A 60,974-nucleotide genomic window follows, 5' to 3' on the forward strand; every position below is an offset into this window, starting at 1 on the left:
ACTCCAACAAACGTTCTCTTACATCTAGCGGGCGAACCTCCTCTGAACGCAATGAGCTACTTAATTAAACGTTTACTCGCAAAAAACTTTTCAGACTCTAATAATATTATTACACCTCGTTTGAAACTAGTTGGAAACTTATCTCGCAACATAAGTCATAAAAAATAAACTAGGGAGACTCCCGGCTATCTTTAACTTATGGGATAAAAATAAAGAACTATATTACAGAACATTAATAGACGAAACGTTCCGCCGGAATTTCTTTTTCCAACGGAATCTCTAGCGTCCTGGATCCAAACAAATATCTCCTTAGGTATGGAGATTCAATCTAATAAAACTGGCACTCCCCCCAATGAAGTTTTTAAGCAACTGATCCTCCCAGCTTATCCCAGCTCTACTCTAGTTTACGCTGATGGCTCAAAGACACTAAACCCGGATAGTATAGGTGCTGCTTTTTACTGCCCTTCCCTGCAGTTGGTCAGCCATCATCGGATAAATGATTTTTCCTCTATTTTCGCAGCGGAGTTAACTGCAATTCTCCAGAGCTACTCAATCCTCGAAAGAGAGGAAATATCCGAAATTACTATTTTATCCGATTCCTTATCTGCTATTCTATCTTTAGGTGGCCAATCACCCTCCCTTAAAGGCGATCCCTTGGTTCAAAAAATCAAACACTTGGCCCTTCAGTGGAAATTGAAAGGGAAAAAATCCTCTATAATTTGGATCCCGGCCCACCTAGACATTAGAGGCAACGAATTTGTAGACAGGGCTGCAAATCACGCCAGGTCATTGCTGATTTCACCTTCTTTCAATAAATGCGAATGGTCTGATCTTAATTCGATCTTCAAACAGGATCTAATTTCTTCAGCCATACTGCATATATCTTCTTCCAGTAATTTCAAGGGTTCCAACTATTGTAGATTGGCAGGTCAGTTTTCCGGTAAACCCTGGTTTCACTCCTCTCTCATGAGCAGAAGATACATCACGATGATAAACAGAATCAAATCGGGCCATACTCTGATTCCCTATCACCTCCATAAGAAAGGGATTATTGACGATGCCTCTTGCGAGTGTGGATACTATTCTTGTTCGATCAACCACTTGTTTTGATACTGCCACCTCTTCCAACAATCAAGACAGAAATTATCTCCGGTTTTGAGGAAGCTGGAAATAAATCCGGGAACGGACCTTATAAATTTTTTCTTGTCTAATTCTGGAGCCTCCTTAAGGATTATATGCGATTTTTTTATTTACAATGGTATCTCTATCTAATACTTACTCAGTATGCTAGGTGTTCCCACTATACTAAAATTTACTCCCAAAGAGAGGAAGGAGGGAAGAGGGGTATAAGGAAGGAAATTGTTCAATGTAAGGGAACAGGAATTAAGAGAAAGAGAGGAAGATCAAGGGGAGCTAAATAATGAAGGGAAAGAATAAGGAAGGGGGAAAAGGAAGGACTAGGCAGATGTGAGAGATGTTAGCATCTAGAGGTTATCGGACTTCTACGGTTCTTTCAATAATCTATTATATATTATGCTGATGAAAGCAATATAAATTCAGCAATTTCTGTTATTACATGGGGAACAGGTACGATCTCTTTTTTTTCTTTTCTTTTTTTAAAAAACTCCCGCTCCGCCCTGTAGTCTACCCCGTTAGCCACTCCACTCATCCCAACCAACTAACCAATCAGACGTGGCACATGCCCTCAGTGGGAGATAGCCATTCAGGAAGAGAAGAAGAAGAAGTGGGTTCGTTGGTAAGTACCATGTAGTAGTTACCAATTTATGATCTATTAATATTCTTTTCATCGATCAATCTTTTTTTGTGGTAAATACTGAATGCATACTTCATCCAGTTATTGTCCTATAAAATTTTATAAAACAAACATGTTCAAATAAAAAGAATCCCCATAAAAAATTTTTTAAAAGTAAAAAAATTACGCCAAGTATTAAAAAGTGCAACCTTGTTTATAATAATATTTATTAGATTTTTCCCTCGAATTATTTATTCTGTTTCTTTGGAAAAATATAATCATATCAATTTAATCAAGCTAAGTGATGTTTGTTTTTTATTATTTGGATTACAAATTTAGAAAAAAAACTCAAGCTTTTGAACAAAAACTTGGCGTGCATGGTTTTTCAAACTAATAGGTGTTCAAAATAATTTCTATAAATAAACTCTTCATAAGCCTGTGCTAGCAGCGATTTTATTAAGCTTTCTATTCCATTTAAATGAACGTTTAATTCAGAAAAATGAAAGTTAAATTCAAAATATAGTATAGTAAAAACGAAAGTAACCAAATATTATATGATAAAAAAAAAACTCCCTTCAAATATAAGCAGAGGTTTGAATATCCAAAAAAACTAATAAACTTTTTTTAATCGGCGTACTATTTAGTCCTTAGATTTAAAAAATCACAGACACGAGGTTAAATGCATGTATATACGTGTACCTATATATGTAATTGAATTAAAGTTTCTTTCAATTTGCCTCCGATACAGGGTAATGGAAAGCATCCTTACCGAACTTATTTGGATTGGAAGGAGCAAGAGCAACAAGAAGAATGTAAAATAGCCAAATTCGAGAAACCAGTGTACATGGTTTACTTGGGTGTATACTTAGGTCTATTTTGAACAACGAGAGGATTGGGAGAAGCTAGAAAAACAAGAAGAACGTAAAATAGCAAAAATTTGAATATTGGTGTGCATTGTTCATTTAAGTACATTTTGAAAAACCATGCATGCCAAGTTTTTGTTCAAAAACTTGAGTTTTTTCTCTAAATTTGTAATCCAAATAATAAAAAACAAACATCACTTGGCTTGATGAAATTGATATGATTATATTTTTCCAAAGAAACAGAATAAATAATAATTAGAGGGAAAAATCTAATAAATATTATTATAAACAAGGTTGCACTTTTTAATACTTGGCGTAATTTTTTACTTATAAAAAGTTTTTTATGGGGATTTTCTTCTACCTCTCGTATTTCAATCCCCATCATCTTTAGTTCCTCGATCACTTCCATCAGACTTTGTTGGAAACTGTGAATTGTTGTTCTCGAAGATCCGGGCGTTGAAACAATTTCCGAACTGCTGAACGTTTATGAGTTCACGTGTGATTTGGTCATTTCATGCAAGTTGTCAAAAAATATATGTTGTCTTTGAAAAGAAAAAAACAAACTCGTGTAGCAATTGTCGAACAAAATTTGCAAAACTTTAATCCAATAACAATACACTTAACAGTAGTTTTGATTTTGTACTCTCTCATTCTCAAGGGCTTTCTCTCGATCAACACGATGTGTATTAAATAAGGTCTTGAACGACTCTGTCGCCATCGTTTGCGAGTTCAACGTTTTATTGAGAAACTTACGACTAAAAAAGAAAAATAAAAAAATATATTTTTTTATGTTTTTAATACTTCGATTTTTTTTAAATTTCAATCAGAGCTCAACGTATCACTGAGAAACTTATAACGAAAAAAGAAAAAAAGAAAAAATATTTTTTGTTGTTTTTAAAGTTTAGATTTTTTTAAATTTCAATCAAGAGCTCGAGGAGGAAAAGGAGGAGAATCGCGAAGTAATTTTCTTCGTGTACTCGTGAAGTCACAGCCTAAACTTATTTATTTGCCATACGTAATTGCTCGTCACGAGTTCGTGGCAAAATCTCAACTAGAGAGCTTTTAATGAAAATAGCGATGAAGACGCGGCGTTATGTACTTGACCGACGGATAAAACAAAAATAATGAGTTGAAAAAATAATACTTTTTATGTGAAAAAGTATATAAGTTGAGTTCTTTTTTTTTAACTTTCTCAACTTTTATCTGCATTGTCTTTTGTTTTCTCTCAACTGCAAAAATAGCTGTCGCTCGACGACAGTTAGTAATTCGAAATTTTCGATCTTTGGAAGAATAGATTTTTTAAATTTATTGTGTAGCGACTGCGGGGTCCTATGCGGCAAGAACTGAAAAAAAATGAAAAGTGCCATTTTTAAATTGGAATTAGAAGGAGAGATGAATAAATCTGTTCGCTATTTGCGCTAATTTCGCAACTTACCCAGTCATCGATCATCTTGCGCCACACAACTAATCCCTTCGCTTTGTCGACTTTGCGTTTCTTGAGCAAATATTTTAGCATTACTTCTTGGTCGCGGAGGGTGAACGGGCCGCCTCTCTCACTGTAATTGAAATTTTACAGATTAAGCATCACAAAATTCACCCAAGCCATAAAATTATTCCGATTCACCAAAACTTTGCTAGTAACAAAATTTTAGTGAGTTTACTCACTACTCACTCAGGTTTTCGTTCTCCCTTATCAACTATCAAAGTGGCACGCCATTTCCTAACTCTTGATCTCCTGAAATATAATCAACAGCATTGTTACATTATTTATGCATAATTTATCGAAGAATCATCTCATATTGGTTTGAATATATATTTCTTTAAATTCGATTATTTTTTAAATTCACATATATTCATTTTCATGGAAAAATATATCACGAAAATCTTAGTTACATCAGTTTTTTTCTGGATCGTGTTTCATTCCACGCATCGTCGTCGTCGGCGTTGTCACAACCGACGTTAAATTTTTATTATTTTATTTTTCTGTTACAACTTAACTAACACAAACTCGAACTAAGTACGCATATCACCTAATCAAAACACCGAATATAACGCATAGACATATCATTACCAAGAACACGTGCCTGACGCAAGTATTCTGGGCTTTACGAAACTCCCATCCGAGCACTACTGCCCTAAATTTCGGGGATTCATCGATTGATTACACAGATGTTTTTTTCCTTATAAGGACCGAAAAATAGAACTCTGAACACTTGTGCCCAAGGTAACGATAACAAACCCCACCTATTTGACCCAAATCTAGCCCTATAAAAAGGCCAAGATTTGCGGTACAACTTGCATTCCGTTCCGTACCTAGAGTCGCGTTTATACTGTTCGCAGTAGTTCGGTTGTCATTCGGTTAGCCGTCTTATACTTAACCTCTGGACGAACTCCAGGTCTTCCGTAGAAGAGAGCGAGTCGACTCCAGCAACGAAGGTGTTAAGGTATTTTTGCTCCGATTCGAGACTTTAAACATTCCTCCAATCGCCTCGACTAGTGACTTCAAATATTTACGACCGATCGCGAAATCTAATAACGACCGCGCATCGACGAGTTGAAGACACCTCTCCGGTAACGTACCACGTATCGTACCGAATCGTATCACTTATTGTAACTTACGCAATATCCAGAATACATAGAGAATCCTAGATCCCTCTATCATATTCTACGATTGTACTTTACTAACACCTTACGTTGTATCACGAACATATAGAGAATCCTAGATCTCTCTATCATGTTCTACTACTGTATTTTACTAAAAATCTATTTTCATTAAAGAGTGTATAAGGAATCCTAGATCTCTTTGTCCACGACTTTTAATACCTTTCCTCAATCGCAACTAGACAAAAGCAAGACTTCTCGAGGTCTCTCAGCGTGCGCCCACGATACTCGAACGAGTATATCTATATAATAACGCTCTGCGTATACATGCTGAATGGAAAAGTCTATGGGACATAGCGTTTGCCGCTCGACGCTCAAACACCCGAACCTTTCCTTCACGCCCCTCCGGACGTGACAGCGTCAAGCTCATGACGGTGATGATTTCGAATGCTGCTCGGGCCAGCTTCGCTCTCAGTTTACTTAAACTGTCTCCTCGTCCGATTCTTTTCAGAGGTTTTCTTTTTGCTCTGTGAGTAGTTCATATGTTGTCCATGTTTATTGTTATGTCTTTGGTTCCTTGTTTCCTCCTTTTCCTCGTCATCTTCGTCATCCGATGTTCTAGCTAGGCGTTCTTTTTTTCTTGTGCGCTCGTTCGGGGTGGTTTCATTGTTACTTGAAATACCGCACACAAGTTTTCGTTTCGATGGTTTTCTTAGATTTTCAGGCCGCTTAGTTGCACTTTTAAAGCCGCTGTAGTAGACGTTCACAACTTTTGATTGGTTAGGAAGCGAAACACTGCTGCTGACTGATAACTGCGGAGACACCGTGACTGTATCATCACGACTTCCTCCCAATTTTATTGATATTTTGGAATGTGGACTATCAAAACTGCCTGTAAAGTCAACAATTGGTTCTTCCTTTATGTGAACGAGCTCTGGATCCACGTTTTCCACGTCATTCAGGTTAGCATCTTCGGTGCGAGTTGAGTTGGTTTTCCTTGAACAAGTTTGTAATGATCTTTGTTGTTCTTGTCGACTCTCTACATTGCTTTTTAAAGCCAGTTTTTTCGTCTCTCTCTCAAGTGCCGCTATCTTTGGTTTGACTTCCAATTCACATTTCACATTGCACAGCCGTTTTTCGTGACTCGACGTATCTTTGGCCGCATCACTGCCTGCCAAAGTTGGTTGGTAGATTTCAAAGTCTGACTCGTCCGCATAATTCTCCATCATAGGTATCGACTCTTCTTTTGACAGGGCTGTATACGTGGTCTCGTTAGTTGCATGTGATGTTAAATTGTCCTTGATATCGGTTATTAGTCGAGTAGTGGTTTCTGAATTGTTTGAAATGTCTTCACAGTGCTGATCGCTATTCCTGGAAGTAACGTTGTACCTGTCCATGGATCATCAGCCATACAAAAAATGTTCTATGGTGTAATCGTCGTCAGGATCGTGTGCGCTTAACCGTTAAAGCAATGAATATTACTGCAAATTTCAAAAAGTATATGGAATTTTTATGAAACTAATGAAAAGAAGCAAAGGGAAATTTTCTATGCATACCTAAATTTGTGTGGTTCAACAATCATTTCTGCCATCAGACATGCGATAATGAACTCTGCATCGTAGATGTCGGCTTTTGGGTGGCAATTATACATATATGGTTCCCGCGATGTGAATTTTACTAAATGTTCGTTCTCATCTGTAATATCTCCGCTGAAATGCTGGAAAACAAGAATAAACAAAATAAAGAAAATATTTTATGAAAATTCAGTATTCTGAAAACAAAAAGAAATTACCTTTATTACGTCTTATATAAAACCTAGTTTCTCGGTGCAAATCTATTTCTCGATTTCTCTATCGTTACAAAATGAATTTTTTTTGCGTTTTAACAACCGGCCAATGAGATTCTAGTTGATCCGAAGGATGAAAAGCGTGCGTTTCTATAAGACGTAATAAAGGTAATTTCATTTTGTTTTCCCTCGTCATTTGGCAGAATACTGAGTTTTTCATAAAATATTTTCTTTATTTTGTTTATTCTTGTTTTCCAGCATTTCAGCGGAGATATTACAGATGAGAACGAACATTTAGTAAAATTCACATCGCGGGAACCATATATGTATAATTGCCACCCAAAAGCCGACATCTACGATGCAGAGTTCATTATCGCATGTCTGATGGCAGAAATGATTGTTGAACCACACAAATTTAGGTATGCATAGAAAATTTCCCTTTGCTTCTTTTCATTAGTTTCATAAAAATTCCATATACTTTTTGAAATTTGCAGTAATATTCATTGCTTTAACGGTTAAGCGCACACGATCCTGACGACGATTACACCATAGAACATTTTTTGTATGGCTGATGGTCCATGGACAGGTACAACGTTACTTCCAGGAATAGCGATCAGCACTGAGAAGACATTTCAAACAATTCAGAAACCACTACTCGACTAATAACCGATATCAAGGACAATTTAACATCACATGCAACTAACGAGACCACGTATACAGCCCTGTCAAAAGAAGAGTCGATACCTATGATGGAGAATTATGCGGACGAGTCAGACTTTGAAATCTACCAACCAACTTTGGCAGGCAGTGATGCGGCCAAAGATACGTCGAGTCACGAAAAACGGCTGTGCAATGTGAAATGTGAATTGGAAGTCAAACCAAAGATAGCGGCACTTGAGAGAGAGACGAAAAAACTGGCTTTAAAAAGCAATGTAGAGAGTCGACAAGAACAACAAAGATCATTACAAACTTGTTCAAGGAAAACCAACTCAACTCGCACCGAAGATGCTAACCTGAATGACGTGGAAAACGTGGATCCAGAGCTCGTTCACATAAAGGAAGAACCAATTGTTGACTTTACAGGTAGTTTTGATAGTCCACATTCCAAAATATCAATAAAATTGGGAGGAAGTCGTGATGATACAGTCACGGTGTCTCCGCAGTTATCAGTCAGCAGCAGTGTTTCGCTTCCTAACCAATCAAAAGTTGTGAACGTCTACTACAGCGGCTTTAAAAGTGCAACTAAGCGGCCTGAAAATCTAAGAAAACCATCGAAACGAAAACTTGTGTGCGGTATTTCAAGTAACAATGAAACCACCCCGAACGAGCGCACAAGAAAAAAAGAACGCCTAGCTAGAACATCGGATGACGAAGATGACGAGGAAAAGGAGGAAACAAGGAACCAAAGACATAACAATAAACATGGACAACATATGAACTACTCACAGAGCAAAAAGAAAACCTCTGAAAAGAATCGGACGAGGAGACAGTTTAAGTAAACTGAGAGCGAAGCTGGCCCGAGCAGCATTCGAAATCATCACCGTCATGAGCTTGACGCCGACGACGACGATGCGTGGAATGAAACACGATCCAGAAAAAAACTGATGTAACTAAGATTTTCGTGATATATTTTTCCATGAAAATGAATATATGTGAATTTAAAAAATAATCGAATTTAAAGAAATATATATTCAAACCAATATGAGATGATTCTTCGATAAATTATGCATAAATAATGTAACAATGCTGTTGATTATATTTCAGGAGATCAAGAGTTAGGAAATGGCGTGCCACTTTGATAGTTGATAAGGGAGAACGAAAACCTGAGTGAGTAGTGAGTAAACTCACTAAAATTTTGTTACTAGCAAAGTTTTGGTGAATCGGAATAATTTTATGGCTTGGGTGAATTTTGTGATGCTTAATCTGTAAAATTTCAATTACAGTGAGAGAGGCGGCCCGTTCACCCTCCGCGACCAAGAAGTAATGCTAAAATATTTGCTCAAGAAACGCAAAGTCGACAAAGCGAAGGGATTAGTTGTGTGGCGCAAGATGATCGATGACTGGGTAAGTTGCGAAATTAGCGCAAATAGCGAACAGATTTATTCATCTCTCCTTCTAATTCCAATTTAAAAATGGCACTTTTCATTTTTTTTCAGTTCTTGCCGCATAGGACCCCGCAGTCGCTACACAATAAATTTAAAAAATCTATTCTTCCAAAGATCGAAAATTTCGAATTACTAACTGTCGTCGAGCGACAGCTATTTTTGCAGTTGAGAGAAAACAAAAGACAATGCAGATAAAAGTTGAGAAAGTTAAAAAAAAAGAACTCAACTTATATACTTTTTCACATAAAAAGTATTATTTTTTCAACTCATTATTTTTGTTTTATCCGTCGGTCAAGTACATAACGCCGCGTCTTCATCGCTATTTTCATTAAAAGCTCTCTAGTTGAGATTTTGCCACGAACTCGTGACGAGCAATTACGTATGGCAAATAAATAAGTTTAGGCTGTGACTTCACGAGTACACGAAGAAAATTACTTCGCGATTCTCCTCCTTTTCCTCCTCGAGCTCTTGATTGAAATTTAAAAAAATCTAAACTTTAAAAACAACAAAAAATATTTTTTCTTTTTTTCTTTTTTCGTTATAAGTTTCTCAGTGATACGTTGAGCTCTGATTGAAATTTAAAAAAAATCGAAGTATTAAAAACATAAAAAAATATATTTTTTTATTTTTCTTTTTTAGTCGTAAGTTTCTCAATAAAACGTTGAACTCGCAAACGATGGCGACAGAGTCGTTCAAGACCTTATTTAATACACATCGTGTTGATCGAGAGAAAGCCCTTGAGAATGAGAGAGTACAAAATCAAAACTACTGTTAAGTGTATTGTTATTGGATTAAAGTTTTGCAAATTTTGTTCGACAATTGCTACACGAGTTTGTTTTTTTCTTTTCAAAGACAACATATATTTTTTGACAACTTGCATGAAATGACCAAATCACACGTGAACTCATAAACGTTCAGCAGTTCGGAAATTGTTTCAACGCCCGGATCTTCGAGAACAACAATTCACAGTTTCCAACAAAGTCTGATGGAAGTGATCGAGGAACTAAAGATGATGGGGATTGAAATACGAGAGGTAGAAGAAAATCCCCATAAAAAACTTTTTATAAGTAAAAAATTACGCCAAGTATTAAAAAGTGCAACCTTGTTTATAATAATATTTATTAGATTTTTCCCTCTAATTATTATTTATTCTGTTTCTTTGAAAAAATATAATCATATCAATTTAATCAAGCCAAGTGATGTTTGTTTTTCATTATTTGGATTACAAATTTAGAAAAAAAACTCAAGCTTTTGAACAAAAACTTGGCATGCATGGTTTTTCAAACTAATAAGTGTTTAAAATAATTTCTATAAATAAACTCTTCATAGGCCTGTGCTAGCAGCGATTTTATTAAGCTTTCTATTCCATTTAAATGAACGTTTAATTCAGAAAAATGAAAATTCAATTCAAAATAGGGTATAGTAAAAACGACGACTGAAGGGGCTCTTATCTAGAGATTATTTCATGGGCACAATTGATTTAAAAGACGTATTTTTCGCGATCCCGATCGATCAAGAATACAGAAAATATGTTAGATTTCGATTCGAGGATACGCTTTATCAATTTACTTGTTTGCCGTTTGGCCTTTGTACGAGCCCCTTTGTATTTACAAAGATAATGAAACCTGTTCTGAGCTTGTTGAGATCACAGGGCACTAGTTTGATTATCTATATTGACGACATTCTCATAATGAGTAGAACTCGGAAATTATGCGCCAGGAATATCACAAAAACATGTGACCTCCTTGTAAATCGGGGATTTACCATAAACTGGGAGAAAAGCTGTCTTATTCCTAGTCAAAGATGCAAATATCTCGGTTTTATAATCGATTCAAAGAAATTTAGACTGGAGCTGACCGAGCAAAAGAGAACTCGTATCAAGGGCATGATCGAGAATTTTCAAAACAAAAATAAAAATAGTATACGCGATTTCGCTAAGCTGCTCGGTACTCTGGCAGCAGCTACGCCAGCAATAGCTTATAGATTGATATACTGTAAAAGACTGGAAAGACAAAAGTTTCTCGCGCTTGAACTCAACGACGGAAACTGCGATACAACATTATTTTTCAAGGACAGACTCATGGAAGATCTGAGTTGGTGGAAGAAAAATCTCACCTCAGGTTATTGCCCTATTCGCACTTTTAATTTTGCTCTAGAAATCGAAACAGATGCATCTTTGACGGGGTGGGGAGCACACTGTGAGGGCAAGAGTACATTTGGTTTTTGGAGTCCGATAGAAAGAAAATATTGTATTAATTATCTTGAACTCCTAGCAGCATTTCTAGCTTTAAAAAGCTTCGCAGAAAATCGATCGAATCATGAAATATTATTGCGAATAGATAATACGTCGGCAATTTCGGATATAAATCGATCGGGGTGTACAATTTCCTCACTTGAGTGAACTAACGAGAGAAATTTGGCAATGGGCTGAAAAACGATCACTGTGGTTTTTCGCATCATATATTTCAACAAAACAAAACGTTTTTGCGGACGCGGCATCGCGAGTTAAAAACATTGACACAGAATGGGAGCTGTCAAAAAAGAATTTTAAGATAATTAATAGAAAGTTCGGCCCTTTTTCGATTGACTTATTTGCATCGCGATTGAACACAAAAAATAAAAGGTTTTGCGCTAGATTCCCACAGCCAGATGTTACAGCTGTGGATGCGTTTACAATTCCGTGGACTAATGAGAATTTTTACGCATTTCCGCCATTCGCGCTGATTCTGCGATGCTTACAAAAAATTTCGAATGATCAGACAACCGGAACAACGCAACCGTGGTTCCCGTTATTTTTGTCCTTACTTACTTCTGCTCCGGTCACTTTCAAGCCGAATAAAAATCTTTTATTATCTCCGTGCAGGAACATAACACACCCTCTAGCACACAAACTTTCGTTGGTGGCAGGGAGTGTGTCAGGCAAGCGTTCCAAAGGAGAGGCATCGGAGAAAAAGCGGCCGGAGTAATGTTAAACTCGATATCATCAAATACAATCAAGCAGTATCAATCGTCCTTGAAACGCTTGTGGGAGTTCAGGGCGAGTCAACAAAATGATGTATACAAAGCTGAGACCAGGGATATAATCGCCTTCTTATCAAAAAGATTCGAAGAAGGTGCCAACTATGCTAGTTTGTGCGCAGACAGATCTGCGATCGCATTAATTCTTGGAAAAGATTTCGGGAAAGATTATATGATTTCACGGTTTTTGAAGGGCGTATATAAGCAAAAACTACCGCGACCAAAATATGATAGTACTTGGGATACCGAACAAGCTTTGCAATTTCTTAGAAAAGTCTCAATGGAAAAAGCCTCCTTGAGAGAAATGGGGGAGAAAGTTGCAACTCTATTAATTTTGTCGACAGCACAGAGACTCAAACCCTTGCGGTGATTCGAATAAAAAATATAGAAGTCGAAGGCGAAAAAATAAAGATAAAAATCTCAGACTTTACGAAAACATCAGGGCCGGGAAAAATGCAACCCGAATTAGTTCTTCCGTTTTTCAAAGAAGTCGGAGAATTGTGTGTAGCATCAGCTATACTAACGTATATAAAAAGAACCGAAACTATAAGACCGGAGGATAATGAGATGTTGTTCATTAGCTCAATTAAACCTCATAGGTGTCAGCGCAAACGTTAGGCCATTGAGTGAAAGCTCTGTTAAAAAAAGCGGGAGTTGATACCAAAAAATTCTCCGCCTACAGCACAAAACACGCAGCTGTGAGTGCAGCGTTCAGAAAGGGTGTAGATATTGATACTATACGTAGAACAGCTGGTTGGTCTGAACGCTCAGAAGTGTTCGCTAGATTTTATAACAGGCCTATTTCTAAGGAAAAATTGTCATTTGCGCAGGCTATTCTTATATAATAATGTATATGATAAAACAGGAATAAACAAAACCAATAGAGAGTTATTATCTCTCTGAAAGTCTACATATTATCATCGAGAACGAGACGCGTAGTATAATTGAACAACCAAACGAGCCCGCCGAAGGCGGGCGAAGTTCGATCGTGATTATACGAAGCGTCTCGTTCGAAGATGATCCATTCCCGCCCGTGTTTACCCATAACACCCGAAGAAAAAAAAAAAAAGAAGAAAAGAAAAAAAAATGATAACTCTCTTCACAAAAAAAAAAGCTCTAAACTAAATGAGGTTAAAAGAGACTGCAGTGATGCTGTGGCCACACCGAAAGGTGCATGGTAGGCAGCGTTTTCAAAAAAGGTTACTAGACGCTAAAATGTTGTGAGTTTGACGTATGACAAGCATTACTACATATTATCATCTTCGAACGAGACGCTTCGTATAATCACGCCCGCCGAAGGCGGGCGAAGTTTGATCGTTCAATTATCATGCCCCACTGTTATTTTTTTCATCCGACTAATTTCCAAAAAATGGCGGCCACTTCAACTTCACGAGTCAGGGGAAATCGACCAATCTCAAGTAAAGATACACGGCCGTCTTGACTCGCTCTGCCTACAAAACTTCTTTTTAATACTTGGCGTCAAGACGCTGCCGCGTCTCTAGATCAAGACCTGAACCGGCAATGTAACGATGTGTGTGGACGTGTAGTAGAAAAATTCAAGTTTTGCGGAATGGTTAGCTACCGTGAATATACAGTAGTCTATCCACCCCACTAAAACTCGAATATTTTAAACTACACACCCGTGCATTGGAGGACTTACTTTTTACGTGGAATCCGAACCACGCATTCATACATACACCACTCTGCACTTTCATACCGAATCATACATCTTAATGTCTAAAAATACACTAAAATTCGATCTGTAAGAAATAATGATAATCTTGCTTGTTATTTAAATGAATTTGCTGATTAAATTTATATATAATTAATGTACAAAATTTTAAAAAAACCGTTTACCCCCCTCTCTGAAAAAAGAAAAAAAAATGTTAATCTGTTTTCCTGAAATATTATTTAAGGAGGGTGGCTACACTCGTCAAAATGATAAGAAATTGATCAAATTTAGTGATAATGTTCTTCAACATCAAGTGCGAAGACACAATTTTTTTCAAAATTTTCTTCTGCTTAGTTATCGAGTAATTATGCATTAAAGCAGATTTCTTATACCCGGAATGTATACCTATATATATATGGAAACGCTATGCTTATACACGTGAACTTTAGTGATCAATTAGATTTAGTGATAACTGTACAGAAGAAAAATCTTAAAAAATTTGTATTGTCAAATTTGGCCCTAAAGAATATGTTCACCAAATTTTATTAAATTCTTATCATTTTGAAATTTTTCATGTATTTAACATGGTTTAGCATGGCAACATTGTATCGTCGGTAGCCACCCTCCTTAATGAGTCTGAGAAATGGTTCGCTGACGACTTCCATTGCACAGACACAGAGGTTGATCACTAGGTAGAGCGTTTTCTCCAATTACCTCCAGTTTTTCCCACTGTCGAGCCTATTTCGATGACGCTGTTTCAAACTCCTGAGCGCTTTGACCTCACAATCGCAAGGTTGGCCTTAGTTTCGTTGAGTGTTGAACAACCGCAGTTTTCTGTAAAACGGATTCTCGATAAGGTCTATCCAATATTTCTCTGAAAACGAAGTCTCAAAGGTAGGTATGTAATTTTGCAATTGAGAAAGGTTACGCGTGTTACTCTTCGACCGTGGTGAACTTGGGCCATCGAATTAAAAATTAAAACGAGAGAATAATAAGCGAATAAATGCGATGAAAAAAAATCGTTACCACCCTTAATCGCCCTTAATAATTTGAAGCGGATTGGATCGCGCAACAATGAATGTACGTTCTACTATTACTTCTCTATCACTACTGTTCGGACGACGGAGTGAGTCCTGCTGAGGCACCGCATAGCACTTTGCAAAGACATCGGAAAACGCGACCACGGAAACGACTCGACTGAGCGTGTGGCATTTGAAGAACCCAACCTCACTCGATGGAATACCAACATTGAAAAATGATTCCACGGATTCAAATATTTTGACAACCAGATAAATCTTATTGAGATGGACAACAATGTTTTCGACTAAGCATATTCTAGAATCTTTCAGCAAGCAACAACGGTTACGATTTTTTAAACTGATGACGAAATTTCGAGTTTTCAAGCGGCGGAATTGAACAACATTGTCTACGAGAGTATCGCATAGTATAGCGAACCAGCACGATGTCGATCGAGGGTGATCGGAGGTTGTTCGCTACTCGTGGATCGACGGGAAGAAACAACTATCCTATTACGTTCTGCTATTCTATTCGAGATTTGCTGCAAAGACAAGTGGGGCTTTCTGACGCACCGGCGAAAGTTCTGCATGGCGTTTTCGTATGGAAAAGCGCAATATTCCTCTGCAGGGCCGAGATATTCAACATCATCAACAATATGCAATAACCCGTGGACGTTGTAGCTAATAAAATCGCGGCCGTAAAGGCGCGCGTTTTGGACTACAAAAAGTTTAAAAGCAATTCTTAAGTACGATAATTGTCGAGGAGAAGGATTGGTAGAAACAAAAACACGCGCAGCACTGCTCAACAATAGAAAGTGATTATACAACTCAGGGGGGTAATATATTGTAAAGAACAACTGGTCCGGTATACAACAAAAATTGATGGAACTCTGTGACTTTCCACCGAAGATAACTAAGAATTGAACGTGGCCGACGCGCAAATTCTTCAGGGCTCCAGTCGAATAAGGATACGAGTCTTGCTGAAATGGAATCAATGTCTCGGGCACTTAGTTTACTTTTTTTCGAAAACTTTCCAGAAACCCAAACCGAAATCAATCGCTTCACTAAACCAAGATAGAACAGATGCATAATTTCGAATGGAACTTGCGACACGGCACCTACAGAAGAATGTTTTACGTTTGAGATTCTGCATTGGACCGGCCATATATGATTGTTGCCTGAATTATCTATACAACCTCCGTCTGTGCTCCAATCTACTCTTCCAAGCAAGCTGGAATTTCATCTATCATAATCGAATCGAGAATACTAATGAGCGTGTATTCGAATCCCAAATGAAGATATTCTCCAGGAGGTACGTCGTGCAGCTCAACCGATTTGCGCGGAGTAGCCAGAAGCGTCTTAGTGGATTTCGGAAGATTTGAAAAACACGAGTGCTTTCTGAGTATTGCAAGAAGATACTCCTCTGCACGTTGACTAATTCTATTTTCGACTAACCACGAGGATAAATTGTCACGGAAGCTATCCTGCCTGCTTGTATCCGATTCGACTGAAAATTAAGACTCTCACTAGACTGCACATCAAGATCTGACAATTCTTCGGAACTATGACGTACGTTATCAACATCTGACGAGACGGCGCTAATGGACCCAGTTTGCGATGAACCATTTGAACAAGATGTGTCCAACAAATTAGAATTAGAAAATTTACCATCGGAAGAAGTTACGCTTTCGGGATAGGTTTGAGATAATACATTTTCAGGGGCTTCAAAATGAAGTGATTGATTTTTTAGTATTTCCCTCTTAACTGAACGTCGCTATCGCAATGACAAATCTTTTGACGACTTTCGTCCGCGAGATTTTTTAATGACCGGGGGCATTTTAAGAATTATGCAATCAAAATTCAAAATAAAAATTGCAAAGAAATGAACAATCATGCAAAATGGAAATATCACACTCCCTTTCATTCAGTAGATTGGTACTTCAGTAGATTGGTAAACCGCGTGCTTATCACCCTCGCCTTCGGCTCGGGTGACAATTTTGCACGCGGTTTGAAGTAGTCTACTTTCCCTCCCTAGGTGTGTAATATACTATAAATAATGCGAAAGATTTTTTCACAGTTATGTTTCGAAAAACGAAATTCAGAAAATTATTGAGAATCTCTATGGAATTTGAGAAATTGATTCATCAATGACGAATATATTGGATGAATTAAAGAGGTATGATCTTTTCACGTCTTTTCACGTTCACCGACGCGACCTGATTTTTTTCATTTTTTTTACTAAAATCAATCGAGTTAGAAAAACGAAAAATTGTCGTAAAAATATTGCTTGGAATGCACAATTTTCGGTGTTGAAAAACGGAACGAATTCTAATAATTGTGGACTATTTGTCCACAGTCGTGATGCGAAACGAAACAGACATAATCCTAAAAATATTGCTTCAAAATGCGAACGATTTTTCTGCGATTCGAAACCCAATAATCCCTGTTTTTCAATAGATACGCTGCTATTGCAATCCGAATCGAAAAAAAGTTTGATGGTACCACCAATAGAAACACTGCGGACACGACCGAGGATTTTTACAATATCGAGAAAATATTCACTTGATTATTTATTGATGATGAATTCCTCCGCTCGCAATGTCTTCACTCCTCCTGTTTTATATACTCCTGATGTCGATGTTGTCTGTCCTCGATGTTCGCCCGATGATGATGATAATGATGATTTTTTTTCTTCTTTTTTTAATTTGTATACCGAGGTTGGGGAAAATGCATTTATGCACTGGGGGGGCTTGTAAGGCCCCCTGTATGTCGGACTCTCCATAACGAAACTACCGGCTAAAAATCCCACCCCCGGTCTCCTTCAACCACCCTGGAACCGCTTTCGTATTACTTCGGGGTGGCGCTCTATCTCCCTCGGCGCTCCTCAGGGCGTCCCATCCTCCACGAAAGCCCGCTTGCGGCGGAGGACGACCTCGACAAAAAGGTTGACCTCCGCCCAAGACTCTTCGCCCAGGAGCATAATCCGGACGATGTTATCCGGAGTTATGCTCCCGTACTTCTCCTCCAATGGGGCCCTCCACACTCTCCATTCCTCGCATTCGAAGAACGTGTGGAGGGCATCGAATAATGATGATGATTATGCTTCTCGTTCCGACGGTCACAAATTTTTAGCACTCTCAAAACTCAAAAAAAAGCTGAAAAACACACTAACCGCTGTTCAACGAAAGCTATATATGCAACAAATGAAGCGCGACATATAATTTGTAATCAACAGAAAACGGCCGAACGAACGGTTGTCACCAGCGAAGCTATGCCTGTAGCGGTGGTGGGGAATGCCGAAGAAACACTTTAGCAACCCAGCGTTACCGCGAAAGAAAGGGGATGGAACGAGTTTGTCTTTGATACCCTTTCGCGGAATTGCTGTGCTAGTCAGCCGCTCGTTCGCCCGCCCCCACTGTGACCGTAGCACGGCTTCGCTGGTGGCAATCGCTGTTCGCTCATCCCCACTTTTTTACATATCACGCTGCCACTTGTTGGTTACAGTTTTCATTTTACCGCGGATGAAGTGTGATCGCTAAGTATTGCGTTCGAATAAAAAACTTTGTGACGAGGAAACGAAGACTATTACCACATCAACTATATCATCATCATCATCATCATCATCATCATCATCATCATCATCATCAACATTATCATCATCATATTCATCGGGCTAACATCGAGGATCGGCAACATCGACATCAGGAGTAGAACAGGAGGAGTGAAGACATCGCAAGCGGAGAAATTCATCATCAACAATCAAGTAAGTGAATATTTTCTCGATATTGTAATAATCCTCGGTCGTGTCCGCAGTGTTTCGATTATGGTGGTACCATCGAACTTTTTTTCGATCCGGATTGTAATAGCGTATCTATTGGAAAATAGGAATTATTGGTGTCTCGAATCGTAGATAAATCCGTCGCATTTTTTCGCGATAATTTTCAGAATTTTTTTTTTAGCATTCGGAACACCAGTGGTTTCTTTTTAGCATTCGGACAAATAGTTCACAATTATTTGAATTTTTTCCGTTTTTCAGTACCCGAAAATTGTAAAAACCCAGCAATATTTTTTCCATAATTTTTCATGCTTCTAATATAAATCGATTTTATTCGAAAAATTTGAAAGATCGGGTCGCGTTGGTGATCCGTCGTGATCAGGTGTAATAAACTAAATAAAATAAATAGATTCTCTTAATTTATTTATTATATGTAATGAATATTCTTTATTTTCATTTCTCTTGTGTATTTTGTTAATTCTTTTCTTTTGGGGTAACACATAAATCGACAAAATGATTAGAGCGCTCGCCGCATTTCCACATAAATGCTCACAGAAAATAACAATGATTGCCGGAGATATAGGGCTAGAAGTGAGAGGATCGTCAGCACCACTATCGACGGGATTTGTATAAAAACTTGGGACGGCATGGTGATTATTTAACTCGTTATTTAATGTAAGAAAATAACGAACGGAAAAACAATTTGATAACAAATAATTTAGATACGTATCTTTTATAAAAGGCTGGTAATTCACCACGTTTCTACCCCGTGTCGGGCATCCGTTGTATATTTACAGGAATACGCAATCAACCGTGGATTGATGATAGTGTATGTCTCATCCAACTACCCAACCGTCTGAGCCGCGTTCCGCCGGACTTCTAATTCTTCGGCCAAAATCAAAATTCAACGATAAGGAAGAGCGGCTCTCCCCTCTTCGCATTCACACTCCCTCCCTGTCTCGGCATCACTCGTTTCCTCGCGTCCTTAGGCTCCTTACACAGGCCATGATTCGTACTAGACTCATTACTTCGTAACATCGCGAAAAAATGGTTCGCATTTTTTCGTGATACTTTTCAGGATTTTTTTCTTTTTCGAAATATGATTGTGAACAAAGAGGTTGCAATTATTCTAATTCATTCTATTGTCTTGCATCGAAAATTTAGAAAACTTGGCCATAGTTTTTGTATAATTTTTGCTGTTTGTTTTGAACTCGATTGATTTTATTCGAAAATGCAGTCGACTCATTTACTTTGTAACATTGCAAAAACATCGTTCGCATCTTTTCGTGATACTGTTTAAGATTTTTCTCTCTTTCGAAATACGAGTGTGTACAAATACTTTGCAATTATTCTCATTTATCCTTTTTTTCTGCACCGAAAATTTGGACAACTTGACAAAATTTTTTTCGATAATTTTTCTTGTTTCGAACTCGTTTCATTTTTTCCGAAAAAAAATCGGGTCTTTCCCAATTTAAAAATCATTTTTCCCTTTTTTTTCTTTTTTCTTTATTCTGCTTACACCACTCTGGTGAATTTCAATTTTTTTTTAAAAGCCGATGATGAAAGGATCCCGGTTATCACAACCATCAAGCGGATCTCTGAGGCTTTTCTAAATGTTCATATATAAATTTTCATGTTTTTGTCTTTCTTTTCCACACAAAATGCGAGTTAAGAGAATCTTGAGCAAAAAAATGATTATATTTCATTTTTTTTTCAGCATACTCATCGACGAAATAGAATGAGGTTTATTGATTTCTTGTCGATCTATTAACAATCGTGAAAATTTCCATCGCATTTTGCCCATATTATTAGAGAGTTAGCGATAAAGTCTTTTTTTACACCTAACCATGACTTTGTCATCACGACAGTTGCTCACAATTAGGAAGAACTTCGGAAACATTGGACACTCATTTACTACGATTACGAAGTAACGTTATCGGGAGCCAATCCAATCGTAACTTTTACCGATGATAAAATTCATTATTTCTATTGAAAGAATTATGAATGATGAAACTTAATATTCTGATGTTTTACCCATCAACCTGACAGCATGAATCCATCTCGGCCGGAGGGAAATATCCGAATGCCTGGCCATCTACAGAATTTTATTCCTACCTTCGAGACTTCGTCTTCGGAGGAACAATCGGTGGGCCCAGACCATCGATTCGTTATGGACAACCCTGGTTGTTCAATTGTCAACGAAACGGAAGCGAGCTTGCAAAACGCCATGGAGGCCTTACAGGATCTTCCACCTATGAGTAACCGGCCTTCACCTATTGTTGCGACCGCTGAAGAACAATCCGATGTGCGTCTAACAAATTGTAGAATTACAGCTAACATTAAGGGATTTATTAAGGGAACCCGGCTGGAAAAACAGCAACGACGAGAACAACAACAACGACACCCTAGCGGATTGTATGACCAGGCATCGGTCAAAAAAAGTACAATCCGTTAGGGCAACAACAGCAAAGAGCACAACCACGATTTATTAACAATGATCCTCAACAGTATCAACGTCCACAATCGGTTCAACAAGATGCTTTTCTTTTCCAGGAACATCAATAAGGACAACAATGCCAGAACCTTTACAATGCCCCCTATCAACAATAATGGCAGGTCCCACCGTATCTTCCTCAATTCAATTGAGCGCCCCAATACGCAACAGAAGAGTTGGTTGCTCAACTCAGACCTCAGACGAGATATAGCGCAAGTTCGCCGATTGAGTCGTAGGTTCCCTGTTGTGCTGATACACTCATGCTTTTTTCTGTATGCAGTTTGCTTGAAAAAACCGTGAAGAAAGGAATGCGGTGAGTACAACTCTTGCAAGCATATATTTTGCCAATTGCCATATATTCAATTTATTAAACCCTTATGTTTCTCCTCATATGGTTGTATAGCGAACTGAAGGGACTGTATGAGCGGGATTTTTCGATGGAATTCCCATCGAAACCAAAGGCATTACCACTGTCCAACCCCGAGCAGATAACCGACTTCGAGACGATTTCCGACGATGACTACAGGAGCGCTGTGAGGGCTTTATAAAATAATACGCATTGAAACTTTTTTGAACGATCCTTTTACAGCTGTTTCATCCTGATCCCTATCCCTCTCAGGTTTTATATTTAGGTTCACTCGGTGGCCACACATTGATCGAGACATGCAATGAAATTTTGAAGAACGCTTTGAAGGATGCAGTATGCTATATGGTAAGAGATATGAGTAACAGGTTATTGACTTTTAATAATTTTTTCTTGCGAGATGAATACTGAATTTATGTGGTTGTTATGTCGGAAATAGCCGCAGCTGCCCGAAATAGGAATTATCCCAAACCGACTTGGTCGGAATTCACGGATGCCATCGTCAATGCGCTCCGGAGTTCAAAACAGCGCCATCGAAATAGTGTCAACAGAGGGAAAACCCGCAGGAGGACCGAAGAAAACCGTCATTCCCGAATGGATTACGATGAGGGAAGCGGATAATCAGATCACGTGGCTTTGGATGAAAATACGGAACGGCAGGAGCAGAATCAACGCACCACTGCCAGACCATCTTGCCGACGTTTATTGTCCACGTGCTCCTCAACTTCGGACCATCCAAGAGTACAGTCTAGTTCCCCATCCAATAGGTAATATCCTGGAAAAACGGTTCAACATTCATTTTTTCAGAGAAAGGGTCTTCATGATGTTGAAATTTGCAACGTTGGAGTCCAACGAAATGATCTCAAAAAACTTTGCAATAATTCCAGTAATTTTCCCGTTTTGTTCCCTACCGAATTTGCAATTCGTAGTTTTTCAACCTGCATCAATAATTACGTGAAGTTGAGGATTGGTAAATGATAATAAATATTTTTTTCGTTAAATTCGTTGGACTTAAACGTTGCAACTTTCAGCATCGTCGGTTTTTTTAAAATTTTGTACATATAAATTTAATCAGCAAATTCATTCAAATAACAAGCAAGATTATCATTATTTCTTACAGATCGAACATTAGTGTATTTTTAGACATTAAGATGTATGATTCGGTATGAAAGTGCAGAGTGGTGTATGTATGAATGCGTGGTTCGGATTCCACGTAAAAAGTAGGTCCTCCAATGCACGGGTGTGTAGTTTAAAATATCCGAGTTTTAATGGGGTGGATAGACTACTGTATATTCAAGGTAGCTAGCCATTCCGCAAAACTTGAATTTTTCTACTACACGCCCACACACATCGTTACATTGCCGGTTCAGGTCTTGATTCTTTTTATTTGAACATGTTTGTTTTATAAAATTTTATAAAACAATAACTGGATGAAGTATGCATACAGTCTTTACCACAAAAAATGATTGATCGATGAAAAGAATATTAATAGATCATAAATTGGTAACTACTACATGGTACTTACCAACGAACCCACTTATTTGCATCAATTCTGCTCTCTTCAGGTTGTTTCGGAGTACCGCGTGCCGTCGATAAAGCAGTTCGCGGCATTGTACGCAATACACATACACAAAAGCAGCGTGGCACTTTGCGCCGCGAAGAGCGCGACGTGCTGTGTGTTCTGTTGCTGTTGCGTTACTCACGCTCGTTCGGCCAATACAACAGCACGGCGTGCTGTTCTGTTGCTGCTACATCACTCACGCTCGTTCGACCGAGACAGCAGCACTACTAAACGATACAACTTGATTATTCGCGACCACTGAACAATTCTCTATTGATTTAGCGATTGTTTAATCGATTTGAACAAAAAATAAAAAAATTTCGGCTATATAACTTGCACCCAAATTTTGTTTATTCGATTATGAAGTAATTAATTACTACTAAACTTTTCAATTATAGTACTGACGACTACTAAACGACCACTTAAAGATATTATTAATAACAAATTAGAAAAGCGCAAGTTGTTTGGCCAAGTTTACGAAGGTCAAAAGCTGACAGATGGTTGTACAATATATATTATAGATATATAGACATACGTTCATGGAGTCTGATAGTCTGATCGTGGTCGGTGAGCTGGAGTCAGGGTTGCCAGATTTGACGATTTGGCGCCAAATTGTCGAATTTCGAAGTGCCTGTGACAACCGAAATTTTTCATTGGCGATTTGGCGATATTTTGGCGAATCGTAAATGGCAGTTTGGCGATTTTTGGCGACTGCCTAATATGATACTTGAACATATTCAATGTAGACACGATATGAGTGTACTAAATAATTTTGCGTGATGTCAATGACTACGTTTACACGGCCGTCTTATTCCGGTTTTGTATATACAGATGGGTATATTTATATATAAAGACAGATATGCATTTTGTATATCTATATTGATATAACTAAACCGGAGTAAGAGCGCTGTGTAAACGTAATCAATGTGAGTACGATAGGCATAAATTTTACCCACCGTGCATATTCCTCATTGAAGTTTTTCATTGGCACCACTGGGCTTCAACACAAAAGACTGGTAGATGCAAAACAGTCGATAGAAAATATGTTTCTGTTTTACCATTTGTGATGAGAATTCGTGAGTTCCGTACAGATAGAGGGTCGAGTTGTATTTTTTGTCGTCACTAGGATTAAACACTCGCTGATTTGTATTCAAGCGCTGCATAAGCAAGGAAATCAAGTGCTTAGGAATTCTACGAGTAAAATATCCATTTTCATGCAAAAAATTGGAATAATATTAGAAAGATTAAAATAAATTAAGTCGTATATTTTTTGTACGAATGAAAAATAATATAGACATGTAGACAATTTGATGAATTCGATGATTCTTTTGATGAATCAAATATATTTATTCGCAAACTGTTTTCAAGAAACATTCTTTAAACATTTTTATATTGTACAAGATATCAACAATTTTAAGGAGGGTGGCTACGTTCGTCAAATTGATAAGAAATTGATCAAATTTGGTGATAATGTTCTTCAACATCAAGTGCGAAGACACGATTTTTTTCAAAATTTTCTTCTGCTTAGTTATCGAGTAATTACGCATTAAAGCAGATTTCTTATGCCCGGAATGTATACCTATATATATGGAAACGCTATGCTTATACACGTGAACTTTAGTGATCAATTACTCGATAACTGTACAGAAGAAAAATCTTAAAAAAATTGTATTGTCAAATTTAAGGAAGTTGAGGCATTAGAATGAAAATGATGTTACCGCTTTTAAACCGATTGCATCTTATAAAGTGAAGTGTAAAAAAAAATCAGTTAAATTTTCAGACAGTTTAGGAGCGTCGTTGCTGAGAAAAATCAATAACAATTTGGGCCAAATAACATGTAATCTTATGGAAGTCAAGACACATTCAGTGATATCTCCGTTAAAAATGATGCTAAAAATATGAAATTTTTTGGGCAACATGAGCAAGGCTTGCTGAATAATGTCAATTTTTTCAGATTTATTAGGAGATTTGCTGAGATTATATTAATAATAATCTGTTTTCCGTGCAGTTTTTTGAGGCTAGGATGGTCACTGTTCGTGTTTTCGACTGAGCTTTCACCACTTTTTCGTGTTTTTTTCCCCAACTTTTTTTTAAAGTGTATGCAACATTGCCAAACTGTAAACTGGCCTAACTTTTGAAAGGTACAGGTCATCACTTTTGGGTAAAAAAAATGACTGTACAGCCTCAACTTCCTTAACTCTAAAGAATATGTTCACCAAATTTTATTAAATTCTTATCATTTTGAAATTTTTAATGTATTTTACATAGTTTAGCATGGCAACATTGTATCGTCCCTAGCCACCCTCCTTAACAAGATTTTTCAACAAGAACGAATAATAAAAATTTTTTAACAATTTTTCAAAATTTTTATTTCTTTGTACATTATTTCAACCGATGTTGACTTCTATACTTGAATGGGTAAATCAACCACAATTTCTCCCATCGTTGTTAAAGCTTTAACATAAAAAAAAATGCGATTTATTACTCAGTAGTCAACTAGACATTTTTTTAAATTTGTAATATGTAATGTCAACATACCTTCGGTAATTTTCGTCTCCCCAATTGTAGTGAGACGCCTTCTGATGTCCTCGTCAAAATGTTGTATACCGTCAACAAAAATTTCGTGCCCTCCTGCTTTATTAATTCCAATTCGCGTCCAAAAAGCGATATTGTCATTCCTTGGCATTCTCCGAACTCTATCGGGATCTGGAAAATAATAAAATTTACGCATTTAAGGTGCATGGTAAGTATTGTAATAAACTCGTGGTAAATATCTCCTTGTATCCGTTGAAGCGCTTCTCTTGCCGCTGGGATCGTAAGTTTCAGGATTTTTTCGAAAAATCGTTCTGGAGAAATTATATGCTCCTTTAATTGTCTCCAATGCAGCTCCAACGCATCGGAAATGCACCCTGAGTCCCCGCTCAACCATCGATACAACTTTTGTGTGGATACACATTTGGTGTTGTAGCAATGCTCCTGAAAAAGAATTGGGCATTTTTTAAATGTTTAGAAACGAAATTAGTTTCTAAAATGAAATAGAAATAATTTTTTATGAACTTATGCGTAAAAACCATAGCCGATGGCTTTTTTAATGGAGCCCAGTAGCGCATTTAGGCTTTTATTGATTGCCTCAGAGGCATTATTAGTTCTAAATGTTTTTTTATTATAAACTGATAAATCCGTTGCTCCGAAACGGTGGATCCATTGCTCGAAAACATATTTGAGGAAGCCATTCATTTGGAAGGCCATGTTGTTTGGCACGCTGTTTACAATTTTAATGAAAAGCTGCGGCAGAGCCAAGGATAGTGCCATGATCATCCTTTTAATTTTTATCGCAACTAGATCGTTACGATATGCTCTCAAAAGGCCACTGGTTCTCCAATGTCTTTGGATGGCCTGTGAAAAAAATTATGATTATAAAATTGAAAACTCATGGCTCAAATATTGAAAAAATCTCTCTTCGATTGAAACCAATATTTCCGCACCCATAACGCACTCACCTGAGTGCACCCAAGTGAGGGCACCCAGGTGAGTGCGTTACCCCGTGCTTTGTTCGCTCACTGCCAGCGGGATCTTCTGTTTCGATCGATCTCACACGAGCGTGGAAATTTCGAAAAATTTACATCGGACGAGCAATATAATCATCTTTAAATATGAACGTTCTTGAACCCAAAATAGGCAAGTACGAAAAGGATAAACAAAAATACCGAAAGAAATGGGAATCTACGGACTGTGGCAAAGGTTTTTATATGTGCATACTAATTTGAAGGAATCATGTAGATATTGAATTAAAAAACTGTGTTCGAAAATATCATTTTACATGGATTACTTGTCGAATAAATAGCAAAAATCTCAACTCTTTGTTGATAAATTGAAACATTCAGCGAATGTTTCAGAAGTTTTCCAGAATACTCGTTCCTTTATGTTCCCAATCATACGCAAAATAAAATAATATGTACAAAATTCAAACAAGCGAACAAGTATTTCTTCCGCATCGTAACGACTCAGTCGTTTATTCCTGTAGCTTTGAGGTGCTCCATGAGTTCCGTAACTAAAGAAAAATAGTAACAAAAATAGGAGGAAAATCTCACTTGGAGGTTTTCATGTATTTGTCGGCTATCTTTCTCGTACGCAACTACAATGAAAATATTATAGGATGGCTGCAACATATAGATTTTGCTAAGCATAAAAGACCAAATGTATGATCTCAATAAAGCGATTGCAAGATTTGCAATACATCGTTGAGGAGTCACTTGACAGATCTCCAAAAATATGTAAGATAAAAAAAAACACCAGGAAAAATCTGCCGACCCCACATAATTCCTTCAATCATCATTGAAATATATAATATAGTTCGGATGATTATTATCGATTTTCGTATTTAAAATAAAAAGTATTTTTTTCTTTTATTTTTATTGTCCCCCTGCGTAGAGGCCACGGTCTTATATACAGGTCTTGAAACGTAGCCAGTTTTCTACAGGATGGCGTGGTTCTCTTATTGTCCGTGTATTAAATGTTTGATATGGTCGTGGCGCGGCGCTGCAATCTAGGGATGTACGTAGGTAGGGATGAAAACGTGCAACCTATTTGTAAACAATTATCTAACTTAAAATCCCTAAAATCAGCGAGTGCGTTATATGGTGTCATACCAGTACAACAAATAAATTCCGTACTTTTATATTATATTGAATTTCTATAATTCTTAGTGCTTATCGTGAGACGTTTGAAGTGAAAAAAAAACGAAAATGGTTAAACCATGTGCGGTCCCGTGGTGGAGATTTTATCGTATGGGAATGGTACAGATTCGATAGAGGGCAGGTCGAAAATACTCGTGGCGCCTCTAATGTCATAAATTATAAGTTTTTGGGGGTAGCACTTTCAATACTTTGATGGAAATATAATCATAATAATGTAATATATATATAATAATACAATAATGATAAAAGACCCCCAAAAGCTTTCACTTTTCATCACTAGTGGCGCTGTAGTCTACTTGCACCATCCCTATATACGCGATTGTTTATTACATTCGTTTGCGTATGAGGCAATAAAATGTTCTTCAAGAGAACAGAAAGTTACAACCAAAATTTGTAGTAAAAAAAAAATGTCAAAATTGGTTAACCAATAAAAATAACGCCGTATTTCTTCCAACTACATCCGTTTATTTCATTTATAACCTCCGCGCGTAAATACTCTTTTGCCCTTTTGCCTCTAATCTCCATATCATTCATAATAATGAAATCATAATAATATTCATATTAACTACTTTTAAAATCATATTAATTAATTACTTTTATTCATAGAAATTCAATACTTATAACAACAATAATAATAATATTTCTTTTTATTAGGGCTATTAGTGCATCGCGCATGCGTTGATTATCCATCCTGTAACGCTCCGAGCGGGAATTATAGTAACTATTATTTCGAATGATTTAGTTTTGGGTGGGTTCGATTGATAAGGAGTTGAAACTCGCCTTGCGAATTTCTCTTCAATAACTCAAGACAAAGATTTAAATGTTTTATGAATATATTGACGAAAATATGGATCTTGACTCTTCGGCTGACAACAATGTTCTCCCTAATTCTATTCCGTTCGACTTTTAGTCTCACAAATCTTTTGATTCTCACGCGCAGACTCCGTACGCTCCGCTCATACGCGGACCAATCACGCTGTTCTTCATTCTCCCACTCATTCGAATTCTGGGGTCTCGCGACCCACGCCTCGGTTTCACACGCTCGCTTCACAATGACACAATGCCCTTATTATTCTAGGTCCTTAGCATAAGAGTGACGAAGGATATGTCCTAGCCTAATGTTTATAAGATGAAAGTGGGTAAAAGTATCGTATTGGAATACTAGAACTATTTATATAAGAAATCAAAGAAAGCCTTATTTCGATACATTTCAACGTATGGAGATTATTATAATGTAAACTATAAGAATGAGTTAGTCAATACGTTCGTATTTCTTATCGACTAGCGGTTATTGTTTATGCTATACTTATATATTAGTCACCCAAGTCCGTCACGTTCCTCTCATTTAATAATATTTCAATGATCAAATTATCAAATCCGTATGAAATGCTAAAGTACGAAATTCGTAAATTCGCGGTCCTTAGCGCAGAAATCAGCGCACTCTGGTAACGAATTACGCATTCGTCACAATCCCTCGATCACAACGCCGATCTGGCGGCCACAAAGTGAAATAATTGAGCACACGTTAAGAGAAGAGAGCCACCCCCACTACCTTCGTTTCAAGACCTGTATCAAGGAGACTATAGGGAAGGAGTAGTGAGTAGTACCTCCGTTAACTTGGCCCCCCCATTTAATTATTTTAAACTTTCGTTAATGCAAATCGTTTGAGAGTCGTTAGAGAGAGTATGAGAGAAAAGAAAAATTGTTTGAGAGTAATTATTTTTTTCGTAGTAACGATTTTATTTTTTGGCGTGAAGCTGGCCCCTATTTTTTTTATCTCCTTTAAAAATGGACCTAGACGTTTCATTTTTTTTTAATCGATTGAGAGAGATTGAGAGTGAAAGAAAATCGTTCGAGAGTTAATATTTTAATTGATATTAAATTATTTATAATTATAGGTGATTTAACCTAGGGTCCCTAGAACTGACGCACTTCCGGTGTGCGCAGTGAGTGTGCGCAGAGAGTGAACACCGGCAGATTGCAACTTATATTTTTGTGGATGTCAATTGTCAATACAGTGCATTTATCGCCCATTATTGGTATATTACTCATTAATCATGACGCGCGAATTAGCTACGTCAGCATATCGCGTTTTATTGAGTTCGTGATAAACTCGTTACGCAAATCATCTGATATTGTATTCTGAACCTGTACAATTTTATATCTGTATCGTCTCCGCTGTTTATGTTAACCCTCTCGCCTCTCCAACTCTTCATGTTCCCACTGAACTCTGTGCTGAAAGGGGATTTGAGAGGCGTCAAGGGCGACTTGAAAAAGCCGTTTAAAAAAGCATCGAAAGATTACGAGACCAAGTACGCGAATCGAAAAGGAAAAGAAGCAACACCAAGTACGCAGAGGCTGGCCTCATCCACTCGCAAGTTACACCCGCTAAAAATGCTGACAAAATGGAAAAGGAGGGACGGTTGAAATCAATTTATCTACGTGAAATACGTGGACAAAAGGGTAAGACGTAATGAAAACGTGTGCCAACGAGCACGATCTTCTCTCGGATCTCGAGCATGCGGTAAACAATCGTGATTTGCAACAATTGCTGCAAGTTTATGCGAGAAACGTCGACGTTGCAACACCTCTTCCCACTTCGGTGAGTAAAAATTAAAACGTTTATTATTCGTCTACGCAGAATTTTATTTTTTTTTCATTTTATTTTATTTTTTTTTTAATTTACTATTATCGTTATATTGCCGCCTCAGGACATTGGTGGAACGTTATTGCATTAACCTCACAAAAGATTACCCAGCGGAGATTCTTCTACCAGCAGTCATAGTACACTCATTATTTATTATGATGTTGACTGATCAACGATCGAATTGTTAGTCTCGCTGTGGATTTGTGCGGACTAAGTGCAACGTTTCACTTTTACTCAGAAATGGACAAAGTTAACAGCTCGACTCTACAGAGGCTACGAAACCCACCACCACCAGTGCCTTTGATGTCAAACTCATCGAGATGGAGCAACGGTTGAAACAACGAATCTTTGAGCTCCATGTGTTCCGATCATGGTATTGCCGGCAATCCTGTACCTCCACCGAGAAAGGTAAGGTTTTTTCACCTCTTCGATCACTGATAAAATATAATTCCATAACTTTTTTCCGGATCGATAATGAGACAGGAATTATTGTCATACGCACAATCAGACAAATTCTTTGTGTTTATTCGATAAAGTCATTACTTAATTACACGTTCCCGATATAATCTGTACTTTTCAAATCCTTCGTTTTTATAGGATTTAGTTGAGAAACGTACGATTGATTTTTTATGTTTTTCCTTGTTGAATTTTTTTTCTATCTCTTTCATAAGTTGAAATTTTTCTCGATGAACAGCTTGAGCACCTCATACTGATCACAAACATCGTGCATCCTTTTTTTTATCTTCATCCGCTCTATGAAATCATTTTTTTTTGTTCTATATGATACTTTGAGAGTAAGCTCATGGAAAGAATTTCTTTTCCCCATCTATATCCTGATCTCTCCCATCATAAAACACTCGAAAACAATTGAAAAAACGAGGGAAGACGGCGAAAGAAAATTCAATGATTTCAAAGTATGAATTTTGTCTCTGTCACACATTTAAAAGTTAATTTTTCAGTCAAACTACGTGTATTTGAATTAAACTTGAGAAATATCGTTATTTTTTGGTATTACCTTCAAAACAGCCTAAAGCTTTTAATCCAGTCGTTAAAAAGCAATACTCTAAAGGTATATAATAATGTTATGTAAAAATAAATAATACATTTTTCGATATTTCTCATTATTGAAATACGATTGCAGCTGCACCAAAACTCTGACAACATCATTTACAAACCGTTTGAAAGTAAATGAAATAATGAACATTGCGAAAAGAATTAAAAATGCAATTGAATTGTTTATTATGGGAAAATTTACGTAAAGATCGTTTTTTGTATTTCAGATTCGTTCGCAAATGTCAAACGATGGCCACACGAGATTGACCACAACTGCAATATAGTCAGTAGGGTTCTCACGGATAACAAAAACGATGCTCCCAACCAGAAAGTTGTACTGACCGAGGATACTGAACGTTTTCCCACCTAAATAGATATTTAACTCTTTGGCATCACCAATATTCAATAGGTATTATCTGGTCTTGTCTTGTCATTTCCTCACTTTTTTCGAGATTCTTTTCTAGGCATGCATGATTGTACAGGATTTTTTATGAAATGTCCTGCAATCGTTTATGTGAAAATGACCACTATTAAAACCGATGGTAAAAAGTAAACTCAAGTTTCAAACAGAATTTCAAATCGATAGTTTAACTAATACTTTTGAACCAGTATGAAATCAAAACTTTTGGAGATGAAGAAAAAATTGTGGCATTTGTTGTAACCCTGAAAGCAGATTGAAAAAAAAAACTGGATTTGCGTTCTTGAACTCGGCTTTCTATTTTGTTGATTCAAGAATTTTTTCATCCATATGTTTGGCTTGGCATAAGTAGAATGTTCGCTAATTCATCGGGCCAATAAGAAAAAAAATAGTATAAATTTATACCAAATCCGCGAGATTTGGCTAAGCGCTCCAATTGGTCAATGAAATATCACTTTATGTAATCGGCGTTGTTCGACAAATGAATGTACTGCTCCGGTATCCAATGTTTGATTCGAGCATAAAGGCACGTAATTCTTCCCTTCGGCTGGCTGCAACTCGCTTATCAACCACGACGAAGCCAATGAAACTTTGGTTCTACATTAACATACATAAATATTTTCCAAATAAATTAGTCGAAATCTCGTTTAATTAATGTATTATTTAATCAAGAGAATTGAGATTGAATCGAAATTTTTAAGTACTTTCATCCAATGAAAATATTGAAAAATTATCGAATTACCCAAATTATTTTGCGGACGAATTACACTTCCGTCGGAATATAAATGATTAAATGTGGCTCGATTTCTGTTTTCGGCGGTTTATTAATTTTAGCTTTTTGTAAATCGTCGTTCAGTTCCCATTTTGATGTGTTTCGGAGGCAGTACGCAGTAAAATGGTTTGGTTCGTACGCAACAATACCAATCAGTCTGAAATACATCAAAATTAAATTAAGTGGGATAAAATCATGTTAGGGATAATATTATCATTTTTATATAACAAAATTTCTTACCGGTATTGCACCTGATTTCCGTTGGAATCAGGAATTTGAATAAATTTCGGAATATTGGTCAGCTTGTATCTTATTCCACGCGGATCTTCTAAGATCGCTCGAACATCGCTTTCAATAAAAACGCGGATCCCCATTCGATTCGAAGTGTGGATTATTCCACAGCAATTCTCATCAGGACATTTTTTCGAAAGCTGCGGGCAAATGCGAAGAGCTGCTCCCAAGACGCCGAACCCACTTTTTTTTATGTCGTTATGATTCGGTGAAATCGACACCAATGATTGATCTTGACTACTGGAATTTGAGTTTTCGAAACATTCGTTGCACCGTTCGATCACACGCACACTCGGTTCGCACGACATGGCCTTTTTGACTAAGTTGTCAATGCTGTCAAATGCACTCACTGTGTACGAGATGATACTTTTTTCGGTTTGAACTTTCAGTGTTGCCGCGTACCACTGAGAAAGAAGTCTTGCTCGGTCGACATAGGTATTTTTAGTTATACCAGTTGTTAAAATTTGTGAAACGAAGGAAAGTGTTTTATTCTTTGAGTTCCGGATCGACGATGCATAACTGGAATGGTCTATGGCTCCGCAGATTAAAATTTGCACCAATGAATCAAATCCACAGGTGGATTCGATGAAGTAACATTTGCCGTCCATTTTCACCGACTGTTGAATCTTCGAACCATTTTCCAAGAAATAGTATATTACACACCTAGGGCAGGAAAATAAGGAAAGTCTCAGATCACATGTAATTGTCGGCCGAGGCTGACAAACATGTGGTCTGAGGCTTTACTTTTTCCTGCCCGAGGTGTGTATACGATTTTTCTGAAAAAAGTTTTGTTCCAACGTCTAGTCATAGATTTGTGGTTGATTTGGCTATTGACATATTTAATTTCCGGGAATGATGTGAAATAAGTTCCTTTTTGTTTTTCGTCATTCTCATTAGCTGCTTGCATTTCTGGATTCTCTGTTTTGGATTTATCCAAAGAGTCTACGTCGATCTTGCTGTAAGAGTGATCCCACTTATCTATCACTTCTTCAATGTGATTCAGCTCTTCATCGTTGTCGTCACCAGTGATCACTTCACTTTTCGATGCCTTTCCTCTCCAATCCTCATAGGTCATCAAATCGGAGTCATTGAAATTGTTGATTGGATCCTGAGAGTCGACCTCCGAAAAGGTGGAGACATTTTGAATAGCCATGTCCGCTAATACCTGTGACTTCTTTTGATATTTTTGGGTGTTTGCAACAAAGAGAAGCGTTCCACCAATAATATCTCTTATGTGAGTGACAATAAAACTGTCTACCCGCTGTGGTCCACTGGGGAATACTCTAGTTTTTAAGTCACTGAAGTGGCTTTCAACACAAGCCGACAATGCATGTTTTTTTCTGCGTTCAGGCATTGCAACATTTGTCCAAATGGAAAAAAGAACCGCAATTTTTTTCAACGATGCTACAAAACTAGGCAAATAGAAAACATTCATCTCGGTGCCTACTTTTTTTGCATTTGTGGCTATCGTCAATAGTTTTTCAATCCATGTTGAAATGCTTTCAGTTTCTTCAGGATTGGATTCATCACCTGGAAATTCTTCAACATCTTCATCCAACTGGACATAATTGGACTTCTCAGGTGCATGTGGTTCTTCAAGTTTCTTGAGATCAGTCCTGTTTCCAATTAAATCTTCAAGGCAGTTCCTGATTGTCAATACACTCGTCAAATCGGCTGCTGCTGGCATATCATTCTTGATCGAAATGTTGACTAGGGAGTCAGAAAATTTTTGTGCAGCTACTGTACAGAGGTACGTATAAATTTTTGCGAACGACTTCAAGTCGGACGTTTCGATAACTAATCCAACACATCTCAGAAAAAAGTGCTTAATTTCTAAGTGTACGACAGTCTTCCAACATTCCCATCCAGCAATGAAGTGTAAAATGTGTGCGACATCCACAAAAATATAAGTTGCAATCCGAAACAGTTTGTTTGCAAGTAAGCTTTCAAAGCATTGTTGAATGTAGCTCTTTAGAGTTATGTTATTGAAGCCAAGACACATTGCAAGAAGTAGAGCTCTTGAAAAATCGCAAATTGCTATTTTTGGTTTAATAGTGGTCGCTTCCATATACATAGATCCAATAATGGATAAATCCTGCTTTGTGCTTCTCTGATAACATCTGATATACCGGAAGCTTGTCAAAATTAATCACCATGCTGTATAGAAAAATGTGGCCAGATTTGGTATTGTTATTGTGATCAATTTTTTTTACCAAGCTACCTGTTGCATCAATGATCACAGTGCTGTCTTTGTTATTTTTACAATATTCAATGTACGCGTGTAACTGGGAAGGAGTCTGATACATGACATAAAAAGGTCGTGACCCAATATCCTTTATGACTCCTGCGAATTCTGGTCGGTCTGACAACTTTTCTATTGCTCCTATGAGATCTCTTCGATCAAGTGGGTCAATTCCTAAATTTCTATCGACGCACTGTTTTTCAGCTTGTCGCAATACAGTTGCATTTGGAAGATAGGGAGGTTCTGCATCCCCGAGTACCATTTCTTCCCTTGCCTGGCGTTTTCGGTAATTCGATGCTCCTTCGTGGATCAAATCTCTTTGAACGTCGATACGCCGCATTCCATTCAGCGGACGTTTAACCGATTCGTGAATGTTATTCTCATTGCGAGTGTCTCGCGTGTAGATTTTCAGGAGAACTTCTTCGTCGTCAGCCGGTTCGTTTTCAACGATCCCTTTGATCTCATTTCGGCAGACTTTCCCCTTACATTTACCCCAAATGGTAATGAAATTTGCTTTACCCGTCTCAGCCGACGAAACTCTGGCTCGTTTGAAAACATACGCACACGGTATTTTTGTTTGTCGCGATATGGCAACTGCGATTATATTCGTCCAGACTTTTTTCCGCAAACTGCGTTTACTATTAGTTGTGGAGGAAGAATCTACAACAGAAAAATGATTGCATAGATTCAAATAAAATGATCTTAGGTTTAATCATTTGTGTATGGTTGAAAATAATGTCAATTCAATTGGGAACAAATACGAATAAATTCATTGCTTGAACATAATAATCTGTTCATGTCAATTTGCCATGAATATTATAGGTCCAGATTCTAACGTTAAAATTATTCCATACTGTTCGCTCAATTGAAATTTAAAAATATTCTAAAAAAATTATACAAAAAATGTATTAAAAAAAAAAACATACTAAAAATATATCGAAAAAAATTGAATCGCGAATGGAAATTAAATTTCCATAGTTTGTCTTGTTGTATATAAATTGTATAAACTGTTGATTCATTTATTTCCCATTGTTTGCAGATAAGGAGATCGAGTACGCGGGTCAACCGATCGGTGTTGTAGTCGCCGAAACTCAGGCGCTCGCGAACGAGGCTACGAAACTAATCAAAGTCAGTCAAATTCAGAGACACTAATAAAAAAAAGCGATTGTAACAATTAAGGACGCTATTGCTTCGGGTGATAAAACTCGACTGTTCCAAACTGCACACATGTCAGCGAAGCGAAAAGGTCTCATTTTTTTCTACTTCTCTTCTTTGTACTTTTCGTATTCTCTATCAAGGCCTGCCTCACGTATTCCAAAGTTTGCAACAGTTTTTTTGTTTCGCTTGCTTCATCATAATTTTCGTTCGATTGTTTTTGGCAAACGCTCGAATAACGCTCGCATCACCATATGATTTTGGCAAATGATAAAATTTGATTTATCATTCACAGGGAACGATGCAAAGCACGTTATCAAGGGTACACCCGAGGTAGGATCTCAGTGTCACTTCACGATGGAGCCGCAGAGTTGCGTTTGCATACCGACGGAAGACGGTATTGACGTTTATCCCGCTTCGCAGTGGCTCGATTTAACTAAAGGTTCGACAGCTTCTTGCCTCGCTGTTCGAAACAACAGGTAGCTATTTCTATTGATAATATGACCGCCCGTTTTTGCTTTTTAGTCATCGTCGATCTGGCTGACAAGTATATGTGTGTATATATATATATACGTGTACCAAGTTATCATCATATATTATTATCGAACCAAGTATCGTTTGATGGAAAATGATTATGATGAAATATTATGGTGAACTCGGACAAATCGACTTTGTTCCATCGAATGGTTCAACATCGTTTTCACCAAACCATTGATAATCAATTGCGAACCGTTTGATAAATATGTCAGCTAGTTTTTTCATTCATTCTTGCGCAATCAATATTTCAATTCGTGCTCATTTTTTGTTTCATACCGGAACGAACAACGCCGTATTTTTTATTGAAACAATAAAAATCAAAATTGTTCGGCCAAAATTTTCAAGCGGCCGCATCAAGTGTCATTTCGACCTATACTCATATATAAAAAAAAACGTATTTTAGCATAAACGTCAACGTAATGCGTTTGGAGGGCGATTACGACGTCAAGACCTCGCGATCGACTCAAGAATCGTGCGCGTGCGCACTTGTAGGGCACCTGTTGAAACGACCAGTTCGGTTCATCATGACAATCGAGTAACGGTGGACAAGGTGGGCAAATTTTACTCGATGAAACAGGATTGCGAGGTCGGCGTTGACGACAACCGCCTCATACAATATCTCAATTCGGTGCATTGGGGAAATGCCGGCTATTCTTTAAACGAGTTACACGCACCATTTCTCGTTTATCACTTTTACACTTGCTACTATTTCGAAACATGTAACTATGATGAGTGCGAAGTGAAAATCAGGATACTATCCAATATCTTTCGAAGAGCACCTGGTTAGCACTCAATATTTCATTCGTTTATTGTCTATTGTCAACACGCTTCAAATCATCCGCGCGTCTATTGATTAATTATTCATTGATCTAGTGAGACTTTGCTCTTTTCAGCTTCTACGGAGGGAGCCGCAATGGCAAAGAGCATAATAGAATATATAGTTCGAAAAATTGGAAAAAAATCCGTTGGAAGTGCGCATATTGAACATGAATTCGGTGGATAAGGAAGCTCTACTATCCATGATCGAGGATATGAAGAAATCTTCAGGTTACGAAGTTCGCAAGCGAGCAGTTGAAATTTTGAACAGTGTATGTCTTTCTTTTCCTATACCTCTCGCCGCTCTCCAGTTTTTATAATCGCAAACCTCAAAGAGTATACATATCTTGGAGAATTGAAACTTCTAACCTCATACATTATTAGAAAAAAAAATATCGGTTTAAGCGGAAAGTTTTTTAGCGAGAGGAGCGAGTAAAAGATTCATTCTCTTCTCCCTACAATAAAAAAATCGTTGGAAAAAGAAGAGAATACCGTTCGCAGTGATGAAGGATCCTCTGATGTTTTGAAGATAATTTTACTCAATGATATTCGGTGGTGCATGATGGTCTAGAATGTGGTTAGGGAATTCGTACGAAGATATCAAGATAAATGAATAAATGATGCACCCCCATGTAAGATCAGTTCCAATTTTATTATTCTGTAATAAAAGTATCATTTTTTTTTCTTTCAAGGTTGCCCAAATCGCCGCTCATACTTTAAGGATTGATCTGTGCATAGTTTCCGTTAAACCCACTAATAACATGATAATTCCGAAAAATTCAGTGACAGGAGGAAGTTTAACGAGCGAATTATGCACCAATGTATATATTCATTCATTATTAACGTTGTTATTCATTCTTGCGGGTTTACTTGCTGTCTGCTTATTCATAGCACCTTAACATGCTTTCTTTACCCGTCGTATATATTCTATCCCAGACAACGATGATGGCATACAAAGAAATTTTGAAACGACTCGAGTCCATCAGACTGAAAATAGAAAAATGCCAGTTGGATGGTGTTGATGATGGCCGCTCATGCGGCCGACGTAGATTTGTACGCTCGTTACATATACGTTTCGTCATTTTCTGGTTTGTCGATTCTCAATTTTTACGATTTTTATGAGAAACCACCGACATACTCGTTTGAAACCCGTTATTTCTCGTCACAAATGAGAGTTGGAAAAAGCACAAAAATGCGCATACGAGGAACGACGAATTATTGCGAGATAAAATATTCGGTAAATCTCATTACAGGATAGCGCCGGCAACGAAGGAGCTCGAACTGAAGCCATACCCGATCTACGGCGCGATCGTAGCAGAAGTCGGGTTGAACGTGTTCACGGGTCAACATATCATACGAAGAGTCGTCGTAATTGAAGACGCGGGAATTAACCTCAACTCAGAAAGTGATTTGGGATAGGTCAAAGGAGCCTTTATTATGGGCGTCGGTTACTGGACCAGCGAAAGAATTTATCTACGATGTGGATGCCGGTGCTCTCACCAACACCAAAACTTGGGTAATGTACATTTGAAATTCTTACACCACGTGGTTTTTCTCTTGTTAGATTTTCAGCTCCTCCTTTTTTCTTCCGATTTCAAACTTTCTGTAAGGATGTGCTTTCGCCAAATAATAATTTGTTCAATATTTTATCGTAACAAAACACTGAATGGTCAAGGCTAAGATACGAAAGAAGTTCCATACCAAATTTCAGCTAGATTGAAGGTAACAGCTATGCGAAAGTACAGCCTTTCGAATTGAAACTGTTTTGGTTAAAAATTATTGAGAAAAGGAAAATGAAAATCAAGTTCCGACGCGCATCAATACGCGTTTGCTTATTCCGGATTAGATTCGTATTTGTAAATGTGCGCCTGAAATTTTTATCGCGAACTAAAACTCTTGGATGAAAACTACATTTTGCGTCCTGCTCGCACACAGTGCCAAAACTTGACCTACCTCCCTCCAATCGGCTCCGAAAAGTTCGTTTCGCGGAAAGTTTTTGCTTTTTTTTTTGTTTTCAAAATATTTCTTTTAATCTTATTTTTTTCCAAATATCTAGAGCCCTCGATTCCGTCATTGAACTTAAATTTAAAGTAATATTAACATGAAGTGGATGCATACCTTTGGGTTTCATTGTGTGCCATTCTTCGCTGGTTAATGATACGGTAAAAACTTGTCCATTTTCGCGTTCACTTTCAGAAGTTTCAGAATCTACTTCAGACTCGTAGGATTCTTCTAAAGTAGAACCATTATCGGATTCTTCAGTCGTGCAATTGTTGTACGACGGAATCGAAATGCCCATTTCACTTCGTGCAATTGTGAGTATTTTACGACGATCTTGTACGACACTGTTGTAAACATGATGGGGAGTCCACTTTTTTTGCAAATTGTCACTGATTTCCGTCCATACTGATGAACTATATGCAGGAAGGGTGGTTGTTGAAAAATATGAAATAAATTTTTTTAAGCTGTCTACAGCTTCTTCCACTGTGACAGCGGCTTTCCGTGGCATTGCAAATTCGCTTGTTCCAACCGCGAGTACGAACACTGGTGCACCATACACGAAACAATAAAAATCACAAATAAAAAGTTCAAGCACGAAAATAATTTAAAAAAAAAAATGGATATGAATCAGAAAATCACAAAATTGAAAGAAGCTAAGCCGTTAACTGTGCAACGGGAGGCATGAGAATGAGCTCGCCTCGACGATGAGATGGGTGTATGTGGTGCACCATACAATGTATCGTACAATTCGGCGAAAACGCTTGCGATAAAACGATTTTTTAGGGAATTCGCGTTGGGTGCATGGAGAGTTGGAGTATATATTGAATGTTATATATATATATACATAGCTTTTTGAGTCGTTGCATATTTTTTCCCGGAATTCTGTTCCACCTTCTTATTTTGTCAATTTCTGAGATTTCTCAAATAGCGATCAATTGACTTCGTTGCAAAGTTCTCATTCTCGCGGATCATTTCAATCTTTTCTGAGTATCTAGATTTCCATTATTAAAACATTGAAATTTGGACATTGATAATTTTTTTTTTTTAATACTTCGAATCGTATTCCGATGTATTTGATAGAGGGTGGATGCGGGTGTGTTGGATGTACCTTAAATTAAGCAATTCGACGCTATAAGTCATTTGAAAAATGTTATATTTAATAATAATTTCGGAACAAAAGAATTGTTAATACGTCGCGTTTTTTCAACCACGCCATAAATAATTTTTGTATTTGTTTAGTTTTAGGACGAATTCTATAAAATAAACGAAAAATTTTTTCTCTAATTTCTAATTCATTTTCTTTTCGATTTGTTTAGATTCAATTCATCCGGATCCACGAAACCATCGGATTTTCATCTGAATCAAACTCACCGCCGTTACTACCAGTTTATTTCTGTAAGAAAAATCGTATGACTGGATTTGAATAATTACGGCTCACGTTGGCACTACAGAGGGTCAAATAAATTATAAAAGAAATTAATAATTTATTTCAGTTATTCTCAGAATTATATTTTTTTTAAATCCAAATTTACATCAGCGAAGTGATTGTGGCATCAGTTGCTTAACGATTAGTCGATCTACTCGATTTTGTTTCATTTTTCATACTGCTTTATCGGCTTCGGCTTTATTTTGAAGGGCGAAAAAATTTCCGGCTACTTTCAGCCAAATTGCATTGGTAATTCGATGCATCGACTTTCCCTGCCTCTAAATTGCACCGCACTAAAATTTCCCGTGCAGAGCAATTTATTTGGCCTGGAATTCGTTAGCACTTGTTCAAGACGACTACATTATGATTTTTATTGGGATGGTATGATTCAACGTTTTCCTCCGAGAATCTCGAGCAACGTTCACTTTAAATTACATGTAATTAAAATCCAGATTGAATGGAATTTGAAGTTTTAAGTTCCGATATGGAATCTCATATTCACACTGAAAAGTTCACTCAATTGTTAATTGAGAGTCTATAGATAAAAATGTACAGCTATCCTCAACCTCGCAATTCTTCTCGTTCCTATAGTTTCCTCATTATCTTTCATACCGTAACTTCCTGAAGCTTTCGCGCTGCGAATTGATGTTGGAGACGTATATTCCAATTTACTTTTCAAACGACTCCCTTTGCGCAATATTTCTATAATTTTTCTTGTTTTCTTTCTTGGGGGTTTCCAGGTTTTCTCAGCACGTTGAGGCTCAGTTGATAGTTTGAAACCGTTGGACGAGGTGGTTGAGTGAAAAACGGAACGTAGAAATGCTTTTTTACGCATTAACTAAAAATATTCAAGTCGAATAAAACTTTCGAGAGTTGTATATGTTAGAAAGTGGTTTTTGGATCAGGTGTGAAAACGCAATTTTTAGTTTAGTTTTTAAAATAAGTTTTTATTTGAATTATAAAAAAATAGTTTTTCTATCGTGCAAACAAGTCACCGCATGAGACTCACTTCCGTCATTGGAGTTCAGTCTTGTTATATCGAATTTGTTTCTCGAATGAATTTTCGCTGGAAGATCAAACGACAGAGGAAGGGGAACGGTGTTATGATTTTATATGTATCAATACGATGAATTACAAGTTTATTGAAAAATACAGATCAATCCATATTCATAGAATCGAAAGGAAAAAAGTTGTCGATCTCAAGTTTCCATTGCCCCCACTGACGCGTCTATCACTTGCGCATCAACTGGAGTATCCATCGGTATTATTTTCGGTGACTTTCTCGTAGGTGAATACATTTTTCGTAATGTGTCATAGTGCTTCGCATCCTGAAACACAAAAAAATCTTCACGTGAATTTTTCCATAAGAAGCTGTCCAACTGTATCTTGAATTTTGCTCGCGATATTGGTATATGAAAGACGAGTGCTGAGCAGCATTTTTCGGAACGATGACATAACTCAGATAGAGTTATTTATACCCGTTGATCAATTATTTATGTACGTATGAATTTTTATACATTATATGTAAGATATGCGCGAATATTGAAAAAATTATATTACATTTTTATCATTTTTTTTCCTCTCTGTCTTTCCGCTCGACAATGGGATTCGTTGGCTCGTCGTTCAGGTCGTCTCCGTGTATTGTTTTCTCTCGCTCCGACTCCTGTTTCTATAACTCCCTCGTCCTCGAGCTCCGTTTTTCCCCGTCGTCGCGGCTTTTGCATTTTGCTCTGGATTGAATCTCGTTGAGCCACCGGTCCAACCACTCGCGGTTCTCATTGCCGTTGGAGTCGCCGATAACTCTGCCGCTGTTATAGTGACGTCGTCGTCGAATTACTCTGGATCGCCTGGAAATATCATGAAATGTCAATATGAATTTTGGCCGATCGTCTTGTTCCATTTGTACGGTATAACAGCCGCTATTCAGCTGATTCGTCGGATTCCTCGCATCTGGGATGCCATTTAATTATTTCATCGAACAATTGGAGCGCTTTCAAGCGCTTCGCCAAATCTCGCGGACTTGGTCTATATTTATACTATTTTTTTTCTCATCGATCCGATTGACAAATGAATTAGCAAACATTCTACTTATGCCAGGCCGAGAGCGTACTGATGAAAAAAATCTTGAATCAACAAAAAAGAAAGTCAAGTTCAGGAACGAAAATCCAGTTTTTTTTTTCAATCTGCCTTCAAGAGTTACAGCAAATGCCACAACTTTTTCTCCATCTTCAAAAGTTTTGATTTGAGTTCATACAAGTAAAAAAGTATTAGTTAAATTATTGATTTGAAATTCTGTTCGAAACTCGAGTTCACTTTTTTTATCATCGGTTCTGATTGTGATCAATTTAACATAAACGACTGCAGGACATTTCATAAAAAAATCCTATACGATCATACAACAGCCTAGAAAAGATTATCTCGAAAAAAGCGAGAAAATGACAAAATATATACATATTCAATATATACATACCTCTTGAACATTGATGTTGCCTTTAGCAGAGATCTCAAAGAGTTCTCTCAAAGAGTGGCAAAACGTTCAGTATCCTCGGTCAGTACAACTTTTTGGTTAGAAGCATCGATTTTGTTATCCACGAGAACCCTATTGACTGTATTGCAGTTGTGGTCAATCTTGTGTAGCCATCGTTTGACATCTGCAAACGAGTCACCTCTGGTAACGTCGTAACCAATGATATTACGCCATGCGTACCCCTGTATTACATTGACGTTATTGTCCTGAGTTCCTCCTGTCCTGTGGTGTCCCATACCTACAGCTTCACCCTGTCTCCTTTAACCTCTATAGTCCTTATTTTGATGTCAACATCTATCATCGTTAGGTAACTACTGTTGAATGTGTTGTCCGCAAACCTCAGCAGTAACGAGCTTTTTCTCACACCTGTAAAACCAAATTCTCACAATTAATTCAGTTTCCAAATTTTGGTATGTTTTGCTGCTATTTGTCATCATTGTTCTCAAGTTTGAAAGTTAATTGAATACAATAAACTGTTTTCTTACATTAAATTGCAAATGGTCTTTGCAATTTAATTTATTCGAAAAAAAAACGTCGAGTTTCATGGCATTTCAATTGTGCAAATTCAATATTACACTGTACATACGTGCAAAGAGCAAGAGAGAAAACTGGGAGACTGGGGGGGGGGGGGGGGGGGGGACAAAATTGATCGGGTTTGCGAAACAACACAGGGGTGATTGAAAGACTTTTGAGCTTATTTACCAAGAGACTGCTTGCTTCCACGTTACATGTAATAATCTACCGTTTAGCTCCGACTCAAACTTATTGAATTATTGATATAACCTGCTCCTCTCCCAACCTGTGGCTGCTTATGAGACAAACCACTTGAACATCTTGTTTCATATCCAATGATTTTCTAATCTAAAATTTGTAATTATCAAGAGCCGCTCGAGGCAAAAAAACGATTTATCATTGAATAAAAATATTACTCCACAAACTTTGCTCTTGCCTCCTAACAAAAAGTCTAGTTCTTTCGACTAATCCAAGTTCATGAGCGCAAAGCCAATCAATTTATTAAATGTTTTGTTTTTCACCTGGTGTACAGCCAGAATCGATATCACCGATGTATCCAGGTGGATCAGAAGCACATGATTGTAAATCGAGTCGAGAATTCGAGTTGTCCAATGCATGAATTTTCACAACGCACGGATTGTCACAACACTCATTCAAGAGAGCTTTGTTGGAAGGGCAATCGGTGTTGCTACATCCTAAAAAAAGACCTGTATAGTCTTTAGGCAACTCATGAATTGCCAGCGTAGCTCGGAGAATATTCGCAACGAAAGGCATGATGATTAATTCGGTACCACTCGGCTTCCCTGGCGTGGGGAGCTAAAATTGCGGCGAGCACGCTGGGACGCAGATGTCTTACACGCAAATGCACTTGCTGCATTCTTAGTCAGATCGAGTCAGGAACTGCGTAAAAATATTGAAATTGAATTTGAAAAGTTTATGAAAAACGACTATTCCCGGGTCTGTAGTCTGTATTTTCATCCATTTTAGATGGAAATATTCGTTGCCGATATCTGCGTTCTGCAGCATGAAATTTTTTTCTTGCACTGCACTGCGCACACTCACTGCGCACACCGGAAGTGCGTCGTTCTAGGGACCCTAGGTTAAATCAACTAATTATAAATAATTTAATATCAATTAAAATATTAACTCTCGAACGATTTTCTTTCACTCTCAATCTCTCTCAAACGATTTTCAAGCGATTAAAAAAAAAATGAAACGTCCAAGTCCATTATTCTAGGAGATAAAAAAAATGGGGGCCAGCTTCACGCCAAAAAATAAAATCATTTTTGCCAAAAAAATAATTACTCTCAAACAATTTTTCTTTTCTCTCATACTCTCTCTAACGACTCTCAAACGATTTGCATTAACGAAAGTTTAAAATAATTAAATGGGGGGGCCAAGTTAACGGAGGTGTGAGTAGTCCAATCTCCGTATTGGCGCCTGTTAGAAAAACGTCCGTGAAAATGTCGGGAACCCGGGTTCGAGGAACAGCCACTCGCGTTGCATGCGTTTGTGTACGGATATATATAGTAATAAAATCAATGTCGTTGGTGAAACTGACCGCCATGACGGCGGAATCGTGGATTTAAAGAGTTTTCGCGCCTGTCAAAAATTGTTGAATCAACGATTATGAGTGCTCGTAATCGAAAATACTAATATGTATTGTAATAATATTCTCCAGCAACGTAAAACCCTGTGCTTTACACATTCAAAGTATCAGCTGATCTCCCCTCGTATGTCGCGCTGCTAAGAAAACCATAGCATCCGAGAAATTGCCGGTTCACATACTCATGTCGAAAGAAATTTTTTCTGTCACAAATTTTTTTTTGCATGATATTTATGAATATTTTAAAATTATATTGATAACTATAGCTTTTGTGACCACAGTTACTGTTTCATAAAACCTTACATATCAAACGGCCCGGATAAGCTAGTAGCATTTTCTGCCGTTTGTAATATCATTAGCTTATGTGGTGTAATGGTTCGATATGACAGGCGTGTATAACATATTCGTGGAGTCCGCGGTTCAAATTCTCTTTTGTTTTATTTTTTTTTCATCTAGATAGTTATTATTCTTTGACAATAGCAGAAATTTAAAAAAATCAATTGATTTTGTTGAATTATGTTTTTTTTTTATTCATTCATATAAAAAATGACTGCAATATGTTAATTTATTTTAACAGCAATAGCCACTGTGTCAGTGTATTCCATTTTAACAAAGATAGGTTAGACCCACAAAAACTATCAACAGTGTCAGCTGGCAGCAACGCATGCGCGTGATAACGTATACATAATGCGCATGCGTTAACCCGTACAGTACCTACAACAGCGCCGCTCGAGAGGAACCCTCTTTCCCGACACTTTTGCGGACGTGCCCGATTGCTGAGATTGGACTCCTTCCCTATAGTCTCCTTGACCTGTATGTAAGACCGTGGTAGAGGCTATTTGCCTATTACAGGATCTTCTTCTTCTTTCACTTTTGGCTATGCTCACGTCTGCCCGTGAGACTAGCCTGGCCACTGGCACGATTGACCGCTTCGACCAAGGTTCTATTACAGGATCGGCTTCTTCTTCTTCTTCTTTCAATTTGGCTAGCGTCACGTACAATCCGTGAAGCTAGCCTGGCCACTGGTAATACACCGCATCGGCCAAGGGTCGATTTGTTTTGAGGTTGGTGTGAGCTCCTCTATATATATATATGTGTAGATTGTTTTGAATATAAATTTATTTGAATGTACGTCTGAGATTATGCTGCGTTGTTGAGCAAAGGGGAAGGAACAATAGAATAAGCAATTCAGAGAAGTCACAAAGCACACCGAGACTGTGAATTACATTCTATGTTCTATTTCCCTAAGCAAACGCTATCTTTATGTTTATGTTGATAATTTTTTCCTTCTCGATTTATTATACCCCTCGTAAGCTGGATTAGCCTCGAGAGGTACGAAAATTGGGAGAATTTAGTGTGTTATTTCCTTTCTACATTGATATGGTTTAATAATCAGTTTTTATAATTTTGATGTATTATTTCATTTAGCTTTTATTAATTTTGGTTTAATCATTCAGTTTCTCATTGTTTAATCATTGAGACTGGCCGGTTGTTACTCAAGGTTCCATATTATTCTTGGTGTATTGTTGAGTCAATGAGAATTTACTTATTTATTTATTTAGTTTGTTTTGTTTGTTTTTACTTAATTAATTTATTTATTTAACTGGTATACACTATCACTTTCATGTCACTTGTTCTAAAATTTTTAAATACACGGAACCTTTAGTTAGTTTCCGCGGGATCACGGAAACGCGTCCACCCTCTTCCAGGTTCGACGGCCGAGTCCTTCAGTTCTCAGTCGCATGGAGCAGGCAAGGGAATCTACAGGATCGGCTGAAAAAATGTTTCATTTTGGAAGTGTAGGTGACCTCTTTTGGCGCTTTTTGGCGACTTCAATAACCTGTAAAAGTGGTGATTTTTGGCGACTTAACTGGCCTCTAGTGGAGGCTTGAGCTTCGAATTAACTAGCAACCTGGCAACCCTGTCACCGCTAGAGCCTATCAGAGGATCTGCTCTCTTGTATACTGTACGACTGTACTGCATAAGCTGCATAAGTTAGCTTTAGCTATATAATTGATGATCGTAAGTTACTACACGTACATTCTTCAGGAGAGTCCACGATTATTAAAATATTCAATATTTTATTACAAATGAAATGAATTCCCGAGTAAATTATTTATAAAATTCTGTTTTCATACGAAAATTGATATTCGCGGTACACGTCCCAAATACATTATACCACGTGGAACTCTGATCGAGTCGACCGTGAATGATTTTACCGGTTTATCAATGCTCAAAAAGCGATGTGAAATGAATTACAAATAAAGATATGAGAATGACGTTGGTTGAGAGAAAAATTACGTTTATATCTGAATTGCGAAAATTAGAATAGTTTTCTCAAATGTGTATAATAGATACGTTCATTTGTTAAAAATAATGGGTATAATTCGAACATGCCGTGTGTTCGGGTAGTCTGGGTTCGAGATACCGGGGCGTTCAGTCGCGGTTTCTGTGCGCTGTAGACCCCGCGGCCATTCCGGAATTCTATTGATTCGTACATTTTGTGTGTGTACGTGTATATGTGTCGGCCTATATGCGTGCGTCGTAGTGTCGTCGTCTCGCCGCATCGAGGGGTGTACTTGGTCGGTCTCTTCATATTCCGGTGCTTCATTTGCGAGGCATCTGTTCGTCGTTTTTTTATTTCTATACAAGTGCTTATCAATTGTTCTTCGGAAATTTAGGAATATAACCGTGAGTGCAAATTATATATTGTCGATATGTTACATTTGAGAAATTCCAAAGTTCAAAGGAATAAGAAGGAAATATTATCACATCGGTCCTATGCATTGTTCGTTTTCGGTTTGTCCCGGCGCGCGTTACCTTCCATTTTGGAACCCTCCATATCTATGCATACACAAATACATCAAACATATACATCCTCGCGCAGACACTATAAACTCAATGAATTCCATTAAACAATAGTTTTATTTTGCATAATTTTATTTTTTTAATTTTTATTGCAAAATTTCCACGATTTTTCACGTTTTCGTCGCATTGTCGTCAACGGCTATTTCACAAAGTCGCCGTGGGTGAATTCTACGCGCGACTTTCTATTCGCACACATACCCACCACCCAGTGCTCGTTTTACGAGGTGTGCCCCAACAGGAAATCCATAGTGAATGCCCAAAGTCGATATTAATCTAATTTACACGAGGAAAATTATCATTCCGTTTATTTCTCAAAGAAAAGTATCCGAGTACACAACCTCATTCTTTTTTTATCTCTGTCTATTTTTTTCTTTTTTTTTCCAATTTTTGCACGAGGTTTTTCAACACTAAAATACGACGCTGAAGTTTGCAACGTTGGAGTCCAACGAAATGAACAAAAAAAACATTTGTAATTCACCAATTATTTTTTATTTCACGAAGTATCGGTGAAGCTTGAAAAACTGCGAATTGTAAATTCTGCAGATAACAAAATTGGAGAATAACTGAAATTATTGGGGATTTCTTTACATCATTTTGTTGGACTCCAATGTTGCAAACTTCAGCGTCATCACTAAAATATTTCTTCCTATTTAGACAAATCATTTTTTTGTATGATTTATTAGCAACACTTCTCAGTGAATGATTGTAAATTTATTATCTATTTTTATTTACTGCCAGAGTACAATAATTTGCACTTTTTATATTCTCAATGGATTTGGTGTTGTATTTATTTTCACATATATGTAATCAAGGAAACTTTTCAGCAGTTACGAACATATTATGTCTGATCAATTGTAGATTAATTGTCATTCATTTCAATTTTTAGAACTGCCTAACACTTTCAACTCAAGTTTGATCATAGATCTCCATCAGTATTATTCTAATTGTTGTGAATTTTCCCGGAATCAAATTATAGTTGTGACAAAAAAATGTTGTTTTCTTTCTCGTAATGTTTAGGCAACAGCAACAGCAGGGTAGCAACTGTAAACCATATTGCATGTACTTATCTATGTACGTATTAACATACTGCAATTGACAGTTGCCCGGTGTACAGTTGCTGTTCTGCTACGGAAACAGTATCTCCTCAATGGAATATGAAGCGTCTGCATTCATCTTAATGTAAAATGTATGAATATAAAGGCATCATATTCCAAACACAATGAGAAGTATTATCTGTCAAAAGCCTGCTTTCCTGGTAGAGTAGAAAAGTATGTTGGTGTATAAAAATCTTCAGCTTTACTGCAACTCATAAAAATCATGTATTGGTACGAATTCATTAATATAAACTTTTTACGGATTTTGCTTGAGATGTTTATAAAATAAATTCTTGGTTCAATAAAGTTATGGATTTGATAGCAAAGCATAAATTTTCTTAAAATATAAGTAATTCTTTGATAACAAATGTTGGTATTGTCTGAGAATTTACGAAGCAAATGTTAATACACAGAAAAAAAAAATGGTAAATCATCTTTGGCGTACCTATCTAAGTATATACGCTGTTGTGAGAATACAAAATACTGGAATCTTGAAACTAATTTCTATATAATTTGAAAGTGTTTTCTCCTAAATGAAATCTCTGTAAGCTATTTATGCGCATAACAGTTGTGTGCTTAAAATTGACAAAAAGCCAGAAATACAAAACTCTTCGGATGGAAACAGTTTGAGAGGTCTTTTTTATATTGGTTCTGAATCTGATGAAATAATGAAGAACTGAAGCAAGGGAACATTGTATAAATGAAGGAACAATCATTGAATTTTGCAGATTAAAAGAAAAAATGACACCAGAGGGATATACAAGGGTGTACGTGGGAGGTTTAAACGACAAAATAAAGAAGGATGATCTACAGATGGAATTTGAGAAATTTGGCAAGTTGAACAAAGTGTGGATGGCGTTCAATCCCCCGGGTTTCGCGTTTATCGAATTTTTGAGTATGGACGAGGCTGAGCTTGCCTGCAATAACATGAACGGAACTGAGATAATGGGCGCCAAACTAAGAGTTGAAATATCTCGTGGACGTGGTCGCGGTGGTGGCCGTGGTAGCTCAGGAAGTTTTCGTGGTAGTCGAGGGTCTGGGAGCCGAGGTTTTTCTTCGAGGGGAAGTTCATCGGGTGGAAGCAGCGGAGGTTACAGGGGCTCAAACTCATACAACGATCATGGCAGTAGTAGCGGTGGCTACAGTACAGGCAGGGGTGGAAGTAGGGGCAGAGGTCGTTATGATGACTCGTATTCATCGAGTCGCAGCAGTGGCTATGTCAGTCGCGACAGTTATTCGCAAGATAGCTATGGGACGAGTGGCGACACTGGCGACGATTACTACTCCGGCAAGGATTCATCAACTGCGAGGTATCGCAGCCGTTCCCCGGCAGGACGTGGCAGGTACTAAAGAGATACCTAATAATCGTAAGAAAAAAACAAAACAAAAAACCATAAAATATTGCTCGTGTTCGAGTCAAAACTGTGCGACTGTAATTCCATGCAAACAAAACAAAAACTTATTCGACGAACAGCAGAGATAACAATCGCGGCGATGATATCGTGGGAGGGGGGGGGGGGACAAAATAGAGAGACTAAACGATTTTGATTAATCGATTAAACGGAATCTCTCTCTTCGATGAAATATTGTCGTCATTCTTCGAAACGAGGACACTTAGCGTTTTCAATCACGATACTTCGCTACGAAGCGCACTTCGAGACACCGCTTTTAAAAAGAAATCCCATATTCGCGACGTATTTTAAAAGTTGAGAGTTTTGATTATTTTTTTCAGTTTTATCTCTTCGATAGGTGAACCTAAAATGATATCCACTCTCCGCAAACTTCGCAAGAGATGACACTTCTATGCTTTACACTGCACCGTACTTAATTCATCGATAATCACCGCTATTATTCAATCTTCGTCGTTAACGTGTTTCTCTCTGAGTTGGAGAAAAAACAAAACACACGATATGAATAAATTTTACGATTTAATTAAAACATCTTAAACTTCGCGGTAATATGGATATGAGAGCGAGAGAGAACAAAATTGCAAGAACAAACAATGAATTGACTCTAAGAATTCGATCACTTTTTTCTGTTAGATTGCGGGTTTTTTTTTGTAATGCTCATTCGTACTAGGCATTGTAGCATCAATTTTTCTTTTTTTAACCTATTTGTTAATTCGATTTGTAGTTCTTGGAGCAGTAGGTTCAAAACGTTGAACTGCTCACTAGTACAGTAACAATATTTTTATTTTACTCAATTTAAAAAAATTAAGCGGTTCACAAAAAGTCTGAAAAAGTTCAGCCATCCTGAAAATGTTACAAGCATTGTTAAGTGCAATTTCTGACTTATCATAAAAACTGATTGTTTAACAAATAATTTCTTTTTACATCTTATGAGAAGAGCTTGTTAATTTTTTCGAATACTTGAAAATTATTACGTAATACTTCCTCTTATTTGATATTTCTCTTTGTCACTTGTTCTGGAGCAGTGTTCGAGAAACGCTTCGTTCAATGCCTCAGAAATATCGCAAACGTGACGTTGAATCTAGTCAGAAAAACAGGTACAAAAATTCTGATTTTTTATGAATTTTCCGAACGTTCTGAATAAATTTTGTATTTTTTGAATTGGTAATACTAAAAAAATTAACGTTTGTAAAATGTAGAAGATGGTGAAATTTATTCAGATTTATATCCAACTGCGAAGTTTCAGAATTCTTATACTATCGAATTTTTTACTCAATCATGCGTGTGATTGATTAAGAAAAAGCTTAATATTTGTAGAAGCTCGAATATTAGGAAATGCAATGAAAAATTAAGAATTGGTAAAAAACATTCGAGGAAAAAAGTATGATCGAATTTACGCAATTCTTCACGACTGCATGCGCAAGAAAAGTTGATTTTGTCTATCTTTTCGAAAGGGGGAAACAAGAGTAATAGCAAAAAAATCTCTCTCATGTTCCAAGTCAGCAAGAGATTGACGTGAATATAATGTGAAATCCTTTTTTTTGCACTTCCATGTTCACAGTCATCGTCATCTTCGTGAATGCACATAAAAGAACTACGCTACGTTGCCAAACTGAACTGCGGGCCGATCAGCCACCCGCCTCGACGACTACATTCTGTCCAATCTACGCAGCGACGTGTACATATACAAGAATTATTCTAACGATATATATTACGAAATACTTCCTCTTACAACGTACGATTTGGTTTTATAGCTTCAAATTCCCGCTAAAAATTTTTTTCTCTAATGAAGTAAAACAAAAAAAAACAAAAATATCGCACCTCCCTTGAGACGAAAAAAAGAACATCGAAAAAGTGAAAAGAAAATGAAGAAAGATAACAATGAGTGAAATACCGCGCAGTAAAATGAACGCAAGGAGATTGGCAATCGAAAGACTGACAGTTTTGCGAATCGCGAATCTGACCAAGGACAAAAAACAAAAGCAATTTGCAATACGAGATCTAATATTGAATTTCATATTTAGACAAATAGTAATCGAATTACTAAAGAATTTCGGTTTTTCTTTTAATTACCAATCGTACGGATCGTGATCGAACATTTATTCTTCATAACGATTATGAATTTTTGGCAATTACCGTCGTGCTAGAAACACCAGATGCTATTATTATTTTTCTTCTTCCCCGTTTAAATGTACTCTTCATTTGAGTCACGACCTTGCGCGATTCGTTTATGCTAAACAATAACAAAACGAACAAAAATTGTTACAATATTGGAGGACAATATTTCCCATAATTATCGTATTTCCTCGTCTTTACGTATAAATGAAACAAAAAAAAACAAAGGCTCGGCGTTGCTTACTATTAATACTGATAGTGATGTTTTTTTATATTTAAAAAAAAAATGAATAACGAGGCGCAATAATGAAGCCGACGATCATTCTGCGGGCTGCTGCTTGGCCCATGAGAACGGAAAATAAATTTCAAGCGGAAGTCTGGAATCACAGTCCGGATCAATAAAAAGAGAATAATTGAACCGAGATAGATGTATGATTTTTGGAGAAAAAAAATGAAATTATATTTCGGACACATAGAATGTTAATTTGAACCCCCAAGCATCACGGTTCGATTACCGTTGGAAAATATGAAAATGAAAATAATGCACGTGCCGTACACGCAATTCCAGAGTGTTCGTACAAAAGGCACGTGAAAGAGGAAGACAAAAAACAAACAAAAATCAATAATCAATGAAACAATATTTTATTTCTGCTGTAAATGACATGGAATTGGAAACATATTAAACAATTTGCGCTCACAAAACCTCTGCCCGCCACCCTGTGCCTGTCTACAAATTTTGACCATTATTAGACCGTTTGTACTGTTGCCACCGAGTCTTCGTGTTTCGACGCATCAGGGAAACATCGATTTTGACGTACACGAGAAAAATTAAATACGCTACGATTTTTTAAACCTCTGCGGATTCGCGTCGTTAGTGATTTTTTTCAACTTCAATATCATTTTATTTTTTTTTCCCTGTTCAATTACAATCTTACTGCGATAAACTTGAAAAAAATATAGATTCGGTTAGCCCCGGGTCAATAGACGACAGAGCTGTCAATATACTTATCCCGAGGCTCTGCCGAGTCTTTTGATTCTCTTTTGATAACTCGCGTAGCCTCGAGGAAACCTTACAACGTAAGTATAATATTGGGAAATCCATTGGAACATGAACACCGTCGTTTTAACCTGTAAAAAAATTCATGTTCTTTCCTGTTTAACAATTTTCCTTTCTTCAATTTACGAGTTCATTCTGCAATCTTCATTTTTGTTTGATAACACAGTTGTGTGATTACCAGAGTTCTTTGACGACTCTGAGCATGAAAATAATTGAGTAATTAAAAAAAAAAAAATTAAATCATTCATTATAATCTGAGAATGCCCCAAAGTTTAAACATTTCGAAAAAATGGTGATTGAATGAATGAAAGAACTTTGGGCCACTTACACAAACTTGCACGTTTCAGGTGTTATGGAATTGAAACCACGAAATTCGTTTTCGAACAGTAAAATAAAAAATCATCTAAAGCCTCATGGCATACGAATTTCTTTGATTTTCAGAAAATTATTTTGTTGCCTGCTCGCCGTACTTGTTTCGTTACACTTCATGAAAAGTTGAATCTCTTTAATCCAATAATAATGATATATTGCCTTTATAGAACTCAAACATTGTATGCAATGAAAAAAGTGCCTAATAATATCTAATTGAGACTTCTGGAAACAGCGAGTGATCGAAATTTCGTTTATTCCGGAACTTCGTTGCATTTTTCATAGTTGAGAATTCCCTGAAAAAAATTAAAAAAAAATTTTATTCAGTGTGTATAATTTTATTCACCTCCTATATAAAACGCATATGAAACTTTAATTTTTATGGGAAATATTTTCAATTAAAAAGTGTTTGAGTAACTGATCGCAGTGATAAAATACTAAAACTTTATTATTTACATTTATGGTAGTGCAAAAAATTGTTTTTGTTTCTAGTGAATAATCCTATCTCCAATACGCAGTTATCTTTTTCATTATGTAATTTATCGGCTGTCTGGGCTTTGGCGAGGACAAACCACGCTTCCTGTTTATTCGTATGTTTGTCCATAATTTTCCCAGTAAACAAAAAAACCTTCGGTATTGTTTCGTTGTTACGAAGTATTTTACAAAAGATAAACGTTAACGATTTTTGAAATTTAAATTGACAGCTGTCCTTTTCATTTAGTTCTTCAATTTCCGAAAATAGTTTTTACGTTACAATTATTTGAGAAATGTGTAGATTTTCTTCGAATGTGATAAAATTTATGATGATAAACCCGAATGAAACTTGAACAAATGGGGGAAGGATGAATGTAGAAATAATTCTCGAGACATAATAAAAATGATTTTTATTCAATAGCAATGATACCAGATGGAAATGAAAAAGTGATTTATTTTATTATCGCGAGGAGATTGGAGCGACGCTCGGTATTTTGAAAAAGAGCTCTTATTAATTGTTTCACTTGGTTGGCTGTAAATTCATTGGCCAGTGGCCCTTTGCCATCAGCCCATCGATCTTCTATTTCTTTCAGAGAAGCTTCTAGCACTTTTATAAGTTCTGTGAGCTTCGACCATTTGGTGACGTGGCGTTGAATCGTGTTCGGTTCCTGGTGACAAAAACGTGAGAAATGAATTTCGTTCTCGACGAAGAATCGAATAATCGATATGAAATTTTCTTTTCAGGCATGGAGTACGATCCGAGTGACTTTAGAAATATATACGAAGCAGTAAATGAACAATAAAAAGGTTGAAAAAAATTGCAATGCCGAGTGTTTATTGAGTGAACCTGCTTGAAAATCTCACCGGAAATATTGACGGTGTTCTCGTAACGATCATTCCAAACAGGGTCACCAATTCCGTCGCAACGTCAGCTGAAATATCCTCAACTGTGATAACTTTCATCACAAGATCCTCTACCATGGAATTCGCTATGCAACCTAAGGCATAAATTTTAAATGATGAATTACTCAAGTTTGCATGTAAATTGTAGTGATTATTAATAATTATTGGATGTCTTTTCTCATGATTTTTCTCCGCAAGTTGAAAGATTTTCGACACATGCACATTTTCAATTAAAATTTACTTTAAACTTCAGAATTAATAGCGTTGTTCACATTGAAATTTATTGATAGGAATGTTAAGACATCATTGTGCAACTGTCGAATTCTTTGGAAACTTTTGAAGTGCAATGATTAACTTTTTATGCAAGACTTTCAAAAACTGCTAGCTACCGTGGCTCTGTTAATAAATGTTTAATACTGTTATTGTGAAGGACCAATTTTATAGGATCTCAAAACAGTCAAACTTTGATTTTTGTATCTATATCAACTGTATCAACGTCCAAGTCTGAAGCAATGTTGACTAGAATTCCAATCGTTCGAAAAATTAATAGAAATGATGAAAAGTGTTAAACTCGAGTTCAAAAATGTCGAGTTTTTCATGGTAAAATATGTTAATGGACTCTCAAAAGAAAAAATTGTTGACTAACCCACGGCACGACAATAAATATTGATGGGCAAAACGTCCATCCAAACGGTTTTCAACAATTCCAATTGTCTTATGCATTGTCGTAATTCTCGTTCGGTGCTCGGTGGTAATTCGGGCGTTGACGCCAGTTGCGCTAGTCCTATTATCCACGTAAAACGAAAGAAAAAAAACAGATTCTCAATTGGGAAATAAAAGGAAAAAATGTTTATCTGAATGAAACTCACCCGATTCGCGAATAATTCCTATAATAATATTTCTTTGATATTTCATGTGATTCAGAAAACATTCGGTGCCAACTTTTCGCATTATCAACGTCTGATCCGCATACGTGATATTGTGTTTTTGGACGTGAGTTGGTAAACGGTCTTTGTACTCGTATGCCAATGAGAGAAGATTGTGAGCCAAGTACATGCAGTTGTTATGGAACAGAGCTGTTTAAAAAGCACAGGAAGGATCTATTCAATTTCTTCCAAGTCCATAAAAATTATCACAATTCTTTTGCACGTAAATCCAAGAGTTTCCTCATTGAATTCATAAGCTATAATAATCATAATTGAGCTTATTCTGTTTTTTTTCTTTTTTCAAGGATTGTTAAATGATAAAAGCAGAACTAAAAACTTGGACGTAAAAGCTTTCTGGTAAATTTTCACTTACCCACTTGTTGAGGAATAGTCTCGAGGAATTTCTTATGATATTCAGGAACAGTGCTCACATATATTTCGAATACATTTCTACTGGTATAAAATAATCTAATCGCGCAAGCTTCGGAACTCCTGCACGCTTCATCCAGAATTTCTTTCGCAAGATTCAGTATATCTCTAGCGCTTTTGCTGAAATGGATAAACAAAGATTGTCAGCTTGGGATAATAATCATTTTCTATTCAGTAATGAATAGAAAAACAATTTGTTGCTCGGAGAAAAGAGCTTTGACAAAAGTTGATGTACCTAATTTGGCAGGCAGGTAATTGGAATGTGTGTTTGCTCAATTTCCGATTGATTTTGTCATTGTCGTTGTCGCATTGTTCATCGTGAAGTATCAGGGGTTCCTGTATAAAAAGAATGATATCATTAAATGAACGTCATTGAGAAAAAGAGTTTTTTCTTGCTGGTTGTTCTTTACCTCCGGCTCGTGCCTAAAAGAATCATGAAGATCTTTTTGTGAAATTGAGATTGCCTTAGCCAGTAGTCCCTGACATGTTTTTTCGATAAACAAGTGGTCAACATTTTTCGTGTAATCCGACAAAAACAATTGGTCAGATTCAATGAAACCTACGAGACAAAAATCGCTAAATATGGTTTGATGAGGAAAAAATGTTCCTAACTATAAAAATGAGTAAATACCAATTTGAAGCAAATAATCCTGAAATTCATTGATGTCTCTCATAACTTGTTCAAAGTCTTGTAACTCCGTGCTAGTGCTTGGAATAGTGTCAGCAATACAATCCTTTATAAGTATTTTTGAGAGCGGCTCCAGCAAGTGTTTTCTCAAAAGAACAATGAATCTTTCATTATTCTCAGCCGTAACATCCAAATGTTGGAGTAAAAATTGGAACAAGAGTTTTGAATAGTACAAGACACTTTTGTAAATTGGCTTTTTTTTCTTATCACCCTCCTCAACCGTGAAAATTGTTTCATCAGTGACACGGATCAAAGTTTCATTATAATTGACAACAGGAAAGATGACATATTTCATCAGATCCTCCGCAAACTTTGCAACTAGTGAGTCGAGGCTCCCGACATAGTGTAAAGATCTGATGAGTTCTTGAATCTCCTCCGGATCGCAATCTATTGTTAAACTTGTTGACTTTTTACCAAGTTCCGTGTTTTTTTGCCACAATACGTATTTCTTCCACAATGTTCCAACGTCACTTAAAAACTTTCCGTTACAAATGGAATATTCACTTTTCATGGAATCATATATATTCAAACTTTTCAAATCATTCTGCGGAGCCTCCAGAAGATCATTTATCCTTTGCAACGTTTTTGCAGCTTTCACATATCGCTTCTCCTTCTTGTGAGTCTCAACGATTTTCAAAGATTCACTGAGTTCCAAAAGCTGACTCGACATGTGCAGACTGAGGCTGGATTCTTTCAGAGCATTCGATAAATCTTTCAATTCGCGTGTTGAATCGGAAAGTTCAATTTTGATCTACAATATACAAATTTATTGTGTATATTTTTGGGCTTCAGTTTTAAAGAAATATGATTTTTAGCAATTCCTATTAAAAGACTGAATTCGATGAGGAAGTGAGAAAAAAAATTCCAGATTATTTTGGTCTTCAAAACATACTCTACAAATCCAATAAAGTGTAACAAATTCTTTGAAATTTTGTCAATTTTTCAACATTATTTTTTATAAAGAAGTATTTTTAAGGGCTTTCAAAAATCAAAAGTTTTAAATTACTTTAAATTTTTAAAAATGGCAGGAAATTGCACACAGGTTAAACTAATTAATTCAATTACCTGTTCACGGACCCGTATCTCCAAATTTGTCATTTCATTAACCAATTTTTGAGCTTTGACTACCAATGCTTGGTCCTTTTTCAAAGTTGGTACAAACTCAATATAATTATCATCGATAAAGTCTTTCACATTGTTTTTCAATTTTGCTATTTCCTTTTGTATTTCTGAAATTTTTTCCTTCAAATCCATTTTTTCTGGTTGTCCTGAAATTCGTTAAGAAGATTATGATGGTTAATGTATTGTTATTCGGACAGCATTGGAGGCGAGGAAGTTTTCGTTGGCACAAATTTTTTTTATTTGCAAATCTGATGTTCTTACTCCAATGACATACACATAGGTTCGATGGCATTGCATTGAAAATTTATTTCACAAATTTGAAGTAACAATTATAATGACATAGTAACTACTATTACGAATGCTAATCCCAATTTACAAAAAGTAAACAATGATTATTAAATACGTTCAATTGCCACATACAGTTGACAGCTAATCAAAGTAATTTCATAGAACAACAATACAATGGAGTAGAATATTTGGCTTACCTGCTGATACTAAGACATTAGCAACAAACGACGTCATTATTAAATCACTACCATAGAACCTCAATATTGTAAAAGTTTTCCAATGAGTTGGAAAAGTCACCTTAACCTCCAACTCAATAATACCACCGCCGTGCCATACGCGAGAGCGGCTTGAATTTTCTACGTGTTCGTGTTTTTGTGTAATTTCAAATGACACCGTAAGCTTCGCGGTTTTCTCACTTGAAGCGCTATAATATATCTCCTCTCCTTATTTGTCGAATCCTCGGAAGGAACAACAGTGGTTCGAAAATGGTGAACCATGCATACTGGACAGGTGGAATTCTGTAATTTGAAAACAAACAAAAAATGAACCCAAAACCATTATTGAAGATTGATTTTTGTTTTGGTTTGTTTTATATAAGGTATAAAAGGTGATGGAATAGAACGAGCAGAAGGCTCAATAGGATTTCGAGATTGGTCGAATGCAGCGCGTATGCATCGTCGGTTCTCTGAGAGGAGCAGTACGCGTAACCATATGGTTGAACACGTTACCACGGTAACCAGGTTGAGTACAAGTTCAGTGACGGGGCAATATGGATCGGTTAATCCTTATTCTTCGAAATTTTTTTTTTCTCTAAAATAGGATTATAAAAGCGAATATATAAAATAGGGCACATTTATAAGTGTTTTCAGAGCTACGAAAATAAAGTAATCCAGTATTGGTGTATCAGCAAACACCGCTGAAGCGTGCTCAAGTTCAAAATCATTCACTTTCATAACAGTTTTGTTAAAAAAAGGAAGAAATAATTATGTAAACCGAGATTTAAAAAAATATTTTTTTATAGTTAAAGAAAATATTTTACCCGTGAATGGCGCTAATTTTTTTTTTTATTTATATATAATATAACAGAATGAAACATAGGTAACTAAATGGAATATTTTTGAATAAAAAAAATACCTTGGATAAAAGTAAATTCTTCTTGTAAAATTGGGCATTCGAACGATATAGAGAGGAAAATAATTTTTCAATTCTTATGCCGTTTTACACAAAGCCTTTGGGGAAAAATTGAACTTGCAGGTTAAAATCGAAAATGATAGACCCCGCGGTAGCACAAACGTTGCTCATCTAGCATTTCGTGATTCAGCATGATAATGTAAAAACAGGACGAGATAAGGGTAAATATAAAATCATCTAAAGAAAGAAAATGCCGTTGCAAAACCCGAACATTTTATTGAAAACAGATTTCTTTTAAAATTAAAGGGTAGTCAAAAAGTCTTGGGAGCAACAACAAGATGATATGTTACAAAATGTTATTTTATTTTTTGCAGATATTTTTTATCAAGCTC

General features: G+C 36.9%; 5 protein-coding genes and 1 long non-coding RNA gene across 22 annotated transcripts; 4 read left to right on the forward strand and 2 right to left on the reverse strand.

Moving 5' to 3' along the window:
• Positions 1-1,503: 1,503 nt before the first annotated feature.
• LOC122407937 (uncharacterized) lies at positions 1,504-13,295 on the forward strand. Its single transcript, XM_043414430.1, has 2 exons — positions 1,504-1,756; positions 11,972-13,295. The coding sequence occupies exons 1-2, from the start codon at positions 1,577-1,579 to the stop codon at positions 12,494-12,496; spliced, it is 705 nt and encodes a 234-aa protein (XP_043270365.1). The 5' UTR covers positions 1,504-1,576; the 3' UTR covers positions 12,497-13,295.
• A 6,896-nt stretch (positions 13,296-20,191) lies between these two features.
• LOC122407936 (uncharacterized) lies at positions 20,192-24,296 on the forward strand. The gene is made up of 7 exons (XM_043414429.1): positions 20,192-20,894; positions 21,143-21,295; positions 21,364-21,396; positions 21,487-21,616; positions 21,703-21,795; positions 21,887-22,214; positions 23,013-24,296. Coding segments are annotated over exons 1-7 (966 nt in total). The 5' UTR covers positions 20,192-20,892; the 3' UTR covers positions 23,240-24,296.
• A 1,058-nt stretch (positions 24,297-25,354) lies between these two features.
• On the reverse strand, positions 25,355-47,618 carry LOC122408300 (uncharacterized). 9 transcript variants are annotated; one of them, XM_043415007.1, is made up of 5 exons: positions 46,424-47,617; positions 26,080-26,404; positions 25,783-25,984; positions 25,547-25,714; positions 25,355-25,462 (listed from the first exon to the last, which is right to left on the reverse strand). In XM_043415007.1, exons 2-5 carry the CDS (start codon positions 26,116-26,118, stop codon positions 25,413-25,415), a joined length of 459 nt encoding a protein of 152 aa, XP_043270942.1. In that variant the 5' UTR covers positions 26,119-26,404; positions 46,424-47,617; the 3' UTR covers positions 25,355-25,412. The 9 variants fall into 9 exon arrangements, 1 of the variants encoding a protein (XP_043270942.1); XR_006260426.1 differs by lacking the exons at positions 25,355-25,462; positions 25,547-25,714; positions 25,783-25,984; positions 26,080-26,404 and adding exons at positions 42,186-42,391; positions 42,624-42,910; positions 43,534-43,956; positions 44,625-45,198 and having other exon boundaries at positions 46,424-46,438; XR_006260425.1 differs by lacking the exons at positions 25,355-25,462; positions 25,547-25,714; positions 25,783-25,984; positions 26,080-26,404; positions 46,424-47,617 and adding exons at positions 42,186-42,391; positions 42,624-42,910; positions 43,534-43,956; positions 44,625-44,798; positions 44,895-45,170.
• LOC122408301 (uncharacterized) lies at positions 29,651-41,117 on the forward strand. Of its 7 annotated transcripts, none has more exons than XR_006260437.1 (11): positions 29,651-30,307; positions 30,417-30,760; positions 31,633-31,814; positions 34,393-34,636; positions 36,168-36,374; positions 36,579-36,762; positions 37,224-37,602; positions 37,714-37,908; positions 38,890-39,152; positions 39,836-39,951; positions 40,954-41,117. It is a non-coding gene; the product is annotated as an uncharacterized lncRNA (long non-coding RNA). The 7 variants fall into 7 exon arrangements; XR_006260432.1 differs by having other exon boundaries at positions 29,652-30,307; positions 39,833-39,951; XR_006260433.1 differs by having other exon boundaries at positions 29,652-30,307; positions 37,224-37,370; positions 39,833-39,951.
• Positions 47,619-48,161: 543 nt separating the features above from the next.
• Rsf1 (Repressor splicing factor 1) lies at positions 48,162-53,897 on the forward strand. Of its 3 annotated transcripts, none has more exons than XM_043415006.1 (4): positions 48,162-48,400; positions 50,400-51,014; positions 52,106-52,177; positions 52,642-53,897. In XM_043415006.1, the coding sequence occupies exons 2-4, from the start codon at positions 50,413-50,415 to the stop codon at positions 52,667-52,669; spliced, it is 702 nt and encodes a 233-aa protein (XP_043270941.1). In that variant the 5' UTR covers positions 48,162-48,400; positions 50,400-50,412; the 3' UTR covers positions 52,670-53,897. The 3 variants fall into 3 exon arrangements, with proteins under 3 accessions (XP_043270941.1, XP_043270939.1, XP_043270940.1); XM_043415004.1 differs by lacking the exon at positions 48,162-48,400 and adding an exon at positions 48,784-48,906; XM_043415005.1 differs by lacking the exons at positions 48,162-48,400; positions 52,106-52,177 and adding an exon at positions 48,802-48,906.
• Positions 53,898-55,490: 1,593 nt separating this feature from the next.
• Positions 55,491-60,024, reverse strand: Zw10 (Zeste-white 10). Its single transcript, XM_043415002.1, has 10 exons — positions 59,649-60,024; positions 59,107-59,309; positions 57,985-58,792; positions 57,764-57,912; positions 57,589-57,689; positions 57,298-57,473; positions 56,868-57,074; positions 56,645-56,782; positions 55,960-56,093; positions 55,491-55,763 (listed from the first exon to the last, which is right to left on the reverse strand). Exons 1-10 carry the CDS (start codon positions 59,683-59,685, stop codon positions 55,548-55,550), a joined length of 2,169 nt encoding a protein of 722 aa, XP_043270937.1. The 5' UTR covers positions 59,686-60,024; the 3' UTR covers positions 55,491-55,547.
• Positions 60,025-60,974: the final 950 nt, after the last annotated feature.

The sequence above is a fragment of the Venturia canescens genome, chromosome 3, assembly GCF_019457755.1.
Source record: "Venturia canescens isolate UGA chromosome 3, ASM1945775v1, whole genome shotgun sequence".
Taxonomy (NCBI): Eukaryota; Metazoa; Arthropoda; class Insecta; order Hymenoptera; family Ichneumonidae; genus Venturia; species Venturia canescens.

Coding starts and splice junctions, on each gene's coding strand:
- Zw10 (XM_043415002.1), bottom strand. CDS start 59,685: ATGACGTCGTTTGTTGCTAATGTCTTAGTATCAGCAG. Junction 59,310..59,648: donor TAATGTCTTAGTATCAGCAG/GTAAGCCAAATA, acceptor AACGAATTTCAG/GACAACCAGAAAAAATGGAT. Junction 55,764..55,959: donor GAACACCGTCAATATTTCCG/GTGAGATTTTCA, acceptor TTTTGTCACCAG/GAACCGAACACGATTCAACG.
- LOC122407937 (XM_043414430.1), top strand. CDS start 1,577: ATGGGGAACAGGTACGATCTCTTTTTTTTCTTTTCTTTTTTTAAAAAA. Junction 1,757..11,971: donor AAGAAGAAGTGGGTTCGTTG/GTAAGTACCATG, acceptor ATCTCCGTGCAG/GAACATAACACACCCTCTAG.
- LOC122408300 (XM_043415007.1), bottom strand. CDS start 26,118: ATGCGCTACTGGGCTCCATTAAAAAAGCCATCGGCTATG. Junction 25,985..26,079: donor TAAAAAAGCCATCGGCTATG/GTTTTTACGCAT, acceptor ATTCTTTTTCAG/GAGCATTGCTACAACACCAA. Junction 25,463..25,546: donor GGAGACGAAAATTACCGAAG/GTATGTTGACAT, acceptor TTTATGTTAAAG/CTTTAACAACGATGGGAGAA.
- LOC122407936 (XM_043414429.1), top strand. Junction 21,397..21,486: donor ACCGTGAAGAAAGGAATGCG/GTGAGTACAACT, acceptor ATGGTTGTATAG/CGAACTGAAGGGACTGTATG. Junction 21,796..21,886: donor AGGATGCAGTATGCTATATG/GTAAGAGATATG, acceptor TGTCGGAAATAG/CCGCAGCTGCCCGAAATAGG.
- Rsf1 (XM_043415004.1), top strand. CDS start 48,830: ATGCCCAAAGTCGATATTAATCTAATTTACACGAGGAAAATTATCATT. Junction 48,907..50,399: donor TCTCAAAGAAAAGTATCCGA/GTACACAACCTC, acceptor TGAATTTTGCAG/ATTAAAAGAAAAAATGACAC. Junction 51,015..52,105: donor TCCCCGGCAGGACGTGGCAG/GTACTAAAGAGA, acceptor GTTCTGGAGCAG/TGTTCGAGAAACGCTTCGTT.